This window comes from Rhododendron vialii, chromosome 3a, assembly GCF_030253575.1.
Source record: "Rhododendron vialii isolate Sample 1 chromosome 3a, ASM3025357v1".
In the NCBI taxonomy this organism is placed as follows: domain Eukaryota; kingdom Viridiplantae; phylum Streptophyta; class Magnoliopsida; order Ericales; family Ericaceae; genus Rhododendron; species Rhododendron vialii.
In genome coordinates, this window is record NC_080559.1 from 18,570,594 (window position 1) to 18,642,682 (window position 72,089).

General features: G+C 39.8%; 1 protein-coding gene across 1 annotated transcript; it reads right to left on the reverse strand.

The window, feature by feature from the left end:
- Nucleotides 1–24,276: 24,276 nt before the first annotated feature.
- Nucleotides 24,277–27,001, reverse strand: LOC131319548 (aquaporin TIP1-2). The gene is made up of 3 exons (XM_058349848.1): nt 26,742–27,001; nt 25,619–25,869; nt 24,277–24,892 (listed from the first exon to the last, which is right to left on the reverse strand). Exons 1-3 carry the CDS (start codon nt 26,872–26,874, stop codon nt 24,518–24,520), a joined length of 759 nt encoding a protein of 252 aa, XP_058205831.1. The 5' UTR covers nt 26,875–27,001; the 3' UTR covers nt 24,277–24,517.
- Between the last annotated feature and the right edge of the window lie 45,088 nt (nt 27,002–72,089).

A 72,089-nucleotide genomic window follows, 5' to 3' on the forward strand; every position in this document is an offset into this window, starting at 1 on the left:
CAAAAGAGTGAGAGGGAGAGAGAGTGAGTGTGTGCTTGTGTTTTGGACACTCCCACAAGCTACCTCTTAGCCAACTGCACAATCAAGCCTTAGTACAATGTGACAACCCATTTCTAGGCTTCTTTAAACATAAACCTAGCCAATCATTTTCTTCTTTCTTGCAAGTAACCCATTCTAGGACAAGACAAGACCAAAAACCCTTCATGATAACCTAGAGTTTGAACCTAATTGGATTGACAAGTCATGGCATGCTTATAAAGCTTGATTGGACAACACATGGAGCAAAAAAAAAGAGAAGAAGAGGGGGGGGGGGGGGGGGGGGGGGGGGGCGGCGCGGGCGGCCATGAAAGGGAGGAGGAGAGTCCATCCTATTGCTATAAATAGTACCACATTCTTGCCATTCAACTCACACCTTGAAACCTTTCAACTTCTCTCTTTAGAAATCTTGTGTTCTTACTTTGTTCTTGCCTTGTTCTCCATTGTTCTTGAGTTTTTTAAGAAACTCATCCTAGGCCGCCACTAAACCACCACTCGGCCACCCTTTCGATCCAAAAAGTTTAGTAGTATAATCAAGATCTAGTTTCAAGAGAAACCTTTTCTCTTTCGAAGCTACAGTAAGCTTACCGTAGGAGGTCATTCCGTCTGATAGCCGACTTACTTTTCCGTAGCCGCCCTACTGCCAAGAAGAATGGTAGATTATCCTTACACTCTAACTCTAAATAAGTAGATTATCCTTATCACTCTAACTCTAAGTATAAGTAGACTATCCTTACTCACTATCTCTAAGTATAAATAAAAAATGTGTATATCGTTTGTATTGTTTGAAATGCATGATAACTTAAAAAGTATTTATTAAAGGCTTGAAAAGAAATATGACTTTGTTGAATATATCAACTTTATTTTCCGGAAAAACATATGTTGTTTTGAATTTCCCTAAAAAGAGGGAAGAACGGATTTTTGAAATATAAATTTGATTGAATGTATCCGTATTTGATCTTAAGGATGGTTTTGAGCATGTATATGTGATTACTTGAATTACTTGTTTGATGTGTGATAAAGCATAAGTGGTTTCCACTCAAAAGGCGGACGTCTATGTGATACTATGCTTTAAGTTGTGTGCTAAATGTATGAGCATGATAAAGTAATATAGAGTTGGATGATCTTGCTAGTTTAGTTTCAAGATTACAATGAATGATTTATGATTTCTTATGAGAAAAGTCCTGCCGCGGAGTCTATGCATAAAAATGAGACATAGAAATTGAGAAAGTTAGAAACATGACACCTAGGGTGTGTTAAGGACAAGGTGTGTTTTGAAAAAGAGAAAAAATGTTTTGAAACCACAATGTGGCCGGATTTGGTAGCCCATGGTGTGGTGTGTGTTGCCAATGGAGCCGGACGTGGTAGCTTTATTGGAGGTGATTTAAATGCTTGTGAAAACTGCAATGTGGCCTGACATGGTAGCCCATTGTGAAGATTGCCAATGGGGCCGGACGTGGTAGCCTCATTGGTAATATGGCTTGGTTATCCGCGGAGAGGAGCCAATGCAGATTTTGTGTGCTAATGGGAACCTGGGACGGTGGAACCATTGTAAGGATACTCGAGAGACTGGAACGGCGGAACCGAGGTTGGGTGTGTTAAAAAAACGATTTTGGAAATGTTGATTTGGGAAAAGGAAAGTGAAAATGATGACACGGTCTACAAGATGTCGCGTAGGAGAAACTCAGTTATCACGGATACCAATGATAGTTGAATAGCAAATGTGGATGGGTCATTGTTAATTGCCTTGTTAAATATGCATGTACTATGTGGAAATCGCTAAATTTATAATCTATTGCTTGTAAGTTATGGGTTAGCGGGTATGAGATTGTTCTGCTGAGCTTTCGTAGTTCATGGTGTTACCTTTGGTGACCCTGACATATTATACTGGTGGCGACGCTGGTATAATGTGTCAGACTTTGTAGATGAATAGGGTGAGCTATACACCTTGGAGGCTTTTGAAGCCGAAGAGCTGGCTAGGATGGAGGAGCAGGCAAAGCTGTAGGTGGGAACCTTAGTTACCCTAACATTGTGTAATAAATGTTCTCTTACGGGAGTAATGTTGTAATAATGAGCCAGACTCTATTTAGATTTTCAATGAAATTGTCTATTTAACGTTCCCAAAACTCGGGGCGTTACATAACCCGTTTCCTTCACTTAACTTGCCCCCCATATATTTAAAATAAAATATACTCCACACAACCCACACCTACATTATCCCTCAAATAACACTTTCACCCTAAAATCAAAACAAAACCCTTCTCTTCTCTTCTCCTTTGCCCTCTCCTCGACATTTAGATGCCAAAAACATATTGTAAATACGGATTGATAATGTCGAAATATTCATATGCTTGTAGGATATTTAAAACGAAATTAAACATTCGGTAACAAAAAAAAACTGAAATATGTAAGTACTTTCGGTAACTAGAAAACCAAAATTATTTACCAGTTTTAGTTATTAGAAATTGAAACATTATAATTTTTCGGCAAGCAAATGTTGAAATTTGGCAGATTTTTTTTCTTCCAATTTTGCACTTGCTAAGTAGTTTGCTTTGTTATTTTATGAACACTTACTTGTTTTATTTTCATATACATGTAGGTTATGCGTCCACCACATGGAGTTCGAGGCTGAGGAGGCTAACATCGACATCGGGGTCGGGGCTAGGCCAAAGGGCAGCTACATGACGCTTGCTTCGCCACAACCTAACCGTTGAAAAAGGTCGAATACCCCAACCGTAGGGCTAGGTCGTTGTCAGTATAATATCCGGTAAGACCGAGATCGTACCCACAACGAAATTCGGATATAGCTATGATGAAGTAGTTTCGAGTACCTGCGGAGATGAGGTCCTTCGTCTGCCCACCAAGTCCTCCAGATGGTGAAGTGGTTCTCCGGCGTGCTCGACCAACGACCTGCAAAATGGAAATGGTAAACTATGGGCACCTGCTGGCTGTCGCCATCGCCCCTCCGATGCCAAAGTCAGTCGATTTGCCTTAGCTAAATAGAATTGATTGTGTATTAATTGCATACATTTGTGATATGGAGGTGTGATCTTTATATAGGCATCTTGGGAGGAGTCCCATTGGGACTGGGACCCTTGGGTCTCATCCGTACGAAATGGGGATAGATGGGCATTGGAGTGTCCTCACCCAGGGCTCCTTTGATCCTTATCAGGTTTAAGGGCCCGTTTGATAAACCTCCAGGTTACCAATCCCAATGGATTATTAATACTATGTTTGGTAACCCAAAATGGGTTGGGATTATTAGTCCTTAGGACTAGCAAGGTGGGTATTAGGGGGGGGGGGATTGAGAAGGGTCTTTCCCACTTGATATTAACAATCCAATCCCCTCCTTACCAATGCACAACTACGAAAATAGCCTTCACCAATTCTATCTCCTTACTAATCCTATCCCATGTGAAGGGCAAAAATGAAAATGCATACTAAATTCAATCCTATCTCATGTGAAATAAACATGATATTAATAATCCCATCATCTAATCACATCTAAAATAAACATACTCATCACCAATCCCATCTCATTACCAATCTCAATCCTAATCACATCTCCTTACGAATCCCAACCATCTATCACTGTTATTAAACGGGGCCTTAAGAGTCCTCTTGGTGCATGGGTCTTCAGTAGCTATCCCTTAGGATTTGCAGCCTCATCCCTTGGGATGAGATAAGGCCTTGGCTATTCTAAAAGGGGATAAGAGTCCGGCTGTTCTATGAGTCCCTCAGACTGTACGAACTTCTGTCATAATAGTATAATTGGCTCCTGGTTGCTGGTTGTCACATTTGCGGAGCTCACCTGGTGAGCTAAGCTCAGTATTCTTCATGAGCTGAGCTCCTAAGCTGACTCGTTGGGCTAGTCTATCGAGGCTAGGCTTGGTTGGGCCTAACCCTTAGGTTCTAGATGTTCATTGGGCCTCTAGTCTATGCCTATTGGGTTGTGCTGGGCTCTTTGGTTTGGGCTGACTTTGGGAGGTCATTTTATACTTATCAGCTACTCCCCTATTTCCAAGTAAGAACATATGTGAAGACAAGGAAACACTCTTTGCTTTGGCTTTCTTCTTGGCCTGATTTTGTCATTCTTCCTAACTTGCTCAGCTTAGCTCAGGCACATCCATTATTTGTCAACGTGACACTTTGCGTTTTGAGATCTTGATACTCAAGCCTAGTTTCTGCTGACGTACGACTGTTTTGCTACTTGATCATCTTCGTTAATGGTAGATCTCAAAGGTGGCCATCTTTGGACCGTAGAGTTGGCTAACTATGATTTTTCTTCATTTGTTTTTTGGCGACATGTCTCATACGATTTATTGGAATTTGCCAAGTTGTGCTACTGAGGTATATTTCGTATCTTCTTTCCCTTGGGCCTTTTGTCTGTGCTATTCTGATATTGTTAGAGTAGTTGAATTGTCGAGCTCTGCTGGGTACAACTTGTGCTAGACTCGGGACTCGACGCCATTAGGAAGCTATGCTCGAAGCTAGAAATTGATATTTGAGGGGGACGCATACTTGTTAGTTCCATCCTTTAACAGTTCTCCTGAGTATGTTCTTGAACGCTGGGGTACTTACTTGTTTCAGTCACTCCCCAATGCGAACCAACCTTGCTGATTTCGGAGGTATGAGCTTTGTGTCCAGCTTTTGTTGTCTTTATGACTTCAAAATAAAAATTCGTCTTCTTTGCTTTCTCAACCTATATCCTTTTAAGCCTTGTGTCATCTTTGTGCATGCTTGTCTCACTATTATGTTAATCCCTTAGATTCAACTGGTGCTCGAGTTGTATGGGGTTAATGGGTTGGCTTGTGACCTCATTAAGTCAGGCTAAGTTCTGGTCCATGGATCTACCGAGCTTAAAACTGAGCTTGGATTTTTGTGTCGGGTTGACTTAGCTAGCCCATGGCCTTTAGTCTCGACGTATTTGTTATCTTTGTCTTCTGTCTTCTTGTATGTTAGGCTGCTATGCACTTGTCTTTATCAGTTGGCCCAGAGTATTTTAGACTTACTGAGGTTTTAATTTCACTTGAACTTGTTATTTTAGTGCTCATCGAGCTCTGGCCGAGTGGGCTTGTAGGCTACGTCCCTCGGACTTTTAGCCCCTTGGGACTCTCTAGTGCTTACTTGATAAGCCCTGGGGTGAGCGACTCACAGGCCACTTTTTCAGCTTTATAGTCTGGAGCTCTTTGAGCTCTAACTCTTTAAGGCTCATTTGATAAGCCCTGGAGAAAATGGCTCCCAGGCCACTTTTTAGGTTTTATAGTCTGGAGCTCTCTAAGCTCTGACTCTTCAAGGCTCATTTGATAAGCCCTGGAGCAAGTGGCTCCCAAGCCACTTCTTCAATTTTATAGTCTGGGGCTCTTTAAGCTCTGACTCTTCTACTCAAGGTTTTTGGCTTGACTAAAGCATTGCGATACTTCGCCATTAACGCCTTCTTTTAGGACATCTTTTCATGCCTGACCTGGTTACGGGTAGGGAGAGCTTCCATAACTTTGTGAAATTTTAGTGGACATCGCCCTTTAGGTAGGCTCCGTTGATTGAGGTTATTCGGGCTAACCAGTCTGGGCTGTGAGTATGATTCGTTTTGAATGAGCTCCTCTACTTCTTAATTTGCGGCCTTGTTTGATTCTAAGGCATACACCATTTTCTACTGCTTAGTGGGGTGCACAGTTGGAGTTTCCACCAAGTCTTGTGGGATGTGACCCTTGGGCCAACCCTTAATTTTTCAATATGGGATAATGTTTGGACATTCGTACTTTTCCATTGAAATTCCACTAGGTTGGTCCTTACTTCTACGCTGAGCCAAGGTTGGGTATCCTGCCCAGTAGGTCGAATTTTTTTTGACCTCTGGGCTGAGCTTAGCTTTTCTTAGAGGTATGAGGTTCAAGCTATGTGAGGTTTTTCAAGCTGGCTGACCTCAAGAGGCTAGCTTCTTCCCTCCGTTCATCGATTCAATGGATGGATGGTTGGCCTTTCTGATATGCATGATGACAAATATTTGGCTCTTTGGCTCCTTTGACGTTTCGGATTCTTGCCCTGTTAACGACATGTAGTTTTTCGAAAAGTGTTTCTTCGTTTAGACACGATTAAACACGATTTGGGATCTTCTCTATAAAATTGACACCACCCATCCACCTATTATTCCATCCATTTTTCAAGCTTCTCATGTTTATTCTTCATGTTTACCAACTGAAGCAGGCTGACCACCTATTAGTTTGAGGCTATAATTGACGCCTCAAATAATCGAACTGTAGGGGAGCTTAGCCCAAAGATTCAGGGCTTGAAGGCCACTGTTGCTAAGCTGTTGGCGAGGGTGAATACCCTGGCGGACACAATATCAATCATGGAGAAGACAATACGGATGGTGTTGATAGCTAACTGGGATCAGTTCGTTTTTTTTTAGGGGCAACCGGCTCCTTGAATCCCTTCTCCTCCTTGCGAAGTCGAACCTGCTCGTGAAGACAGGTCTTAGTGAAGACTTCTGGGGGCTCTTGAGTAGCCATAGCTATGTTGCAAGGATCCTTGCATCTTCATCTTATGTTTCTTCCTTTTTGTAAAGTTGCAATGAGACCCACATCCCTTAGGATGTGGTTATTTTAATGAAAAGTTGGCTATTGCTTCAACTATGCTTTAACATTGGGGGAGAAACCATGTGCCTTAGCAGTTATGTTCTCGCAAGATCTGGGTAGATCTTGGTTGCTTGACCGGGCTTAGTTCCTGGCTGCTTAACCTGGCCTAGCTGCTTGAGCTATGACAGAGCAAGCTTGTTGGTCATGTTTAGATTTCTATCATTTATGCTGTGTTTTGAACTTCAATTAAGGTGCGCAGGTTGCACCGTGTCAAGCTGTTTTACCCACTTGGTTGTCCACATTCTGTACAACTTTCATGGCTCGACCTAAAACTTCTCAACTCCATTCTCACCTCTCTACTCCCCCAAGTGTCAAGGTGTTGGGAAAACAGCTTGACACTTGTAGATTGTGTCATTGCTTTATATGGGTCATTGGCCCAATGACTTGCTGCTTCTTGGAACATGCATGATTGACTGACGATCTGATCAGCCTTGCTTAGTCCCGATAAGGTTTTTCTTAAGAAATAGGCCGGATTCAAAGCTAAGTGTGCATGAGGCTGGATGTCACACGCGATTGAAAAACGTCATAGTTAGTGCTGAGAAGCCACTCAGTTTTTGATGCACGCTTATAGCTTATAGCCCAGTTATTGGCATGAACTTTAATAGCATTCAAATAGTCTAAAAAGGAAACTTATCTTGTGGCAAAGCTCGTAATTAGAGGAATACTGGGCAAAGGGTCCTTGTAAGTGAATAAGACACCTAATAGCAATGCTTAGCGCTAAAAAGTGTTCGAGGAAGTTAATACCTTCTAAACTTTCGTAAATAGGCATTTTGAGCAGATTTTTCCTCTCCAGGGAGTTTTCTTGTCATCAAACGTTGCAACTAACCTCTTTGAATGAGGTTTTCTGCCTGGTTTACTTGAGGTCAGGATCACCTTGGAGACCTTCTAAGATGTACTTAACCATAGCTTTAAGTGAGGTGTAGTGCTCGTATTTGTCTGGTGGTTCTCCCCGTGGAGAGGTCTCTTGGTTGGATCTCTGACTTTTAATCTTCAGTGTCTTGGCGTGGTAGGTCCCTTCTACTGTTCCCACTTGTCCTGCTTTATGGTAAGGAAGCGGGTGGCTGGCTTGCTGTAAAGCTGGCCATTGATGAAAAACTTACAAAGCTCTCATTGAGCTTTTTGAAGTTACTTATGCTGCTCTGTTGGAGCTTGTAGAACCTCGTGCGCGTGTTTCCCTTTAGTATAACAGGGAAGGCTCAACACATGACCTCATCTAGTATTGCCTGGAGATGTGTGAGAGACTTATACGTCTCTGAATGATCCAATGGTCTGTGGTGCCATTCAATGTTTCAAACTGAGGCATCTCAAATGCCCTTGGAAGGGGAGCCCTAACTATTTCTACTGTGAGGGGAGAATCGATAGCCTGGTCTAACTTCTCCACCATGGTGGGAGTTTGCCTTCCATCATGTTTAACCAGCCCCTCGATTTAGGTTTTGCCTCTGTAGTAGGGCTTTTTGTTTGAAAGTTTGATCTTTCCAGAGGCGGCTTGGCCTGCCACTTCTCGTGATAGGTTTTACTGTCTCGTTTTCAATCTTCAAGTAGACTTTCGTCTAGACTAGTGAGTTGTTTGTTCAACTCTTCATGCACCCGTAATATTTCCATTAACCCTTGGGTTAAGGTCTCTACTTGATCCTGCAAGATGTTGACTAGTTCTTGCATGGTTTCAACTCGTCTTTATAAGGCGGTGAACGCTGCTAGAGTCACCGTGGGCGAGGTGTCCTTTATGGTGATCTGCTGATTTTCTGAAGCCGCTGAGCAATTATCCATTGTAGAAACTGTTCACCGCGAAGGATTGAGAATAGTTTCTTGATTCCCACAAACAGCGCTAGCTGATGAAGCAGTTTCGAGTACCTATGGAGATGAAGCAGTCCTCCAGCGTGCTCGACCAAGTCGGCTGGCTGTCGCCATCACCCCTTCAATGCCTAAGTCGGTCGATTTGCCTTAGCTAAATAGAATTGGTTGTGTATTAATTGAGTACCTTTGTGATATGGAGGTGTGATCTTTATATAGGCATCTTGGGAGGAGTCCCATTGGGATTGGGACCCTTAGGTCTCATCCGTATGAAACAGAATAGATGGGTGTTGGAGTGTCCTCCTCACCCAGGACTCCTTTGATCCTTATCAGGTTTAAGAGTCCTCTTGGTGCATGGGTCTTTTTTTTTTTTTTTGGGTAGAATGGTGCATGGGTCTTCCGTAGCTATCCCTTAGGATTCGCAGCCTCATCCCTTGGGATGAGATAAAGCCTTGGCTATTCTAGAAGGGATAAGAGTCCGGCTGCCCTATGAGTCCCTAAGACTGTATAAACTTCTGCCACAATAGTATAATTGGCTCCTGGTTGTTGGTTGTCACGTTTGCGGAGCTCACCTGGTGAGCTAAGCTCGGTATTCTTCATGAGCTGAGCTCTTGAGCTGACCCCTTCATTGGGCTAGTCTGTCAAGGCTAGGCTTGGTTGGGCCTAACCCCTAGGTGCTAGATGTTCATTGGGCCTCTGGTCCATGCCCATTGGGCTGTGCTGGACTCTTTGGTTTGTGCTGACTTTGGGAGGTCATTTTATACTTATCAAGCTAGTTCGGATTGTAGGTGTAAGGGTTTGTGGCGTTTAAACGGCCAACTTTTGGTTTTGCTTTGAAAGGTGGAAAATACTCTTATGAAAGAGACTAGAAATGAGTTTTTACTAGATTAAACAAGCGGCAAGGCGTTGGAGTTACTAACACCCATAACTTAAGTCATCCAACTCTTTGAATTGCATGACATAGGCTATCAACCAGAAGATTTAGCTATGAAACCAATAAAAGAGTAGAAGCGTAGTTTGGAAAGCGAGCAAGTTCTTAACTTCTTTTGGCAAACACAAGGCGTGACATTGCTCTGGAACCATGTGTGTGGGCACATGATTACCAAAGATTAACAATGTCAAGTTTTGTTAAATAAAAGGTGAACCCTTCTCATTTTCCAAACCGAACCTCAAGTCTCGAGTTGAGAAAAACAAGATTAACTTGAGTCACGAGGCGTTATTCACCCCGTTGCCAAGCCTAAGCAACTACTCACACATACTCAAAGAACTGAGCATAGGGAGAAATTGAGGCAAAAGATTTAACCAATAAAACAAAAACTAACATGATATTATAAAGGATCTCAACGATACAAACAACTTTAGTACTTGAGAAATTAACAAACTAGCAATACTTACAGCTAAAGTGCAACAAGCCTTTAATTTGTGCGTGAGAAAGAGAGAGAGACATAGAGAGAGAGAGTGCCTTATATACATGGGCTTTCTCTCTCTACACATACCACAAAAATATCCCAAAAACTTGCTACTAAAAGAAACTTACTATAAATGTAAGGTTGAAAAGGCAACAAAAAATTATGAACGAGCAGAACTGGTATTGATACAAATCCGAAAGGGTATCGATACCCCTGCGGCTAGAATTCCAAGGCTCCTGATGGTATTGATACCTTTTTGACTTGGTATCAATACCAGTGCTGATTTTTGCAGTTCATCCCCAGATTCTTCCCTTGGCCTTTAAAACATCCCAAGCACCCTCTAGTGCTTCTTTTCTTAGTTCTTTGGACTTGGGTGGAACAATACCATAAGGCCTTGGGCACTTGGTTATCCTTGGGGATCGTCCTTGGCAGCAAAACACGCCTTATTCGCGCGGTTTACCTAAAACGCTTACAAAAATACCTTACGTGCAATATCGAATAAAAACGATAACTTATATGTACAAACGCTACAAATTGGAGGACTTAAGCACCAAGATTATACTCCTCCAACTTGAACGTTGCTAGCCCCTAGTGACAACACAATAGAAATAAAAGAAAACTACGCAATCCTTCCGGCAATACAACTTAAACACATGCTCATACCGTATCCAACTAGCAAGAGTTCAAAAGCCTATTTTTTCCTCTTTCAAAAGCCAACTAAACACTAAGCATGCTAAGAAAGCATCCAACGAGCATATCCTTGATCAAAAGGTGGATACAAAGTTTAATTACTATGATGCAAAAGTAACCATATCCAGCAAAAGAGGTGCTCGGAATTAGGGGTGGTGAACAAAAATGCCCAGCCTTATATATGTGGAGAGCACCAATAGACAGAATTCATAGCCAAACAACTATCAACTACACTACCGAAAGCAAAAACATGTCACAAACTAAGTATGCCAACGATCAAACATTGAATCAACTTCTTGAGCTATTTGTCTTTGTAAAAATAGATTGAGCAGATTTAGCCGATTTTCACTTGGTATTACCTATCCTTGGGGGGTTGTCTCTTGCAGAATTTATGCTTTTGCGAGGGGGCATGTCCCTAGATGTGTTTTCTATCACGGTTGGTTTGATGACAATCCATTGCCACCAGTTAATGCTACTGCTATTGCATCTATTGTGGTTGTTGTTTTGTCGATACTGCTGCTAGTCTGCAACCTTTTTGCTGCTGATGCTACCTCATTGTTTTCTGGCAAACCTTGCTGCCTACTTTCTAATATGGCAGCAAGTTGCTGCTGTTGTTCTGCTGGTCTGTTCTATGCTGACCAGCAACTGAAATGTTTTGCTATTGCCGACCATCAATCTACTGTTACCTCATTGTTCTGCTAGACCAGCAATCTGGCACTTCAAGACACGATTGTTGCCAGCTACTTATACTACTGCTGCTACACCTGATTTCTGATATGGTAGCAAACTGCTGCTACTGTTATGTTGGTCTTTTTTGTGCAGACTAGCAACTAAAGTGTGTTGCTTCTAATGTCCAGCATTTGAAGGGTTTTGTTGCAATTGAAGTGTTTTGCTGCTAGTTTGACTGTTGTACTACTATATTCTGTTGCTGTTATAAGCTAATCAAGGATGGTTTACTACTGTTAGAGTGGGCTGCATACCTAAAATTACTCCATCTCTCTTATGGAGTTCAGTTGAAGGCGTTCAATAGTCAAGCCTCATATTATTCGGTTATATCCTTTGGCTAGTGTCATTAAGGCGTTGTTTTCCTTCCCTCTTACTAGATGGATTGGAAACAATGCATATCTTTTTAGCCCTTGTAGCCATTTGGCATAAGCAATTTTCTTTACTCTTGTTTTGTTTTCTTTTTCTTTTCCTCCTTGGGTATACCCCTTGTAGGCTGTATATTCGATTAGCCCCTTTTTCAATTTCAAGCCGATTTACCCCCCCAAAAAAACATTGAATCAACATAGAATAAAGGCGTACTAGAGATCAACTAATGACTTAATAGCATATATTGACCTTGGTTTCAAAAGAACGGTTGGCAAAACGGGGTGGCAGCCATATACTTGCTCGGTTAACTACCCTCGACCGCCACCGACACTAAACTATCAAGTCAATGGCCACATGCTGGCCATAACAAAAACTTGCATAATTAACTAGTTACGAGTTCAACTAAACTACAAACAATAAAAAGATAAAGATATGAGGTGGGATGTCAACCACCATACACCCCGACCAAGTTGAGGGATTTTTAACTACTACCACCGACATACCTACTCCTCATTCCCCACCTGGAATATCTCCCGGGCCAAAAGCAATCTCCCCCTCCTCACTCTCAACTTCCTCCTCAACTCTTGGAGGCGCCACATATCTCTCATCAGAAGTGCTTTCAACGTAGTGCATTTGCCAGCTCTACTCATGCTTGAGTTCCCCAATCTCCCTTTTAATCTTCTTCCTCTCTTTCTTCTCCTTCTGCAGGCAGTTCCAGATGGCCACATTTTGGCAAAAGATCTTCTTCCAAATATTCTCAGGTGGAGCTCTAGGACCAGGCATCATCCGAATGGATGACTCGAGGGAATGGAAGCCAATGGGCCTGCCGACGAACCTACCCCAAGAGCTTTGGATTGGGACTTGCTCTTCTCGAGCACAGAAATAGTAATGTCCCCTGGAGAAGGTTCAACTAGTTCGGTATAAAGTTTCCTGCGCACTCCCTGAGTTTTTCGAATTTCAGTAATCATGCAAAGAAATGGCATATGGGCTGAGCTGATAGTATCCCCCCTTGAAATCCACCAACTGCTCAAAAATATACCTCGCCCAATCCACCACATAGTCATCGTCATTCATAAACACATAAATCAACTCCACACTCTTCCTTGAAGGCTTATTCTCTGTCCCACGGGGATAGAGATTGTAATGCAGCACAACGCAAAGTGGCATAGAAGGAAGAAGATGGGCAATTTAGGCAATTTGGGTGAGTTAGGCGAACAGTGATCTTCTCCCATGGCAGATGGCTCAATCTCCTTCGCGGAAGGGCTGGGAGTCAAGGCCCAGGATTCCAATGAGTTAAAACAAAAGCAGCTACCAAATTCACAAAACCCAAAAAGCTCGATTCATTTTGGGCTGGAGGTACCAATCCCAGTTAACTCTCAAATCATCTTAACTCCACCAGCAAACCCTTTGAGTTCATTTCAATCCGAGCTTGGAGCTGTCAATCTCAAATCAATTAAGACTCAAAGTCCTTCACCGAAACTACAACAAGTTTTCTTTGAGGAAGGATTGATAATGGAAGTCGAGGAGCGAACGGCTTACCAGTTCACACGCCAACCAACAGAGGTACATAATCCTAACTCTAAAATTCTATATAATACCAGAGGGAATCCCTACATGGAGGGTGATCCGAATCTTGGGTATAGCTCCAGGTCTCTCCAACCCAGGACTTCCCAATCTCATGTTAATGCAGAACATAATCCGAGCATAACACGCCCATTAGAACTTGATTCTATACGGGCAAACCTTGATAAAGGCTCTACCAAATCACCACCCAGGTAGCCATTCAGTAAAACCCATTCTCAACCTCTTCCTCAACAAACAAACTTCAAACCCAGTGTAGGACAGAGCCAACTGAAAACTAAGCCTAAAAATTGGGGTTCCCTCCTACAGTCACAGAGTCCATCAATGGATATGAAGCTTGACTATTTTCCAGACCTCCAGCAAGGTAAGGAAGCACATGTTGAGATTGACATAGAATTAACTACAGTGGGTAAATGGAATGGATATCTGATTGGTCACTTCCTTGATGGGAAAATGGCTTACCCATTTATAGTATCCACTGCTAGGAATCAATGGAAGGATCTGTTTGTGGTTGTTAAACCGGATGTATCTGGGTTCTACCTATTTGAATTCAAGGATGAGCAAGCAAAATTGCAAGTTCTTGAAGGTGGCCCTTACTTCTTTTCTCAAAAGTACCTTGTGCTTAAAGACTAGCATAGGATGATGAAGCCTGCTCAGGAGCAACCTATAAAAATACCAGCTTGGGTGAAGTTACATGAGTTACCTTTTGAACTTTGGAATCAAGAGTGCTTACGTAGGGTGGCAAGCACAATTGGGAAACCTTTACATGTAGATCAGGCTACTGCTAAAACTGCTAGGCAACCTGGTCTTCTCAACACTAAATCAACAAAAGCAATAATATGCATTGAGATTAGTGTTGAGCAAGATCTTCCTGATAAGGTCACAGTCACTATGGCAGGAGAGTCTGTGGTGGTACCTATAGATACCAAGTCCGACCTCCAATGTGTAGGATTTTCCAAGTCTTTGGACAATCATAAGTTAAATGTGTAAATTTAGCTTCCATTTCTTCAATTCCCTAGCAACTTGCAAAGCAATAGCGGGTTCAGGTGAGGAATGGAAAACAAAAAGCTATCCAAGATCTCTCTAAGCAGAGGAAGCATGAACCCTTTGTATCCAACCCAAGCATTTCAGGACTCCAACCCAGTGTGCCAGTTGACACCTCTGCTCTCATTGAGCAGGAGCAAAGTGACTCTGAAGATGAATTGTTGGAAGTTTTAGAGAAGGTGGTGAGCTCCACTAAGGAGACAGATGCATTACCTAAACAATTGAAGTAAGCATCGTCACTGGAGGATAGCAAAATCCAACAAATCATCTGCACTGATCCAATCATTCATCCTAAAGCTGAGAAGGGGGCAAGCATTGATACACACCACCTGAGGCCAAGCAACCCCTTCCCAAACCACCTGATTTACTAAGTGCACCATCCAAGGAGGAAGCTTCTGAGTTAAATGTCAAACAGCCGCTCTCCAAATTTGCTCAAAAGAAACTAAGGAAGCAAATGAAGGAACAAGCACTTTGTTCCTTTACCAATGGAGAACAGTAATTCATCTGTATCCTTTTTGTTAGGGCAGTATTCTACTACTTCCATTTTCTGCCATTTACCTACTTAGTACTGCTTGATCTTATTTTATGTCTCTGCAACCTCTTAAATTGGGATTTTGGAACACTAGGGGTCTTAATGACCCTATCAAACAAAAAGAGGCAAAATGTTTTGTGAATCACAATAAACTCTATTTTATAGGTTTGCTAGAACATAAAATAATAGAGGTTTAGTTCTATTATTCACCATCTCGGACTTGACTGATTTTTCATCAAGAACCATGTGTGAAGAATCTGTAACCCGTAATACATATGCTTTTGCTGTGTCTGTTACTGTTATTGAGCATGCAGAATAGGATATGAAGGCTCATTCTCTCTTATTTCATCCTTATTATAGCTAGTTGTAGTAGCTTTCAAGTTGTATCGATTATGGCTGTTTGTAATGGATGCTGCTGCTGCAGCTGTCTGCTCTGGCTTAGAATTTTGAGTGTTTCTTTTGTAGTTTATGCCTAACCATCAGAGGCTGTCGTTGGGATCTCCCTTCGCAGAGGGGGACGTCCTCTGCTCTTGTTTAGTCTTTTCTGCTATGGCTGCTATTCTGTGATTATAGTGACGGCTACTGTGTCTGTTGTTCTGCTGATTCTGCTAGCATTCTTGCCATTGCTTAGGCCTTGTATCCTGTGGCTCCAACCTGCTAGTTGCTGTGAGATTGTTGCCGTATGCTATAGCTGTCTATTTTATTGATGCTTCTTGGCCTATGCGGCTTGTTTTTCTGCTATACAAGTCCATCAATTGCTGATCTGTGTCGTGACTGCTGTTGTTGTTGTCTGCTACTAGATCGACAACACTTAGCTGCTGCTCTGATACTATGATGCTATGCATTTAAGTCATAAACTGTAATGGCTGCTGTTTCAAGCCAAGATGGGCTATTATAGGACTGCAAAATGCTATTTCCTACAGCTACTACGATTGTTTTTGCTGTGCAGTTTAGCAACTGAACTGTATTTTGGCTACTATTGGATTGCTACAAGGTTGCTGTCCAAGATGGTACAAGAATGCTGTCCAAGACGGTGGTTTACCAAGATCAGTTTAAGCTCTGGTTTCTCAACATAATGGAAAGATCATGGAGTTCTGTTTGTGGTTCCCAAGGACCAGTTGCAATTTTATTACTATTGTCATCATGGCTCTTTTCTATTAGTCAAATTGCTCTAAATGAAATTTTGCCATCTATTTTGTATCCCTCTATTAGATGGATGGGAAACAGATGTTCCAATTTACATTTGGCCAAGTCCTATGTAGTCGTTTGGCGTAGGCTATCTTTGTTTACTTTTTATTTTCTTTGTTTTCCTCCTGGGGTATGCCCCTTGTAGGCTGTATATTCGCTTAGCCTCTTTTTTATTTCAAGCTGATTTACCCAAAATAAAAAAAATAAAAGAGGACTTGGCCTTTAGAATAATAAAATATATTTGTCCTCAATGGAATTTTGTGAGCAGCTACCCTTAAGCTCCCATCGGCAGAATCTTGGTATGTTCGGATAATATTATTGTTCAGGTTTTGGATCAATTTGACCAATACATTCACCTTGAGGTGCACATAAATGTGGAAGGGCCCCTTTTTATGCAACTTTTGTGCATGGGGCCAGTAGTTATTTGGGTAGACAAGCCCTCTGGTCTAGTCTGTATCATCTTAACCCCTTCTCCCCATGGATTGTGCTTGGCGATTTTAATGCCATTAGATACCCTAATGAGAAGTTTGGAGGCAATACTACCTGGCCCCCCCATATGCATGAGTTCAACCATTGCCTCTATACCTTGGAACTTAATGATCTTAGGTATACAGGGTATTTTTTCACTTGGGTCTGTAGGGAGGTATTCCCGAACAGGCCCAAGGAGGGCCCGAACACGTGGTAAGAGGGATCATGGTATAACAATAATAGGAACGGTCACCGTGCTAGACGGTGTTCGGCAATATGGACCAGTAACATGAGAAGTCATTTGTCCAGGAAGGTTGTACGGGGTCTAGGTCCGGTTAACATGAGAAGTTATTGGACCAGGAGACTAATAAAGGAACAGTGACATGAGAGGTCCCTAGTCCAAGTAGCTTGTTCAGCAAAGAGAAGGCCGAACAGGAGGAGAGCTCCTAAGAGGGCAGTGGTCCAAATAATTGATAAAGGATCAGTTGCATGTGAAGTGACTGGTCTAGGCAATCTGTTCGGCGATAAGATAGCCGAACAAGGGAAGAAATCCAATCAAATGTTGGAGTAAAGGGAACACTCTGGAAGGGTCCAGAAACAATGGTATTCTGTTAAAGAATAAGATCTCGAGAATGTAGGATCTGGAAAAAATACCCAATGGGAATGGGATGTACGGCTTGGAAAAGAGTCCTACAAGGACTAAGGTAATGAACTGATAAGGGAACGAGAATCCAAGGTATCTTGGGTTTCCTATACAAGGTAGGAAATCTAGGGCAACACGGATATTTGGGCAGCAAGCATCCATGAATCTATAAATATAAGATAAACCTAAAGGTAAAAGGTACGCAAAACGTTGCATTCATATCGTTTTCCAACTGATAATTAGGGTTCTATTGCTAGTACGTGATACTAACTTAGGCATCAGAGGGCCTTTGCCACGAGAGGCAAAGGTGCGCTCACCCCTTGTCTGTTTTACAGATTAGGGTTCCGGCGACGAACTAGGGTTTCGGTGTAAGAGGCAAGAGCAACCGTTGCAATTTGGTGTAGTTCTAAGCACCAATTGTTTTCATCCCCCTACAGGGTCAATAAGCAGGACCCCTCTCATTTTGTCACTACCAAGCTAGACAGAGTATTAGTTAATGAGCAGTGGATGACAACTTATAGTTGTTCCTCTGCCCACTTCCTCACTCCTGGTGTATCTGACCACTCCTTTGCCATTGTGAGCATCAATCCAAGTCCTCAAAAATCTCAAAAACCCTTTAAGTTTTTTGATTTCTTAGATGACCACCCACAGTTCTTGAATGTGGTTCAGAAAGTATGGAGGAGTGTGGTCAATGGAAATCCCATGTTTTGTGTTTGTAAGAAACTCAAGTTGTTGCAACCTGAGTTTAAGCAACTCAATAATAGAGACTTTAGTGATATATCTAAGAGGGTACTTGATACTAGGCAACTTCTGGAGTCCTTATAGAAAGAGCTGGGTACACATCCTACAGATCCCTCTATTATAAGTCAAAAGAGGGTGGTTCATAAGGATCTCCTCACTTTGTTAAGAGCTGAGGAAAGTCTAGCTAAGCAAAAGTCTAGAATTCAGTGGCTCAAATTGGGTGATCAGTACACTTCTTATTTCTTTAAATCTATGAATAATATACGTAATAGAAGTAAGATTTCCAGTTTGGTCATGGACGATGGGTCTCTCACCCATGACAGTAAGGATATTAAATCCAGCTTCGTCAATTTCAACATTGATCTACTAGGTATTGCTCACCCTACATCTTACGATGGGCTCTCAAGGATTCAATAGGTTGTCAGACTAAAACTAGCTGATAGTCAAATGATGGCCATGATTGCTGAAGTTACAGACAACGAAATAAGAGACACCTTCTGGCCTCTTAATCCTTCCAAAGCTCCTGGTCCGGAAGGCTATAATAATGGTTTTTTTATGAAGCTTAGCCTATCATTGGTCATGAAGTCACTGCAACTGTGAAATCATTCTTTAGGTCTGGTCAACTACTCAGAAAACAAATTCTACTATTGTGGCTCTTGTTCCTAAGGTCCCTAACCCCTCTAAGGTAGGTGACTATAGACCTATCTCTTGTTGTAATATAGTCTACTAGTGTATCTCTACAATACTTGCTAGAAGAATACAGTTAGCCCTCCCTAATCTAATTGATCATGTGCAATCAGGCTTTGTTAAAGGGAGAAGGATTGCTGACAATATTTTTCTGACCCAGGAACTCATGAGAGGATACCACAAATCATCCACCCCCCTAAGTGTGCCATGAAAGGGATATCATGAAAACCTATGACAATGTGAGATGGGAATTCCTTTGGGATGTGCTAGCTACCATGAACTTCCATCCTAATATAATTAAATGGCTCCAGGCTTGTGTCACCACTGCTAATTACTCGCTTAGTATTAATGGTGAGGTCACTGGGTACATCCTTGGGAAAAGAGGGCTAAAACAGGGGGATTCTTTGTTCTCCAACCTGTTTGTCATTGTGATGGAGGTACTCACTTGTCTCTAGAGGGAAAATCCCTCCTACCTAATTTTCACTTCCACTCGAGATGTGGTAGTACCAAAATTATCAATCTCTGCTTTGCTGATGATCTAATGATTTTTTGCAAAGGGGATCTAAACTCAGTCAAACACATTCATGATACTCTCACAGAGTTCCAGGAGTTGTTAGGTCTATCCCCTAGTCCTGGGAAGAGTAGCATCTATTTTTCTGGAGTTAATAACAGCTCTAGGCTAGCGATACTGAATGTCTTAGAGTTCAAAGAAGGCACACTACCTGTTAGGTATCTTGGTGTACCTCTTATATCCACTAAGCTCAAAGCCTCTGATTGCCAACGTTTAGTGGATAACATTATTGCTAAAACCAAGTGTTGGACTAACAGAGATTTAACTTATGCTGGCAGGATGTAGTTGATAAAGAATGTCCTTTTTTCAATGTAAACCTATTGGTCCTCTTTATTTATCATTCCAAAAAAGGTGATTAAAGAGGTGGAGGCTATTCTTAGGGCATTTCTTTGGTCAGGCCTTGACCTGAAGAGAACAAGTGCTAAGGTTTCTAGGGAACACCTGTGCTCTCCTAAACAGGAAGGGGGCCTTGTATTCAAATCCATGCAAACTTGGAATAAGGCAGCCATCGCAAAGCATATTTGGTTCCTTATTTCAAGTGGGGAACAGTCCAGGTGGTGTCAATGGGTCAAAGCATATTTAATAAAAGGAAGGAAGTTTCAGAATCTGAAAATTCCTAGGGATTGCACTTGGGTATGGAGGAAATGGTGATGGAGGTAATTGATAAAGAGATCAAGGACACTTTCTGGTCTCTTAATCCTCAAAAAGCACCTGGTCCAGATGGTTACAATGCTGCATTCTTCCATAAAGCTTGGCCTATGATAGGCCATGAGGTGACCTCAGCTGTTAAACTCTTCTTTAGATCTGGTCAGCTTTTGAAGAAAGCTAATGCTACCTTATTTGCTTTGGTACCTAAAGTCCCCAACTCTTCTAAGGTAGGGGACTTCAGACCTATCTCATGCTCAATGTGGTCTATAAATATATTGCTAAAATACTAGCTAACAAAATCAAACCTGTCCTGCCATCCCTTATTGATCCTGCCCAATCTGGATTTGCCCAGGGTAGGAGGATAGTTAATAACATATTACTTACTCAGGAATTTTTGCGGGGTTACCATAAATACTCCTCGTCCCCTAGATGTGCCATGAAGGTGGATATCATGAAGGCTTATGACAATGTCAGATGGCACTTCCTCTAAGACGTCCTTGCCTCCATGAATTTCCATCCTAAGATGATCCAATGGTTGAAAGCTTGTGTTTCCACAGCTAATTACTCCTTATGCTTTAATGGGGAGGCAATAGGGTACATTCCTAGGCAGAAAGGTTTAAGACAAGGTGATCCTTTGTCTTCTTACTTGTTTGTGATAGTCATGGAGGTATTAACTTGTATCCTCAGTGAAAAGTCTCTCGTCCCTGATTTTAAGTTCCATTGGAAATGTGGCTCCACCAAACTTGCCAATCTTTACTTTGCAGATGATCTTATGAATTGTTGCAAAGGCGAGGTGAGCTCCATTAATCACATTAAGAATTCTTTGACTGAGTTTGAGAATTTGTCTGGATTCTCTCCAAGTCCTACCAAGAGTAAACTCTTCTTCTCTGGTGTTAATCCCTCCACAAAAGCTTCCATTATGAACATTTTAGGTTTCCAAGAGGGATCTTTACCAGTAAGGTACTTGGGGGTACCTCTTCTATCCACCAAACTCAAGCACACTGACTGTAAAGTCATGGTTGATAGGATTTTAGCTAAGACCAAATCATGGACACATAGGTACCTGCTTATGCTAGCAGAATTCAATTAATAAAATCAATTCTATTTTCAATGCAAACTTATTGGTCACCCCTCTTTATTATCCCTAAGAAGGTAATCAAGGAGGTTGAATCCATTCTTAGAGCCTTTTTTTGGTTAGGTCTTGACCTTAAAAAGACAGTTGCAAAAGTCTCATGGGACCATCTTTGTTCTCCTATTAAGGAAGGTGGTTTGGGCTTTAAATCTATGGAGGTTTGGAACAAGGCAGCTGTAGCCAAGCACATTTGGTTCCTTATCTCTGGTGGGGAGCAATCTATCTGGTGCCAATGGTTTCTTTTTTTTTTTTGTGTGGGTAAATTAGCTTAAAATTAAAAAGGTTAACCGAATGTACAGCCTACAAGGAGCATACCCCAGGAGGAAAAGAAAAGGAAAAAAAAGAAGATTGAAAAATGTGCGATAACCCATGCACAACTTGCATGGAGAGTAAGGTAGAGTAAGTAAAATTACAAAAGTGCCATGAGTGTTGAGATCATACCTCTGTTGCACTATCCATCTAAGCGGAAGGACAACGGGGTATGATAAGTAGTGATACGAGTAGTAATAACATGTAAGCGAACTACTACCTGGCACATCCTACTAGGCTAGGAGATAAAATAAATAGTCACAATCAGAAATGACCAAATGATAACCAATACTAAGGACTAGCAGCAACATAGCAATTCAGCATCAAGGGAAGCTGAACAGCTACTATAGAGAAACAAGTCACCAAGAAGAGGATCGAACCAGAGATGTGGGCATCCGACGGGGGCCTCACCCTGCACACCACGCCCATTCCATCCGGCCTAATACTCCCTCATCGAAGTCCTAAGGCTCGCCAGAAAACAACCCGCTCTCAACCAACTACCAATCACCACAGACTCCAGAGATGGGATAAGTAAACCAAGATACTAATACTCCAACCAAACCCAGAGAACAAGCATAATACCCACTTCTAAAAGAACAACTACTATAGAGGGACTAGGCACCAAAAAGAGGCTCGAACTGGAGATGTCGGCATCTGACAAGGTTACCCTCCCAAGTACCCTGCACACCACGCCCATTCCATCCAGACTACTACACCCTCAACCTAATCCCCTAGGCTCGCTATAATCTAAAAGCGAGATAGTTCAAGAACCATTAACAGCGCATAACCACCGAATAGTGGTCACTCGAACCACAGGTGAAACCAAGCTGCCCCTTTCAATTAGTGCATAACCACCAATCTAATCAATGACAGCCCGTGAAGCTACCCCTTTCAATCAGTGCATAACCACCAAGGGGTTAAGTCTTACTTATTTAAGGGTAGGAGTTTTTGGAGTGTTAAAACTCCAAGTGACCCCTCTTGGGTTTGGAAGAAAATCCTTAATCTTATATCACTTCTTCAGCCTCACATTAAGTATAAAATTGGGGATGGCCAACTAACCTCTTTGTGATTTGACAATTGGCATCCTCTTGGCCCTCTCTTACCAAAGTTTGTCTGGTAGAATGCTTGGAGCTAAAGCATTACGCGGATTTGCTCAAGGACAACTGGAGAAGAAGCAGAGCTACTAGAACTGTTCGAGGAGACTTCAATGACCATTCGCCCCTACCTAGCAAAAAGGATGTGCAAAATCCGTTAGCTACATGCTTTGGGGAGGAAGAAGAACTATCGCTTAGGACATAATGGTTGTCGCTCCTCGGAACTTCAAGATCTCGGGCAATATTGAGGTGCTCTTCCTCGGGAAGGGCACCTTGATCCATGAAATTTTCTAATGACCTCGGGAAGGAGATACACTTCGGGAAGGAGATATGCTTCGGGAAGGACATACGCATCGGGAAGAACATGAATAGTTTCAGGAATCCAGCACCGCCATGAATCAAGCGACGACGAACGGCATGTCCGCCACAATGCACAATAAAGACATCGAAAACTTGAAAAAAATGAACGAAGACTAAAGAATATAACAAGGAGATCATCATACCTGAGTTTCGTAAGAAGATTCACGTCCAGATTGCTCAAAGTCTTGATCGAAAATAGAGAACGATGGCGGCAGCAGTTCATCGTAGAGAGAGAGAAAGAGAAGTTGCATGTTCTCTCTCCAGCCACCCCTTTTATAGAAGAAGATTCGAAGGGTTGCACGGGAAACAAAGCATCGTGCACCAAGTCTCTGACACGTGTCATCATCAGACGGTCGATGATGAGGGTTCTGCTGGGGAGTCAGAGCGACGAATCATTGGGCCACTGGGGGTCGGACACGTGTCCTTGAAAGGACATTTTGTACCAAACAACTGACATTTCACCTGCCGAGGCTCTCATCAGCTTGAACCATTTTGGCGATGAACGACGCATGGCGTCCAGGGTTGGCATCAATGATCTGACAATTATTGAAGCCGTTTTCTGCTTCGGTTACCTAAGGATAAGGGTTTCTGATGTAACGGTTCACAAGTAGAGTCAACTCCCACGAGCTCTAAAATGTCACTCCCGCGAGTTGAAGGGCTATTGTGGTGGCTTCGGTTAAGGGGTTCGGACACCTCACCGAGCCATGGTGAACCGAGATCTCACAGGTGCATCAGCCCATGACTCAGCGAAGGCTTGGGAATGATCCGGCATTCTACTCGGTTAAACGGTTACGAAGAGGATTTCAGAAGAGGCTTCGGTGACATCTTAAGGCACGAAGTGTGTTCGGCTCGGAGTCCCCGAAGCCGCATAAAGGAAAGTAGTTATTCCAGGAGGATCCCACGAGGTTACACCACATGGGTAATCATTGGGATCTGACCTGGCCATGTGCTCCGTAACCGCCTTATCCCTTACGTCGTATATGATGTCATCCGAGGCGGTTGCCGGAGCGTTCCCTCCACGCGCTAACTTGGAGGCCAAGTAAACCAATGTCTATAAATACAAAGGGATATTGACCTAGAGAGGTATGTCATTCTGCCCTAACTCTAGACCTATAAACTTCTCCTGAGATCTAATTTGATCGTCGGAGGGTCACTGGGCAATCATTGCCCTAGTGACTTGTTGCATGTGTGGCGGCGGAAGCATGAAGCTAGGGAAGAAGGGACAGAACTCGAACCACGGTTAGAATCCCATCAAATCGAATCCCTACACCTTGGCCCACCTCCAATCTACCAAGAAATGCAGATTGGTCCGACTAGCTACGGATAGTGGAACAAAGGGAATGTTAATTTGGGATAGACTATTCCAATCGATTTGTTAGCCACAGACAATTCAGGTCCGAACCGGCGAGTCCCAAACTTGGATCCGAGTTCAAACCCGAATACGAATTCAGATTCTAATCTCAACTCGATTCCCATGAACAGGGAACTCCAAATAATCGATCTTTATACAGTATAAAGTTACATGTTTTTATATAGTAAAGTTACATCTTTTTCGTGAAAAATTCAAAGATTTCAGGAGGCACCAGTTAGAACTCAGTATTAGGTGGATTACAAGTTTCAACATTGAATTTGTGATTGCAAACAAGGAATATCATTTGATTGGACCTTCGAAAACAACAAGAAACCCTGGCACAAAATGATAGCCACAAACACGAGAGAAATTAAAACACAAATGACTAAAACATCAACCAATTTCAAGAAGTTCATCCAAATGACCCCGTAGCCCTCCCCTGAACAATTTGTTTCCCCCCAAGCATTATTCAACACGCTCCAGACAGACAGACAGAGAGACAAAACAAACAGAAATTCCTAATAATCAGTTGTGGGTAGTTGCTCATGAGCATTGTCACCAATTAGGATGTTATCGTAGATAAGCGCAGCAATGGCAGCACCAATAAGCGGGCCCGCCCAATACACCCAGTGGTTGGTCCAGGTCCAGCTAACCACGGCAGGCCCAAAAGAGACTGCTGGGTTCATGGATGCACCATCGAAGGCCCCACCGGCTAAGATGTTGGCACCCACAATGAAACCAATTGCAATGGGCGCAACAATGCCCACGTTACCCTTCTTGGGATCGACTGCTGTTGCGTACACTGTGTAGACGAGGCCGAATGTCATCACGATCTCGAACACAAGTGCATTTGAGGCGGAGACGCCAGAGGAGAGGGAAAATGCAGAAGTTTCCTACAGCAGATCATGGATAAGGTCCAGTTAGTATCATTTCTGGAGCATGGATCGAATTTAATGTGACATATGTACTAGTTATTATTGAATTGGACGCATAAAAGATTAATCTTGACCTCCATAATTGTGGGCCCCATGAGTTTAGTATGGCTTTGGATCGATCCTCTCCAGTCTTGTATTTGGATTGAATCGAACAGTTCAAAATCTCTATCATTAATTAATCTAGACGATCAATGGTTTGGATTTGTAAAGTTTTTTAACAAAAAGATTGATCTCTTACCAGTGAAAAACTATTAACAATTTTCTACCATTGAATGTCAAAATGGATGACTGAGATGTGGACTGTCAGGTCCAGTCCAAATACAGGACTCTGAGACAATCCGAACCATTTAATAACCTTCGTCAAACTCAAATTCTCCTATAGCATTAGAAAAATGAGATTGCTGAAAAAAGAAATCACCGCAACTAGTATTTATTGACAGGTGATATTAACGTTCAATTGTAAATCATCATGTCCCAGTGAATGAGAATATTGGTGGAACGGATTGGATCACACGTGGTTAATTTGAATGGTGAGGTTCACCTTTTTTTCTTTTTTCTTTTTTTCTTTTGATAATTTATCATGCCGTTATCACGTGTCAATGATTACATGTTACTCCGTATTGAAATATTGGGAAAAGCTGTGACATAAGACTCAAATGACGGTAATTATTCATTTCGTCTTACCAATCCTCCGGTGGCGCACTTGAGAAGCAAGCAAGCAACAACTGAACCCAGCAACTGAGCAATCCAATACAAGATGCCCCTCAATAGGGTGATGTTGCCACCAAGAAAGGCCCCGAATGTCACCGCGGGATTAACGTGACCTCCTGAAATATTTGCACCAACCGAAATCGCCACAAACAGAGCAAACGCATGAGCTAACGCCGCAGCCACAAGGCCGGCTGGAGTCGTCGACCCATCGTCGGTTAGCTTGTCTGTCAAATTCATGCACCAATTTATTAGTGCTTAATTAATTTCGCACGAGTCAGTTAACGTTTAATCCATAAACTAATTGTTCATGGAAACATAGAAGACAACGGCAACATAATTGATTAGTACTTATTAGGATGATGCAATGTAGTTGTTACTTGTTAGGCCCATTCCACATTTCAAAATAAGTAGTTAAGAAATAAGGACATATTTTCAAGTTTAAAAATAATGGATTTACGAAAATATTTTTTCAATTTCTTTTGCAGGGTTAGATATATCTTATCGAGAACTATAAAACTAGATCCATATTGCATTTTTTTTATTTTAGTAAGTCTGTTATTTTTAAGCTTAAAAATTACAAATAAAAACTTATTTTTTAAGGGGGTAAACCGAAATGGCACATTTACTCTTCTGACTTGACCTTCTTCTTTTTTTCATCACATCATACAACATGATTTATTCAATCACTGCAGATGAAAAATTTTGCGGATGAATAGATGTTTTTATTATTATTAAGATCTAAGTTATTTATTAGAAATTGAACCAACCATCGAGCTCTTATTTCAGCAAAAAAAACATGTCCATTTATTGAAGTGCATGCAATACACATTGCCCTCCATCAGCTTAGGAAGGGGTGTGGAAGAGCGCTTTGGGTATGTTTTTCTCATCACTTATTGTGTAGAATTCGTGTACTTTGTGGTACATTATGCACGTTCTTTCTAGTTAAATAAAAAATTTAGACAATGTTGGCATGTTTCGTTTGTGTGTTTCATTCTTTTCTTTACACCAAAGTTAATGACAGACACCTGATTGATAAAAAAAGGACTACTCCTCATCCTAAACTAGAATATATATGATGTCTTTAGAAAGAACTTACTGAAGGCCATGCCGGAACCTTCCCCTGCAAAAACAAAAATGAGCATTGAGATGAACTCAGCCAATGCTGCCTTGAGAGCGTCGGGGTGGCTTGCCTCTCCCGGATTCCCAACAGCAATTTTGTATATTGGCATTTTCCCCCCCTTGTTTTGTTACCTTCTTCAACTTAAAAATAAGAAAATATTGCACAAAGCCCTTTTGTTGCTTGGATCTCGCTCTTGCTAACTCTGTTTGTGTGTGTAGCTCACTTGATAAAATTAGTGGGGAGCTCCCCTACCCCTATATATACATACCTAAAATAACGGTCCAAGAACTGGTCCAACCGGTTGCCCGTTACAAACTTCGAGTCATCTTTTACTCTATTATGGAAAGCCACCTGTCGGTGTCATTTAACAGCTAAGGAGCCGCCCAATAGTTCGTCATGGTCATCCCAATCTTGTGGTGGTGATTTAGTCTTGGCCCCACTTAGTCGGAGATCGTGCGGTTGGGTGACCGACCAAATGACGTGATGGGCCCACAATAATATGGTCGATCTACTACTACTACATTTTGAAATGCAAACCTCATGGCCGTAGCGAATAGCGAGATGGCCGGCCAATCACGGGATTTATATTACCGACCATCACATTACAAATTACTACGTTGTGAAATTGTGTGTATCGTCTACTCCTATTTGTGAAAACCAAATAGAGGAGTATTACAAAACACAAATGTAACGCACAATTGTGGACATCATGATATCCGAAATCAATCAATGCATATGGATTATGCATGTGATCATGTATAACGATCCAAAACCTTTGTGTCCCATATTTTACACTGAAATTGCGTTGTTAATATTTTTTTCTCGATAAATGAATATAAAGGCCAATTTTGCGCACCTCGAGTAATTTCGAAGCTAAATTAATGACCAGACAAATTCCCTCTAGTGGTCTCAAAGTTTAGACTATTTGACCACTATGAAATTCATATATGCGCTCTCTTGAAAAATAAACACTTAGACCTTGTTCATTTGGAGGTCTCAAAACCCTTGAGATTTCCTTAACCATACTCTTCTCTCTCTCTCTCTCTCTTGAACGAAGTGGTTCACTACCAGACAAAGTAAAGTCCATCTTTTGCGTGCTGGATTTTGGATCAATCTCCATGTATGTATTCTTCGATACAGTTTTACATTTAAATTTTCTTCCATTATGTCGAAGTTTAGAAGAGTTTTTTTTTTTTTTTTTGTTGAAAATTCAAGTTCCGCAAGCCATCTATTTTCACGTTCTCGAAGGAGAAGGCTTGACATCAGATGTGACAACTTCGACCCACTCCGGATCTGGATTTCAAGGAGTTGAATTTTGTTCACCCTCCATGTAAGATAGTGAATATTGCCTGGTAAGCATGACATCACTTTGTTGTGAGATCCACACCATTTCAATCAATAAGATGGAGGATAATGTTTACCCTCTTTTAAGGGAGGTGAAAAAAATTGCACTCGGGTTTCAAGTCAACGGCGGCGCATCCGGGTTATAAAAAAAAAAAGTCGACGACATTCTGGAACAGAGTCATCGTAGTCATTGATCTTGGATCAGAACCCGAAACGATGTCATCAATTTTTCATTGATGTCAGACATGGTGGTGGTGCTGCTGCTTTGAAGATTAAAATAGATCTATGGTTGCTTGATGGCTATTGCATGTGGGTAAAACAGATTGATTACTTTTTAATCATGAGTTTTGTTTTGTTTAAAAATACATCATGATTTCTGCGTGTATTCAAAATCTATTATGATTGTTGCTTAATCACCGATATAGTACCCCAAGCGTAGGGCTAGATTCATTGAAAACATAATAAACTGGAAGACCGGATATCATACCCAAGGGAATATCAATAATGACTTGCGTGGATTTGTAGATGTGAGAATTGTAGCGTTGAGACGGCCAAGTTTTAGAACTTTAAACGATGGAAAGTAAACGGCTATAAAACGAAGTTTTAAACTATTTAAACGAGCGGCAAGGTCTCTGGGATCAATCGACCCGCGACTCGGCTAGCTAATGATTCTCTTTTATAACTCAAGTGAGAATCACAATACTGCTCTCACTCAGAAGGTTTAACTTGAAAATCAATAGTAATTCACAAAAGGGAGCCTGTATGTCACGCCCTCGATTTTTAACATAAATAAATAATCCTTTGTGGAAATACGATCTTCGCATTACAAAGGTTGTAACGCCCCGATTTTCGGACACGTTAATTAAATCATTTCTAATTGATTTAATAACCCATAAAACTGATTTAAGAAATAAATTTTATTAAACAGAGTTTAGTAGCAAAAATCTCAAATACCAAATTCAAAATAACTTAACTGTCTTACAATCCAATAAAAAAAAAAACAGAGTTTGACAAATGTGATAACACTTTTGGAAATTCAAATAACAATACTTTAAATTTAAAGAGCTTCTAAGGGTAGGGTATCCATGGCTCGACAAACTCCCCTTCCTCAGCTGGGAGGCCCTCACCCTGATACTAGTCATCTTGAAGAGGATTCTGCTCTTCGGTTTCTTGATTACCTGGCATAAAACGCCAGCCCAACGGCACCATAATGAGTTTTGAAACTCAGTAGATAATCCCAACCCTAGTAACCCCTTACTCTACAGTTAGCAGTTCGACAATATAAAAATTGACAATATGCAGAAGGTACAGAATACTAGCACATCATCCTTTTTTTTACTATCCATCAACTTACATGATATCTAAGAATTCTCTCCACGAGATCATTTTCCTCCCACATCCACTAACTACAACCGTCTCATGGGTCCACCCTTCCTCTTGCTTATCCTGTACCGGGATCCTAGGTGAGTTCACCTAAATTATGTATCTAGCATGTTCTCACTTAAGACCATAATAGGAGGATCGAGTCATCCCATGACGCATCATACATTAGGGTCGGACACTTCCTACCACTAATTATAACCGTCTCATGGGACCTATTCCCTCTTGAACAAAAGAAGCAAATTTTCCCATGACGCATTATACAATAGCGTCACAACATCTCTCAATACTGGGCCCCATTGGTTACCCATTTCAATACAGGGCCCCATTGGTTACCCTTGCCATCACCATGGCTCAAATCATCATCCACAAACTCACACTTTCAACACTTTATTATTTTCCATTACTTAACATCGTCTACGTGAGTCACTACTCGTAACCATCCCGTGAAACCTAGTTGTCCAATCTAACAATCAGGCAATTCCACAACAACATGATTATTTGAAAGACTGGAAAGAAAATAACACTATGACAAAATCAAGGTTTATGCTCAAAGTTTAACATGTCCGGAGGCAGTAGAATTAATGTTTCGAACTTCCCACTGTTCATCCAAATTATATTCAATCCAAGGATTTAGAATTAACACGAGTTTAAACCTCAGGGGTTGAAAGTAATAAAGTATATATTGTATCAAAATAATTTGATCTATTAACTAACTAAAGGACTAAACCGTAGTTTATTCCGAAACTTTTTAAAAAGTCCTCTGTTCAACGCAGGAGGTGACATCGGCATGATGTCGCCTCATCTCCAACCTCAGGCCAAATGAAAAATTATAGAGTGTGGTAAACTCACACGCTCAAAACTTTGATCGACGCATGTGATCTAACCTGACATCGTACGAAGGCTTGTTAAATCATTATTCGACCCGTCCCGAGGAGGCGAACAAGATGGACAGATCAGATTTTCCATTCCAGCAAATAAATAAATAAATAAATAAACGCAGATTTTTGTTCAGAGCTCGGTTTGCACTCTCTTTCTTCGTTTGTGTTCATTTTATACGCTATGGAGTGCTAAAATCGGTCTTAACCTACTGGGAAACAACCAATATACTGGGCCCGAACATTAATTAGTTTTTCACAGCGACGTAATGTTCCAATTCCAAGCTTTTTCGAAAGTTTACAGTTCGGCTTGGGTTTCTTGTTATCGCAACAAAACATCAAACGTACATCACCAGCACATTGATAGTATTATATAGTAACATATAAATATACGCAAGAAGATGGAGTGTAATTGCATTATGCAAAATTTGAAAACCAACATAAAAGCTACAGCAGACTTTCAACAGAAAACAGAGGATTTCCAATTTAGGTGAGGTTGATGCATGGGGTTATCTACATCCGTTCCAAGCCATCAAAACATTAATCAGGAACTAAATATACTTAGGGGGAAGTAGGAGAGCGATTATCCTACCTTGGTTTCGGTCGAAAAAGCGGTTAACTGGTTTGGACGGTTTCGGACAGCTACAAAAGAATCGGAGAAGACGACGGAGCAACAGGACGCCGGGGGTGACTTCGGATAATTGAGAATTGGTTCGGAGGTGCTCGGGGTCGTGCTAGAGTTGGTGTAGCGCGGATTTGGGTTCGGGTGAGTGTAGAACCGAAACCCACTTCGTATTTTTCCTCCAGACCTCACCTGCCGGAGCTCAGATTCTCTCTCTCTTTTTCCTTTCCTTGCTTTTGAATTTCTGTGGTAGTGTGAAGGGTGTTAATGTTCAATTTTCTGGATTGGGAGGGGGAGGTGTTTATAATGGAGAGAAGAGTGGGGTGATGGGGAGGAGTAGTGGGCGAGAGAAAAAAAAATGGAGTAGAGGGGGTGGTGGCTCGGTAGAGAGAGAGAGAAATAAGGAAGTGAGGGAACATGGTTCCTTAAATTTTGGGATGGGTACGTAGTGTTAGGTTTGGGTAGGAAAAAGAATTATTTATATGTATGTGTATGTATATATGTTGAACAAAAAAAGTAGTTACTGATTTTTATGAAATTTAAATAAATAATGAAACTAATTATAAAATAAATAATCGGGTAAACTTGTTAGTTTATTTAATTAACAATGTGTGTGTGTGTGTATATATATTTTTTAAAAATTTTAAGGCCAAAATTAGGGTCGTTACATAGGTAATACCCAAAAGAGAGTTCCCAATTGTTTATCTTAGAAACCAACTCCCAAGTTTAGAGAAATTACATCATTGGCACTCCAACCCCAAATTATTATTATTATTTTTTTGGTAAATCAGCTTGAAATTGAAAAAAAGGTTAACTGAATATACAACCTACAAGGGGCATGCCCAGGAGAGAAATAAAAGAAAAAAAAATGAAAGAAAATAACAAAATATTGCCTACGCCAAATGGTTACATAGAGCTAGATGAAGCACGATGTTTGCAATCCTTCTTACAAGAGGGAAGGAAAACATACGACAACATAACATAGAGATGTTGGGTATAAACTCCACTCCACAGATGGATGGCAATCAATTACAACATAGCAACAAAATGTGGTAACAAAACATAGTAATAGATGCAAAAACTAGCATTCCAAACAGAATAGCACCCAAATGACCATAGCACCGAAGTAGCCAAAGGCAGCAATAATAGTAAGTTGCATTCTAATAGAAGGCCTCGGTCCAATAGTAAGCTGCAGCAGTATCATAGGAAAATAGCAGCAATAGTATAGTAGAATACCAAGGTACTAACTAGCTCCAATCCACAGAATGAGTAACGCCCATGAATAAATGCAGCATACCAAAACAGCGAGATACACCATCACTTCATGAACAAGTGCAGCAATTTATATGCAGAATAATCGAAGAAGATGCAGAGATACACCATCGCTTCATTTACTGAGTTGAAAGCCCATCTTTGTAACAACCCTAAATTTTTTATAATAAAATTTAATATTTTAATTGAAATTCTTTCATTTAGATGTTAATTTAGTATTCTTTTAATAAATGACTCGATTTTTTTAATATATTATTTAAAAGAAAATACTAAAATCCTATTGAGTAAATATGTAAAGCTATATGGATATATATGTACATGCAAACCCTAACCTATATTTTTTTTACAAATCCTAGCAAGTGGGAGAGATTGATATCCAAGTATAATCATGGTAGATAAAGAGAGAGTCATAATTTTTATCTTAAGGAATCCTAGAAAAATCTAGCTAGGATATCCAAAATCTAGTTAGGATCCTACAAAATCTTATCCAAGATCTAGTTAGGATCCTAGAAAATCTAGATATGATATACAATTTAAGATTTTGATTCCCTCAAACCTAAGGAATTAATTGTAGGAGATTGAGAGAGAGATTTGATATAGATTTTTCCAAGATTGGATTGGATCTTATTAGATATGATTAGGATAAGATTAGATTGGATTTCCTTAGATATGATTAGGAGAAGATTAGATTGGATTTTATTAAGATTTTGCTAGATATTCTAGATATGATCTAGATTCTTCATTCACTAGTATAAATAGGCATGTCTTTCACCTTCCTTCCACATTCACAAGGGCACACACACCACCAATCATCCACTTCTCACATGCTTCATTAGTATGAGTTTGGAGAGCAAAAGAGAGAGAGGTTTCGGCTAGAAAAAAGAAGAAGAAGAAGAGGGAATTAGTTCAATGCCACCACCACCTTGCCGCCTTTCCTACACCACTCAAAACACCATTTGATCCTGATTTTCGAAATCTATAGAAATATTTGTGTTTCCGAAAAAAGAAAACTACCTTCTTTTTATTCTTCGGTCAAACCGAACCAACGTTGTTCCGCCCGCATTTTCACCCGACATACTCCGTAGCCGCTCTACCGCCAAGAAGAACAGTAGAATCCTCTTATCTTCTCCCCTAAATATAGTAGTGCTACTTGTTCGTTTGATTTTAAAAAGTATTGTTCTATAAAAAAAATAGAGAGTTTTCTAATTACTAGCATATTAGTTTGTTGGAAGAATTGAAGATGTTAATCTAAGTTATCATAGCTAAATATTCAGATGATTGGAATTGAAAATGTTGGAGTTAGAGTATGATTGTTATAATCTTTGTTAATTATAAAGAAATCAATTTTTAAGCTAATTGTATAAAAATGAAAAGTTACCTGGAAACTTAGAATGGTATTATGTGGCTAGAACAGTTTGTTCACTGTCATTTATTGATTTTTACTAAGAAAAGCATGACTTAAAAACTAGGTAATGGAAATTTGAAACCAACTGGTGTACGTTATTAACTTTAGTTGTAAAATATCAAGTGTGTTTACCAACAAGGTGTTACTCCTTTATTATGTGTCGTTATAGTATTTGATGTTAATGAAATTAGAATTGCATGAAAATAGAAATCTATTTTACCGCATAACTTTAGCAAGCTTTGAAAGAATAATGTGAACGCGCGAAATGGTGCATGTGTATGAAACACGAGAAATGGAATGCGAAAAGAAATGTTTCACAATTAGTAAGCTAGATTTATTGTCATAACCCGTATTTTCCAAAAAAATAGATCTATTTAATAAATTGTTATGTTTTTAATAAATTGTTATATGTTATTTTTGTTAGTTTATGGGACATAGGGGTAGGAGTTAGCTATTAGGCTTAATTGCTCACGGTGTTACTTTTGTGACCCTAGCATCTTATGCCAGAGTTTAGAGACGAACAGGGGGAATTTTATAATTTGGAAGAGTTCGGTGTTGAGCAGAATAATGCAGAAGAAGACGGACGTCCAGAGGAGTAGAAGTTACCCTAGTACCCCTCCTTTATCTATTTAAATAAGTGTAACACAAATTTGGGGATAATTTGAATTGTAATGACTTTATGTTTCGTTCTATTTAATAAATGTGAAAAATTTATTAAATTAACGTTCCCAAAAATTGGGGCGTTACAACTTGGTATCAGAGCCCTAGGTTCAAAACCTCAACCATGGGTAGAATGGGTAGACCACACGCTAAGTTCGGTGCTAGAAAAGAAGAAATTAGTAAGTGAAATTTCGTTTATTTATTTATTTTTTGAAAAAATGGCTTAATTATGCATCCTTAAGTTTATTCATAAATACTTTACTTTATAGATGGACCCCTTAAATGACGAAATGTTAGAAGAAATTCTAAGGTTCAAGAGCATCCATCACAACCTGGTAAACGACCTTGTGAATGATCCATACTTCGAGTATGCGTTTCCTCTTTTGTACGCTTTCTGACAAAACTATGGATTCTGGCCACCAATGAACGTTGTGGACAACGAGGAAGAGCTTGACGTGCCCGAAGGAGAGGGATTGGCAGTTGAGGAGGAACCAGAAGAACTTGAGGAGGAGGATCCGTACGAGCTTAGGGAGGACGAGGATGATGAAGAAATGATTGTCTATCCGGAGCTGTTCAAGGAATAAGCGAAGTTGGAGTATCGTTTGAGTCCTAATATTAATTAGATGTACTAAATAAATGAGTAGTGAGGATTAGCTGTCTTAAGTTGAGAATTCTATGCTCTCGATGAGAATCAAGTGATCTTGCCATGATAGTGTTCTCTAATCATTATTTATATCAATAAGTCTTATATATAATTTTCCGTATATAGATAAGACCTCCATATTAAATCCCTGGAAATTTTTAACTTGTAGATGGTGACTACGCGAAATAGCTTAGGGAATGATAATACTAGTAACGGACAAAATGGAGGATCAACATCCAATGGTCCGCCAGTTACTAACCAAGCAAACAGAACAGTAGATCTGGCCCAACTGCTGCAAGCCTTCATCGCAGCCGCTAACAATGCGAATCGATCACTAGCCACACAGGGACCCATGACACGTACGCAGGCGATGAATGAATTTTGCAAACGCCGACCACTGGCATTCCATGGAGGACCTGACCCGACCCTGGCAGAAGCCTGGCTGAAAGAAACCAAGGTGATATTCCGAACTTTGGATATCACTCAAGATGGAGACCATGTGGCCTTGGCCACCTATCAGCTGAAAGGAGAGGCTCGTAATTTGTGGGAGCTAATGGAGACAACTCACAATGTCACGACTATGACATTTGCTGAGTTCGAGAACATATTTTTGGACAAGTATTTTCCCACACAGATGAAACAAGCAAAGGCACAGGAATTTATGAACCTCCAGCAAGAATCCATGACGGTGACCCAGTATGCCGCCAAGTTTGAAGAGCTATCTCGCTATGCTCATAATATCATTCTGACAGAAGATGACAAGGCAAAGAGGTTCGAATGGGGGCTCAATTCAACTCGTATAGCTGTGGTTGGGCATGCTTTTCCCACTTATTCTGAAGTAGTGAAATGTGCATTGAGGCTGGAAATGGAAGACATGGAACTCTAGGGCAAGATTGAAAAAGACGGTGACCACTGTTGGAGGACCAATTAGAACTGGCCAGAGTAGCAATAACAACAACAACCGAGGACCATACCCAGCTTCAACAACCAGCAGTGGAGGAACACTAGGCCAGTGCAGAATCAGTCCCAGAGGCTGCCGCAGGGGACTGCTAGGGACATTTCGACTGTGAAGTGCTACAATTGCCAAGCTCTGGGACACTATAGCAGTTAATGTCCCCAGCCTAGAAGGGAAAGACCAATGGGAGGTGGGAATCAACAGCAATTCCAACCCGTTGGCTTTGGCAATCAGAATCAAGGTGGACTACAGTCGCAACAAAATATCAAGACACCACAAGCAGCCAAGCCACCACAGAATAATTGGAATGGCAAGAACCCATTAGAGCACAGCAGAACACTAGAGGACGTATCTTTGCTCTGCAAGCTGAAAAGGAGGAACAGGATCCCTCTCTGATCCAAGATACGCTACTGCTATTGTTCAAGCTTTATTCGATTCCGGAGCTTCGCATTCGTTCATATCTACTGCTTGTGTAACTGCACTAGGATTAGAATCAGAACCCTTAGGATCAAACATGAGTGTAGCATCACCTTTGGGAGGGAAGATATTTGTAAACCTAATCTGTAAAGGGTGCGAGATAGAAGTGGCCAACCTACGCTTAACCTGCGACTCGCGAGTAATCGATATGGCTGACTTTGATGTAATTTTGGGAATGGACTGGCTATCAATACACCGGGCTGTCATAGACTGTCATCAAAGATGGTGACGGCTTACACTCCTGATGGAACCCATTTCAAATTTAAGGGGGATAGACCAACTCCAAATTCTTCGAACCGACAGTTAAGGTGGCAGGACCAACTATTTGGATGGCTAGCAAGTCTCAAGTTGGAAGAAACTGATCGTAAGGAGTTAGGATTGCCACATGTTGTCTGTGACTATGCTGATGTCTTTCCTGACGAACTCCCTGGATTACCACCTCGCCGAGAGTTGGACTTCACAATAGAACTGCAACCTGGAACCGCACCAATTTCTATGGCCCCATATCGCATGGCACCAGCTGAATTGAAGGAGCTCAAAACTCAGTTGGAAGACTTGCTTGACAGGGGGTATATCCGACCAAGCACATCACCATGGGGAGCACCAGCTTTGTTTGTGAAGAAGAAAGAGGGAACACTCCGTCTTTGCATCGACTATAGGCAGCTGAACCGTGTCACGATCAAAAATCGTTACCCGTTGCCTAGAATCGATGACCTGTTCGATCAATTGAGAGGAGCAACTTGCTTCTCGAAAGTTGACCTTCGATCGAGATACCACCAGCTAAGGATTAGAGACGAAGACATTCCTAAGACTGCATTCAAAACCAGATATGGACATTATGAGTTTGTGGTGATGCCGTTCGGACTCACTAATGCTCCAGCTGTATTCATGTGTCTCATGAACAAAATCTTTCAACCCTATTTAGACAGATTTATGGTTGTGTTCATTGATGACATATTGATATACTTAGCCACAAAGAAGGAGCATGAAGAACACCTCAGAATCATACTGTAAGTGCTAAGAGATAACCAACTATACGCTAAGGCTAGCAAATGCGAGTTCTGGCTTGAGGAGGTTAAATTCCTGGGACACGTGGTGTCTAAGGAAGGAATCGCTATGGATATAGCAAAGTGGAAGCTATATTGAATTGGAAGCGACCCACGTTAGTGTTTGAAATTAGAAGCTTCTTAGGATTGGCTGGTTATTATCGACGATTTATCCAGGACTTTTCAATTCTCGCCAAGCCGATGACAAGGTTAACACAAAAAGGGGTCAAGTTTGAATGGAGTGAAGCTTGTGAGAAAGCATTCCAAGAGCTGAAGAAGAGACTGACCAGTGCACCCATACTTATCATTCCAAAGCGGAATATAGGTTACACAGTTTATTGTGATGCCTCTAAGGATGGTTTGGGTTGTGTACTGATGCAAGATAGGAAGGTTGTTGCCTATGGATCTCGTCAACTTAGACCGCATGAGAGGAATTATCCTACGCATGATCTGGAGTTGGTAGCCGTAGTCTTCGCTCTTAAGTCTTAGCATTATTATCTGTACGGTGAGCAATTTGAAGTTTTCACCGACCACAAGAGTCTTAAGTACTTGTTCACTCAGAAAGAGCAAAACATGAGACAGAGAAGGTGGATGGAATATCTCGAGGATTACAAATTAACCATGTCTTACCACCCAGGCAAGGCTACATGGTAGCTGATGCTTTGAGTCGAAAGAATCGAAGCAAAAAGCTAAGGTAGCTATGAAAGAATGGGAGATGGTGGAGATGCTCAACGAATTCAACCTGCAACCATCATCAAACAATGGACAAGCACACTTACATGCTATTGTTGTTGTACCTGCACTACACCGAGAAATCTTACTGGCACAAGGGTTTGAACAAGACTGTGAGTTTATACGATTCCAGATAGCCACGGGAAAAGCCCTTACTGGGTGGACGATTCACACCGACAATAGCCTTAGATTCAAAGGTTTGATCTTTGTACCCAACATTGGCACCCTTCGAGAAGCTGTACTACGAGAATTTCATCACTCAAACTTTGTTGTTCATCCGGATGGTATGAAGATGTACCATGATCTGTGAAGAACATACTAGTGGGAGGGAATGAAGAAGGATGTGGCTAACTTTGTGCCAACTTGCTTGGTTTGTCAACAAGTCAAGGCTGAGCATTAGAAGCCAGGGGGAGACCTCCAACCCTTACCGATTCCAACCTGGAAATGGGAGCACATTTCTATGGATTTTGTGACTGGGTTGCCCAGGTCACCAAAGTCAAACACCACCATTTGGGTAATCGTCGATCGTCTCACCAAGTCTGCACACTTTCTACGGTAAAAATGACTGAGAACATGGAGACGCTAAGTTGGCTCTATATTCAAGAGATTGTGCGATTACATGGAGTACCTATGTCCATAGTATCTGATCGAGACTCGCAGTTTATGTCAAACTTTTAGAAGGGATTGCAGAAAGCGATGGGGACAGACATTCGACTCAGTACCACCTTTCATCCTCAAACGGACGGACAAACAGAAAGGACAATTCAAACTTTGGAAGACATGCTGAGAGCTTGTGCACTTGACTTCTCCAGGAATTGGGAACGACATTTACCTCTGATTGAATTCGCTTAGAATAATAGCTATCAGTTAAGTATTGAGATGGCACCTTATGAAGCCTTATATGGACAACCCTGTCGCTCGCCTGTTTGCTGGACTAATATTGGAGAAGCTGGATTGATTGGACCAAATTTGGTTAGAAGCACAACCGAAAAGATCAAAGTGATACGACAGAAGCTGATTACTGCTCAGAGCTGACAGAAAAGCTATGCGAACAAGAAGAACAGACCCCTATCTTTTCAAGTTGGAGATCATGTGTTTCTCAAAATCAAACCGAGTCAGGGGGTGATTCGATTTGGGAAAAAGGGGAAATTGTCACCACGATATATTGGACCATTCGATATTTTGGAGAAGATAGGGAAGGTAGCTTATCGATTAGCATTACCACCTCAGTTGGATCGAGTTCACAACGTATTTCATGTCTCCATGCTACATAAGTATATAGCTCATCCCACTCACGTTATCAACTAGGAAGATGTCACTCTAAATGACGACACAACTTTCGAGGAACAACCAAATAGAAATTCAAGATCATAGCGTGAAGAACATTCTTGGAAAAAAGATCAAATTGGTGCGAGTAATATGGAGGCATCAAGGAATTGAGGAATCTACTTGGGAACGAGAGGATGCGGTTCGAAAGAATTACCTCACCTATTGCCGTCGTAGTATATATCTAAATGACGAGGACGAAATTTGTTAAGGGGGATAGGTTATAACAACCCTAAATTTTTTATAATAAAGTTTAATATTTTGATTGAAATTCTTTCATTTAGATGTTAATTTAGTATTCTTTTAATAAATGACTCAATTTTTTTAATATATTATTTAAAAGAAAATACTAAAATCCTATTGAGTAAATATGTAAAGCTATATGGATATATAAGTACATGTGTAACGGCCCGAATTTTGGGTACGTTAAATAAACGATTTCATTGAAAAGCTAAAATAGAGTCTGGCTCATTATTACATCATAACTCCCATGGGAGTACTTTTCTTACACAAGGGAAGGGAAACTAAGGTTCCTAACTATAGCTCCTCATGCTCTTCCATCCTAGCCAGCTCTTCAGTTCCAAAAGCCTCCAAGGTGTGCAGCTCACCCTGTTCATCTACCAAGTCTGACACATTAAACCAGCGTCGCCATCGATATAATATGTCAAGGTCACCAAAGGTAACACCGTGAGCTACAAAAGCTCAATAGAATAACACATACCCACTAACCCTTAACTTACAAACAATAGATCACAAATTTAATGATTTCCTCATAGTTCATGCATATTTGACAAAACAGTTAACAATGACACATCCACATTCACTATCCAAACTAACGTAGGTGTCTTTGATTTCCTGAGTTTCTCCTACGTGACATTTCGTAGACCGTGTCACTATTTTCACCTTACATTTACCAAATCAACATTTCCAAAATCGTTTTAACACACCCAACCTCGGTTCTGCCGCACCGGTCTCCCGAGTATCCTCACAATGGTTCTGTTGCGCCGGGTTCCCATTGGCACACAAAAACATTGAATTTGGCTTTGGCTCCTCTCCACGGATAACCAATTCACAATTCAAAACCCTTGGTTCCGCCGCTCCGGGTTCCCGAGTATACCACAATGGTTCCGCCGCTCCGGGTTCCCGAGTATACCACAATGGTTCCGCCGCTCTGGGTTCCCATTGGGTTTTCGAAACACACACACACACGACACAATGGGCTACCATGTCCGGCCACATTGCGGTTTTCAAACCGTTTCTTGCCTTTAACACACCCTAGGTGTCATGTTTCTATTTTCTCGATTTTTGTGTCACGTTGCATGCATAGACTCCGCGGTAGGACTTTTCATGTACGTACATATAAATCATTCATTGTAATTTTGAAACTAAACTAGCAAGATCATCCAACTCTATAATACTAATCATGCTCAATCACAACTTAAAGCATAACGCCACATGTACGGACGCCTTTGGAGTGAAAATCACTTATGCTTTATCACTCAACAAATAATACAAACAATTCACGTATACATGCTCATACTTCCATTAGCAAAAATAAGTTTGTTGACTATCGTGCATTCCAAACATTATAAGTGATAGATAACCTTATCTACTTAGAGAAAAATGGTTAAGGATATTCTATTTTATGCCTTGAACTAGGGAGTAAGGGCATTCTACTTTCCAACATACGGTTCTATGCTATACGTGGGGTTAGTGGACAAGGGACTCTACATATACTTAGATATAATGACGACGGAAAAATCTACTTATACTTCCAACATACGGTTCTATGTTATACGTTGAGTTTAGTGGACAAAGGATTCTACCTTTCTTCTTGGCGGTAGTGACGACTACGGAAAGTAAGTTGGCTATCGGACGGAGTAACTTCCTATGGTAAGCTTCTGGTACCTTCGAAAGAGAAGGGTTTCTCTCGAAACTAGTTCTTGACTATCTACTAAACTTTTTGGATTGAAAGGGTGGTCGAGTGGTGGTTTAGTGGCGGCTTTGGATGAGTTTCTTGAAGAACTTAAGAAGAAACTCAAGAACAAAGAACAAACTCAAGGTTTCTAGAGAGAGAAGTTGAATGGGTGAAGGTGTGAGTTGAATGGCAAAGATGAGGTGCTATTTATAGCCAAACTAACTTCTATTACCCAATGAATAAAATTTTCCCTAGCAATTATTGTCCAATGGTTAAAAGGGCAATTATGATAGGTATGGTCTTTTCTTGTCATAGGAGAGGTTGCTTGCAAGAAAGAACAAAATAAAGTCTAGAAATGGGTTGTCATGTTGTACTTAGGTTGAGTGTGAGGGTGGCTAAAAGGTTTACTTGTGTAAGTGTATCAAAACACAATCACACACAATAGGTTTACTTCTTTTGGAAGCAATATGATGGGATTTGGTTTTGACTTGTCTTGTCAAGTATACATTGGTAAGCCTAGTCTCCATTATCCATGGGGTAAAATTCTCCCTAACATTTTATTAACCATTGGTTAAAGGAAAATGATGGTAAGAAAGGTTGATGTGACTAGGTTTACTTCTTTTAGAAGCAAACTAATGGCTTCTTTTGGTCCTAGATTCCTTTATGACTTGTCTTGTCAACTATACATATACATAATGGCAAGCCTAGTTGCTATTATCCAAGGGATAATATTTTTTCTAGCAATTATTGTCCAATGGTCAAAGGTATAATAATGGTAAGTAAGGGTGACAAGATTAGGCTTACTTCTTTTGGAAGTAAAGTAATGGCATGGTCAAAGATTCTTATATGACTTGTCACATCAATGCTTCATTGGCAAACTAAATTTCTATTATCCAAGGGTTACAAATTTCCCTAGCAATTATTAACCAAAGGATAAAAGGGAAAAGAAGCTAGGTATGGTCTTGAAAAGACTAGTCATGAAGTAAAATGATTACTTCTAATGGTCTAATGGTTTAATTAGGTTGGGAGGGGTTCACAAGGCTCAAAGATGGTCAAAAAGGTCCATCTAGGGTTAGGGAATCGAAACTAGGTGCATTGGTAGTTAGGTTTTTCTAACTAATCGGTTGAAAGTTAATTCTACTTGCCAAGTAGGATTTCTAGCCAAGAAATACAATTTAAAGATTTTATTTTTCTCGCTAGGAAAATATACAAGTGCTTCCACAAGCATACTTGTCTTTAGAAAATGACTAGATTGTTCATTGTGAAGGAATTCAATTTTATAATCTCAAATCTAATTATGACGGATTATTAGAAATTAAAAAGGAATTTTAAAAGCAAACCCAAGTAATTAAAATAAAATTCAAATATTTAACGAAATTTTTATTTACCGAAAATCAGGGTCGTTCCAACATGCAAACCCTAACCTAGATTTTTTTTACAAATCTTAGCTAGTGGGAGAGATTGATATCCAAGTATAATCATGGTAGATAAAGAGAGAGTCATAATTTTTATCTTAAGGAATCCTAGAAAAATCTAGCTAGGGTATCCAAAATCTAGTTAGGATCCTACAAAATCTTATCCAAGATCTAGTTAGGATCCTAGAAAATCTAGATATGATATACAATTTAAGATTTTGATTCCCTCAAATCTAAGGAATTAATTGTAGGTGATTGAGAGAGAGATTTGATATAGATTTTTCCTAGATTTTCCCTAGATTTTATAAGATTGGATTCGATCTTATTAGATATGATTAGGATAAGATTAGATTGGATTTCCTTAGATATGATTGGGAGAAGATTAGATTGGATTTTATTAAGATTTTGCTAGATATTCTAGATATGATCTAGATTCTTCATTCACTAGTATAAATAGGCATGCCTTTCACCTTCATTCCACATTCACAAGCACGCACACACACCACCAATCATCCACTTCTCACATGCTTCATTAGTATGAGTTTGGAGAGCAAAAGAGAGAGAGGTTTCGGCTAGAAAAAAAAAAAAAAGGAAGAAGAAGAGGGAATTAGTTCAACGCCACCACCACCTTGCCACCTTTCCTACACCACTCAAAATACCATTTGATCCTGATTTTCGAAATCTATAGAAATATTTGTGTTTCCGGAAAAAGAAAACTACCTTCTTTTTATTCTTCGGTCAAGCCGAACCGACGTTGCTCCGTCGGCATTTTCACCCGACATACTCCGTAGCCGCTCTAACACCAAGAAGAATGGTAGAAACCTCTTATCTTCTCCCCTAAATATAGTAGTGCCACTTGTTTGTTTGATTTTAAAAAGTATTGTACTATAAAAAAAATAGAGAGTTTTCTAATTACCAGCATATTAGTTTGTTGGAAGAATTGAAGATGTCAATCTAAGTTATCATAGCTAAATATTCAGATGATTGGAATTGAAAATGTTGGATTTAGAGTATGATCGTTATAATCTTTGTTAATTATGAAGAAATCAATTTTTAAGCTAATTATATGAAAATGAAAAGTTACGTGAAAACTTAGAACGGTATTATGTGACTAGAATAGTTGGTTCACTGTCATTTATTGATTTTTACTAAGAAAAACATGACTTAGAAACTAGGTGATGGAAATTTGAAACCAGTGGTGTACACTATTAACTTTAGTAGTAAAATATCAAGTGTGTTTACCAACAAGGTGTTACTCCTTTATTATGTGTCGTTACAGTATTTGATGTTAATGAAATTAGATTCGCATGAAAATAGAAATCTATTTTACCTTATAACTTTAGCAAGCTTTGACAGAATAATGTGAACACGCGAAATGGTGCATGTATACGAAACACGAGAAACGAGAAATGGAATAAGAAAAGAAATGAGAAAATGAAATGTAAAAGGGTTGATGATTGTGTGAGCATGAGAACCCGGTAGGTCCATTGAAGATGGTCAGCGGAATCATAGCTCAAGTGTGCGTGTGTGAGCATGAGAGCCCGGTAGGTCCTGAGAGAATGGTCGGCGGAATCATGGCTCAGGTGTGTGTGTGTGGCCTAAGAGCCCGGTAGGTCCTGAAAGGTTGGTCAGCGGAACTAGTGCCGTGTATGCGTTATGAAATGGGAAATGATTAAAGACTTAGAACTCGGCAGGTCCTGAAAGAGACGTTTAGCGGAATCAGTGCTTTTGGGTGGCAAAATCTGAACTTAGACTGGAAGCCCGGTTGATCCTGAAAGATGGTCAGCAGAACTAGTGCTCGAGAAAATAAAATGGAAAGTGGAATAGATACTTGGAAAATGATGACGGTTTATGATAGGCTGCGATAACTCTGAAAGACACTGACACATTTGATTATTTTTTTGTGATGCTCAATTTTGTTTTTAATAAATTGTTATATGTTATTTTTGTTAGTTTATGCGACATAGGGAAAAGAGTTAGCTATTGGGCTTAATTGCTCACAGTGTTATTTTTGTGACCCTGGCATCTTATGCCAGAGTTTAGAGACGAACAGGGGGAATTTTATAATTTGGAAGAGTTCGGTGTTGAGCAGAATAATGCAAAAGAAGATGGATGTCCAGAGGAGTAGAAGTTACCCTAGTACCCCTCCCTTATCTATTTAAATAAGTGTAACACAAATTTGGGGATAATTTGACTTGTAATGACTTTATGTTTCTTTCTATTAAATAAATGTGGAAAATTTATTAAATTAACGTTCCCAAAATCGTGGCGTTACAACTTGGTATCAGAGCCCTAGGTTCAAAACCTCAACCATGGGTAGACCACATGTTAAGTTCGGTGCTAGAAAAGAAGAAATTAGTAAGTAAAATTTTGTTTATTTATTTATTTTTAAAAAAATGGCTTAATTATGCATCCTTAAGTTTATTCGTAAATACTTTACTTTATAGATAGACCCCTTAAATGACGAAATGTTAGAAGATATTCTGAGGTTCAAGAGCATCCATCACAACCTAGTAAACGACCTTGTGAATGATCCATACGTCGAGTATGCGTTTCCTCTTTTGTATGCTTTCCGACAAAACTATGGATTCTGGCCACCAATGAACGTTGTGGACAATGAGGAAGAGCTTGACGCGCCCGAAGGAGAGGGATTGGTAGTTGAGGAGGAACCAGAAGAACTTGAGGAGGAGGATCCGTACGAGCTTGGGGAGGACGAGGATGATGAAGAAATGATTGTCTATCCGGAGCTGTTCAAGGAATAAGCGATGTTGGAGTATCGTTTGAGTCCAAATATTAATTAGATGTACTTGTTGTTCGCTACTACTGTGAATGATGTTTCCCATGGGTTCTGATGTTGTGCCATTGGTGTTTGGTTACTATCATCAATGCTTGTTTCTGCTGTCCAGTGGATTAACTACTTGTTATGGTTGCTACCTATCATTACTGAATGTAGCTGCTATTCTGCTATTTTTTCTTTCTTGGTTGCTGTCTTCAAACCAAGATGGTATCCTACGGCTGCAAACTGCTGTCAACTACGGCTGCTACTGCTGTGTGTCCAATCCAGCAAGCTACGGTGCAGCTCCGGGATTCTATGGGGGTTGTATACCCAAGATCATTACACCTCTCTCATGTGGAGTTGAAGTTCAAGCTGCATGTACAAAGGAATTTGGAAGTTCAGTTTAGATTTACATTTTGTTGTATTTCAGTATTATGTTAATTTCCTACGTTGTCATGTTGGCTCTTTTCATATTAGTCAGGTTACATTATGTGTAATCCTTTAGCCATCTGTTTTGTATCCCTCTATTAGATGGATAGAAAACAGATGTTCCTCATCTAGTCCTATGTAGCCGTTTGGCGTAGGCTTTCACTAATTTTTTTATGTTTTATTTTCTTTCTTTTTCCTCCTGGGGTATGCCCCTTGTAGGCTGTATATTCGATTAGCCTCTTTTTATTTTCAAGCTGATTTACCAAAAAAAAAAGTAGTGAGGATCAGTTGTCTTAAGTTGAGAATTCTATGCTCTCGATAAGAATCAAGTGATCTTGCCATCATAGTGATCTCTAATCATTATTTATATCAATAAGTCTTATATATAATTTTCCGTATATAGATAAGACCTCCATATTAAATCCCTGGAAATTTTAACTTGCAGATGGTGACTACCCGAAATAGCTTAGGGAATGATAATACTAGTAACGGACAAAATGGAGGATCAACATCCAATGGTCCGCCAGTTACTAACCAAGCAAACGAAACGGTAGATCTAGCCCAACTGCCGCAAGCCTTCATCGCAGCCGCTAACAATGCGAATCGATCACCAGCCACACAGGGACCCATGACACGTACGCAGGCGATGAATGAATTTTGCAAACGCCGACCACCGACATTCCATGGAGGACCTGACCTGACCCTGGCAAAAGCCTGGCTGAAAGAAACCAAGGTGATATTCTGAACTTTGGATATCACTCAAGATGGAGACCATGTGGCCCTGGCCACCTATCAGCTGAAAGGAGAGGCTCGTAATTGGTGGGAGCTGATGGAGACAACTCACAATGTCACGACTATGACATTTGCTGAGTTCAAGAACATATTTTTGGACAAATACTTTCCCACACCGATGAAACAAGCGAAGGCACAGGAATTTATGAACCTCCAGCAGGAATCCATGACGGTGACCCAGTATGCCGCCAAGTTTGAAGAGCTACCTCGCTATGCTCATAATATCATTATGACAGAAGATGACAAGGCAAGGAGGTTCGAATGGGGGCTCAATTCAACTCGTACAGCTGTGGTTGGGCATGCTTTTCCCACTTATTCTGAAGTAGTGAAATGTGCATTGAAGCTGGAAAGGGAAGACATGGAACTCTAAGGCAAGATTGAAAAAGACGGTGACCACTGTTGGAGGACCAATTAGAACTGGCCAGAGTAGCAATAACAACAACAACAACCAAGGACCATACCCAGCTTCAACAACCAGCAGTGGAGGAACACTCGGCCAGTGCAGAATCTGTCCCAGAGGCTGCCGCAGGGGATTGCTAGGGACATTTTGACTGTGAAGTGCTACAATTGCCAAGCTTTGGGACACTATAGCAGTCAATGTCCCCAACCTAGAAGGGAAAGAACAATGGGAGGTGGGAATCAACAGCAATTCCAACCCGTTGGCTTTGGCAATCAGAATCAAGGTGGACTACAGTCGCAACAAAATATCAAGACACCACGAGCAGCCAAGCCACCACAGAATAATTGGAATGGCAAGAAACCCATTAGAGCACAGCAGAACACTGAAGGACGTATCTTTGCTCTGCAAGCTGAAAAGGAGGAACAGGATCCCTCTCTAATCCAAGGTACGCTACTGCTATTCAGTACTTGTGTTCAAGCTTTATTCGATTCCAGAGCTTCGCATTCGTTCATATCTACATACTCCATAGCCGCTCTACCGCCAAGAAGAACGGTAGAAACCTCTTATCTTCTCCCCTAAATATAGTAGTGCTACTTGTTCATTTGATTTTAAAAAGTATTGTTCTATAAAAAAGAAGAAGAGAGTTTTCTAATTACCAGCATATTAGTTTATTGGAAGAATTGAAGATGTTAATCTAAGTTATCATAGCTAAATATTTAGATGATTGGAATTGAAAATGTTGGAGTTAGAGTATGATCGTTATAATCTTTGTTAATTATAAAGAAATCAATTTTTAAGCTAATTGTATAAAAATGAAAAGTTACCTGGAAACTTAAAATGGTATTATGTGGCTAGAACAGTTTGTTCACTGTCATTTATTGATTTTTACTAAGAAAAGCATGACTTAAAAACTAAGTAATGGAAATTTGAAACCAAGTGGTGTACGTTATTAACTTTAGTTCTAAAATATCAACTGTGTTTACCAACAAGGTGTTACTCCTTTATTATGTGTCGTTATAGTATTTGATGTTAATGAAATTAGAATCGCATGAAAATAGAAATCTATTTTACCGCATAACTTTAGCAAGTTTTGAAAGAATAATGTGAATGCGCGAAATGGTGCATGTATACGAAACACGAGAAACAAGAAATAGAATACGAAAAGAAATGAGAAATGAAATGTAAAAGGGTTGATAATTGTGTGAGTATGAGAACCCGATAGGTCCATTGAAGATGGTCAATGGAATCATAGCTCAAGTGTGCGTGTGTGAGCATGAGAGCCCGGTAGGTCCTGAGAGAATGGGCAACGGAATCATGGCTCGGGTGTGTGTGTGTGGCCTAGGAGCCCGGTAGGTCCTGAAAGGATGGTCAGCGGAACTAGTGTCGTGTATGCGTTATGAAATGGGAAATGATTAAAGACTGAGAACCCGGCAGGTCCTGCAAGAGACGGTCAGCGGAATCAGTGCTTTTGGGTGGCAAAATCTGAACTTAGCCTGGGAGCCCGGTAGTTCCTGAAAGATGGTCAACGGAACCAGTGCTCGAGAAAATAAAATGGAAAGTGGAATCGATACTTGGAAAATGATGATACGGTTTATGATACGCTGTGATAACTCTGAAAGACACTGACGCCTTTGATTATTTTTTTGTGATGCTCAATTTTGTTTTTAATAAATTGTTATATGTTATTTTTGTTAGTTTATGGGACATAGGGGTAAGAGTTAGCTATTGGGGGCTTAATTGCTCACGGTGTTACTTTTGTGACCCTAGCATCTTATGCCAGAGTTTAGAGACGAATAGGGAGAATTTTATAATTTGGAAGAGTTCAGTGTTGAGCAGAATAATGCAGAAGAAGACGGACGTCCAGAGGAGTTGAAGTTACCCTAGTACCCCTCCCTTATCTATTTAAATAAGTGTAACACAAATTTGGGGATAATTTGGCTTGTAATGACTTTATGTTTCTTTCTATTTAATAAATGTGGAAAATTTATTAAATTAACGTTCCAAAAAATTAGGGCGTTACAATCTTTACTTCCATTCTGGACATGCCCACCAAAACAGATGGACAAAGTATTCATTGCTCTGAGAACTCCCAGGAAGCATGAGATGATACTAACGAACTAGCAAACTGTAAAATAAACTCCACATAGTAGCATGCATGCAGCAAAGCCCCATAGCCACAACATGATTGTAACAACAGAAATAACATGGTTCCTGTTGAAAATACAAGGTAACCACACCCAATAATAGGGGACAAAATAGAGAGATACACCAGCTCTACTTGAACAATTGCAGCTATGTAAATGCAACCAAAACCAATCAAAATGTTACAGTCAAGAGCCAATAAAAAGATACCATTCAGCCAAGATTCAAGTCACAACAAAGGTGATCAAACTATAGCAACAGAATAGGATTTCCCAAGCTGCATATGAGGTCTCACTGACTTATAACTCCCTCGAAAACTAACCTCCCACTCATCTTTTTTCTCACAAGCATTGGGAATAAAGGGCTCCACCAACTCCCTCTGCTAGTTCTCACATGATTCCCCCGCTAGTTATTACATCCACTCTCAAACGAGAATGTTGAGGCACGAGCACACAACTCACTAGGATATCACACACTGTGGTAGGTACACACTTCAAGATTGTAACGTAGATTAGTCACCAAAGATTAAGGTATATACCTGCTAGGATAGAAGTAATAGCAGCATCTAGCAAACTAAACACTCTGCTATCTGCACAATCTCGTATGATTTGTTGCTTGCAAAAAAGTGATATACTAGCCAATGGAATGAGCACTGCTTGCTGCCCGTTACAACCTTGGTATTTAGAAGTACTAGTAGCACCCTCAAGTTCAAGCTTGATGGAGCAGCCAATCACAACTTGCCAAACAAAACATGCAAGATAGGATTTGGAAAACAAATGCAACTTAAGCTAAAGAATAACCAGCCAGATTCCACTCATTTACAATCCATGTTGCTTGTGATTGTGGCATACTATGAAGTGATAAAAGTCTGGCCCTAACCATAGAGCAAATTTTGTGAACAACTATCTCCCAAGTACGGGAGTGATTTTGGAACTTAATAACATTTCTCTCAATCCAGATGTGATAAACAGCTATTGTGAAAACCAGTTTAGTGATCACTGCCTTAAGTGATTTACCTACATCGGACAAAAAAGTGACCCAGTCTACGCGTATCTAGAAGATCAAGAGACATGGAGCTTGGTCTGGATGGCACCCCACACCTGCTGAGAGTATGGGCAATTAAAGAAAAGATGATCATGGCTCTCCCTCCCCTGACACAGACTACATTGAGGAGAAATATTAAGACCAAACAACATAAGTCTATCAGTAGTGGAAAGCCTATTCTGAATAGCAATCCCAGTGATAAAGCTACATTTCAGAATGTGGCCTGAGAACCAAACTAACTTATGCCACAAGATCTTAGGAAAGGGAGTTCTCAATTTGTCCCATAAAGAGGCAATTGAGAACTGACTATTGGATGTGAGAGTCCATCTAATTTGATCAACCCCATTCAATCTGGACTGAATAGGAGGAGGCAACATACTTCTTACCTCATTAAGTTCCAAAGTTTGAGTAACGGGGAATGCCCAATTTGAGTTATGAATGATGTGGGACACATTAGCATCCTTTGGGATACCAGAATCATATATAAGCAATTCTAGTACCAAATTTGTTCATCAAAGGGCCAAGAGGATGCCAATTGTCATACCACAAGGAGGTGGATTGACCATTGCCTAATATGCTTAGGATGTATGGCTGCACCACAGGTCTGAGAGTTAAGAGTTTCCTTCCTCCAAACCCAAGTGCAATCACCAGGAATTTTCAAATTCCAAAAATTCCTGCCTTTTATTAAATATGATTTGAACCACTGACACCACATTGATTGTTCCCCTCCCCCCCCCCCACCCAAAATTAAAAACCAGATGTGCTTGGTAATGGCTGCCTTATTCCAGACTTGCATGGATTTGAAACCAAGACCACCATCTTGCTTAGGAGAGCACAGGTGTTACCAAGAGACTTTGGCAGAGAAAACCAGGAGATACTTTGTGTGTGGCTATGTCTGTTCTTATTAGATGAGTGGTTATACACTGGTTGAGCGGAGCAGTTTATAGTCCCCTACAGTCTTGTATGGCCTCGAAATGTGCCAGTTGATTCGATGGTAAGACACTATTGCTGGTAGTAGATTAGAGGCTCCTTTTCTGTCTCACTTTTATAGAGCGGCGAGCCTTTGGTAATCGGAAGAGGTTGTGTACTTCGTGTGGATTGGGCTTTCGTGCGGGGTTGAGAGGGTTCACGTGTATTGGATGCCTGTATCTCCTTATTGCCTCCTTGGGTTCAAGGTCCTTTGTAGTAGCCATTTCTTTGGAAGTGAGTGCCACGTTGAGGTCTTTTCTGGGTTAGTTGGAGTAATTGAATTTTGATCTGCTTATCCCATCTTTGGAGTTTGGTGGTATTTGGTTATTGGCAGGGGCAGATGTTTTGGTGAGCCTTGGAATTCGGATGAGGGAGTGTTAGACCGGTACGAAGTGGGGCCCCTTGTCGGATGCCATCATCTCTGGTTGAGACTCTTCTTGGTGCCTTGTTCCTCTGTAGTAGCTGATCAGCTCTCCTATGCCAATTTGCTATGTTACTACTAGTTCTCTGTGATGGTTTATCACATGGTCGTTTCTGATCGTGACTATTTATTTCATTTCCTAGCCTGGCAGGATGTGCCAGGGTAATAATTAGTTTCATGTAATAACTACTACCCGCATCACTTCATAGGTTTCATTTATGTTGTACTATCTTTCCTCTTGATTGATAGTGCAACGGGGGTAAGATATCAATCTTATGGAATTTTGTTATTCCACTTACAATACCTTACTCTCCATGCGGGTTGTGGGTTACTGCAATTTTTTCAGTCTTCTTCTTTTCCTTTTTCTTTTCCTCCTGGGGTATGCCCCTTGTAGGCTGTACATTTGGTTAACCTTTTTTAATTTCAAGCTAATTTATCGAGAGAGAGAGACTTTGGCACTTGCTTTCCTTAGATCAGGACCAGTCCAAAGAAATGCCCTGAGGATTGATTCAGCTTCTCTAATAACCTTTTTAGGAATAATAAACAATGAGGACCAATAGGTTTGGATAGATAAGAGAAAATTTCTAATCAACTGGACCCTACCAGCATAGGTGAGGTCTCTATTAGTCCAAGACTTGGTTTTAGCAATAATGTTATCCACTAATCGTTGGTAGTCAGTAGCTTTGAGTTTAGTGAAGAGAAGTGGAACACCAAGGTATCTAATTGGCAGTGTACCCTCTTTAAACCCTAAGACAGCCAAGATGGCCAATCTAGTGCAAGTGTTAACTCCAAAAAAGTAAATGCTACTCTTCCCAGGACTAGGTGAAAGACCTGACATTGATTGAAATTCAGTGAGTGCATCCTGAATATGTTTGATTGAAGTCAGCTCTCCCTTACAAAATATCATAAGATCATCTGCAAAACAGAGATTGACAAGCTTAGTAGCTCCACATATCCAATGAAAATAGAAATCAGGAAGAAGGGATTTTTTCTTAAGAAGACAAGTGAGAATCTCCATCACAATAACAAATAGGTACGAAGACAAAGGGTCTCCTTGTCGAAGCGCTTTTTTACCTAAAATGTATCCAGTGACTTCATCATTGATGCTAAGGGAGTGATTAGCAGTAGTGACACAAGCTTGAAGCCAATTGATCATTATGGGATGGAAATTCATGGAAGACAGGACATCCCATAGGAAATCCCATCTAACATTATCATACGCTTTCATGATGTCTACCTTCATAGCACATCTGGGAGAGGATGATGATTTATGGTATCCTCTCATGAGCTCCTGGGTAAGGAAAATATTATTAGCTATCCTCCTCCCTTTAACGAAACCTAATTGTACAGGATCAATTAAAGTAGGAAGGACAACTTGCAATCTTCTAGTAAGAATTCTAGAGATGCACTTATAGATAGTGTTACAACAAGAGATAAGTCTGTAGTCCACCACTCAGCCCCAAATTACTTAAGTACAGTATGAATAAGTTAGTGATTACAAATACTTCCATCAAAAAAGGTTAAGAAAGATAAGTTGTAAATACATCTTTGTCACAAGAAGTCATTACAAAGATGACTAAGTAACTCTCGGAGTTAGCTTCCAAAACATGATTCTTCAATCCAAGCATACAGTGCATGTGAGCTATTGTCTAGCGTTCGAACCTGAAAATGATGAGAGGTTGAGCTACACTAGCTCAGTAGGAAAAATCTTCTACCAATTCTATATGCAAATATGATGACAAAAGCAATGGAATGAAGGCAATGAGAATGTAGTCCAATTTATAGAGAAACAACCAACTCACGACTCTTTTAACGATGGCACGGATAGCACATTTTACGAAGTTAAGCAATGCCCAAGATGTCAAGTAGATAAATTGTTTGATACGCATTGAGTATATCAACATTCATTACGTTTCAATCTATGGTGTGACAAGATCTCAATTAATCATATAGTTCATGAGGACACAAGTAACTCCGACATCCACGACATGACGCTCTATGTAACGACCCTGAATTTTGGTCAATAAAAATTTCGTTAAAAATTTGAATTTTATTTAATTTATTTATTTTCTTTTGGGTGGCTATATGTTTTCTTGTAAATTTCGTTGTAGTTAGATTTTGGTCTCGACTAGAAACCCTACGTGACCAATTTAGTTAGTTTCCAACCGACTACTTGGAGGAACCAAGCAACCGACTTACCTAGTTGCTAGATGAACCTTTTGGACCTTTTGAACCTTTATCTTTATCCATTGGTCCATAATGGTTAGGGTAATTTTTGTCCATTGGATAATAAACTTTTTATTATTAAAGTACATGTAGTCTTTTCAAAATTTTATTTTAATAAAAGGTACTTGAACTCTTTTGTCCAATGGTTATTAACCGCAAAGGAAACTATTATCCATTGGGTAATAACCGTTAGGGAAGTTAGTGACCATTGGATAATAGAGACTTTTGACCAAATAAAGTACCGATGTGACAAGGGAACTTTCCAATAAAGTTGATTTGACTTGTACTTTATTATTATTTAATTGGGGAGAATCCTAGCATTTTTATTTAATTGGGGTACTTGGTACCACACCTATATTTAATATAGGGCTTTTGTCACATGCTTAAAAGGACTCCTTGATTATTTTACTATAAAAGTTCCCTAGTTATTATTGTCCATTGGATAATAAAAGTTAGGATATTTATTATCCATTGGGTAATAGAGTTATTCTTTCACCAAGTACATGGGCTTATTAAACTAGTCATTTTTCCTTATTGCCCATGTGATGAAGTACCCATATTTTGTTATTAAAGTACTTATTAGCCTTAGTAGCCTTTAAGGCCTAACATTCTTAAAAGTACCCTAGTTTATTTATTTAAAGTGACATGTGCCTTATTGGATTTTCTTTAATAGGATTTTGATTTGGAAAATCTTGTACTTGTTACTTTTTCTTGTTTATGTGTATATATATATATATATACATGTGTGTGTGTACTTGAGAGAGAGAGAGAGAGAGAGAGAGAGAGGAGAGAGAGGCCGAGAGAGAGAGAGAGATAGGAGAGAGAGAGAGATCTTGATGTGTACCTTGATTCCCTTGATCTTTCAATTGATCTTTCCAATCCTTGGTGAATCTTTTCCCTAACCAAAACTAACTCCCCATTGTACATCTTTCAATTGATTAGTACCCAAATCTTGTACCATTGTCTCCTACCCTTCCAACAAATCTCCCAAAGATCAAATCCAAGGACTAAACCTAGCCTTGCAAGCTACCATATTAGGCCTAAGTCTTTTTATGCCTAATGACAACCTATGATGGACTATTATGACATAATCCTAGCCTTTATTAGCCTTAGACCTTGACTACAAGCTAAACCTAGGTTATGACTACCTAAAAAGCCTAAGATCTTAGTTGATTACATAGCCTTACACCTAAGATTTAGATTGGACAAGCTATGACTTGGTTGAAAGGTTGATTTGATGACTTAAATGGAGCAAAATCCATGGAGGATTTAGAGAGAGAGAGGGCCGGCCATAGAGAGAGGGGGAGAGCCAAGAGTTTTGCCTATAAATAGCACCCCATGCTTCTCATTGAACTCACACCTTCACCTAGCAACTTCTCTCTCTAGAAAAATTATGTTCTTTCTTTGTTCTTTCTTTTGTTCTTCATGTTCTTGAGTAGTTCTTGAGTTCTTCAAGAAACTCAACCTAGGCCGCCACTAGACCGCCACTCGACCACCCTTCGATCCATAAAGTAGTAGTAGTTTAGTCAAGTAGAAGTTTCGAGAGAAACCTTTCTCTTTCGAAGCTACCGGGAGCATACCGTAGGAAGTTACTCCGCCCGACCACCGACGTACTTTCCGTAGCCGACTAACCTTCCGTAGCCGACTACCGCCAAGAAGTAAGGTAGAACCCCTTGTTCCCTAACTCAACGTATATGTAAGGAAATCCTTACTTACTCCCTATTTATTTACTTACTCAAGTATAAAGTAGGTTATCTTTATTTACTTTCCGTCTCAAGTATAACGTTGTTATTTTGAACTGCTAATTATATGTAGTTCATCCTTACGTACTTATCGTTTGATTAGAAGTATTCGTATTTTGATCTTTAAGATAGTTATGAGTATGCGTATATGAGTTGCTTGTATTACTTGTGGTATGTGATAAAGCATAAGTGATTTCACTCCAAAGACGTCCGTACATGTGGCGTTGTGCTTTGAATAAAGCATAAGTGATACACTCCAAAGGCGTCCGTATACGTGGCGTTATGCTATAAGTAGTGATTGAGCGTGTTAAAGTAATATAGAATTGTATGATCTCGATAGTATGTTTCATGTCCTACCGCGGAGTCTTTGTATGTAAACGAGACACGAGAACCGAGAAAGTAGAAACATGACACCTAGGGTGTGGTTAAAGAAAGGAGATATTTTTCGAGGAAGAAAATATTTTGAAACTACATAATGACCGGTTTTGGGTGGCATTATGTGAGTTGTGTGCGTGTGTAAAAGAAACATTTGAAAAGGTTTTCGAAATGTTTTGAAAACCGCAATGTGGCCGGACATGGTAGCCCATTTTGTGGTGTTGAAAAAAACCCAATGAGAACCCAGAGCGGCGGAATCATTGTGGGAATACTCGGGAACCCGGAGCGGCGGAACCGAGGGTTTTAAAATGTGTGTGTTCCCATGGGAATCCGGAGCGGCGGAACCATGGTGAGGTATAGCTTGGTTATCCGCGGTACGGAGCCAATGCAAACATTTTTGTGTGCCAATGGGAACCCGGCGCGGCGGAACCATTGTGAGGATACTCGGGAACCCGGCGCGGCGGAACCGAGGTTGGGTGTGTGTAGCTTGGTTATCCGCGGTACGGAGCCAATGCAAATGTTTTGTGTTAAACAAATGGTTTTTGAAAGGTTGTTTTGTAAATGAAATTGTTGACACAGTCTACGATGAGTCGCGTAGGAAAAACCCGAAAATCTTGGACACCAACGATAGATGATTAATGAATGTGGATGTGTCATTGATACTTATCATGTGGAAATCGATGTGTTATTTCCTTTTGTTTGTAAGTATGGGTTAGCGGGTATGGGATTACTCTGCTGAGCTTTGTAGCTCACGGTGTTGCCTTTTTGGTGACCCTAACATATTATATCGGTGGTGCGCTAGTATAATGTGTCAGATTTTGTAGATAATCAGGATAAGCAGATCACCGTGGAGGCTTGGGAGCTGAGGAGCTGGCAAGAACTGAGGAGCTGAGGAGCTGTAGTTAGGAACCCTAGAATCCCCTCCGTTTATGTAAACATTGAACTCTTGAGAGAGTTTTGTTGTAATAACGAGCCAGACTCCATTTGATTTTATGAATAAAATGTCCTTTTAACGTACCCAAAATTCAGGGCGTTACTGTTTTATTCAATAAATTGTCTTCTTAATGTACCCAAAATTCGGGGCGTTACACTCTATTGCAAGTCTCCTTCAACTATATTTCCACCCATTGCGCTATAGTATAAACACCCCTAAAGTTACTATATTTCTACCCCTTGCGTTACAGTGAACCCTAACAACTTGGGTCATCGTATTACTACCCCTTGTGCTACGAGACCCACTTGAGTCTCCGTATTACCACTCTTTGCATTACAGGACTCCCTACTCCGACTCCCAACTCACACACTTACGCTATTAACCAATATGCAAACTATGACTCTCCCTTATTCACATTCTTATACGTGTCATCATATGATATGTTACTAACATTGTAAACATGCCACAATCATTCCCACGTACGTACAATCAGTCACATAAGATGCATCTCGACATAGCTTTAATCAAGTAACTTCCTAATCTTTCTTTAATAATGGGAGACCAACGAGATGAGGATAACTTAGATTAACCAATGGAATTCAAATAAATATGCTTGAAATAGGTTAGGAGGTGTCCAAAAGGGATTAGAAGTGATTGGGGTTCAATACAATCAAGATTACATGAAACAGCTCCAAAGTTGTCCAGAGAGGGAGGGGATCGATCTCTCCTTGCATGGTGATCGATCCCCAAGAGGGCAAAAATCTAGATTGAAAAGGGATCGATCCCTCCTTGCATGGGGATTGATCCCATGCAGTTCAGGCGCGATTTCTATAGATTTTTAATAGATTTCGAGATCCAAAGGGGTGATGATCCAAGCTCAATTACAACACCAAATCAACATATTAACACATATAGAAGGAGAAGAAGTCCCTACCTCACAACAAAGGCCAAGATCCACGTGATACAAACAGGTCCTAGCTCCACGAACTTCAAAATCAACAAAAATCTTTCCTCCAAGCTTCACCCAACGAAACCCGAGTTCAATAACAAGATTACAAGGTTGAATGGAGGTGGATCTTATGGGTTTGTGAGGGATTGGGTGAGGTTTCAAGTGAGAGGGGTAGAGAGAGAGAGGGAGAGGCGTGAGAAAGAGATAGATTTAGGATGAGATTTTTATCTCCTACACACACACACAACTAGATATACCAATACAAGGGCTTTCACACTAATGTAAGCCAATTGGCTACAAAAGAGGGCTTTCACACCGCTAAGACAGATGCCAAGTAGGAGGACCAAGTTGATGGCTAATCCTTTGGCAATACACCATGAAAGTGGATGACAATACACCTCAGAAGGTATCCAAAACCTTGTACACATCAAAAGATAGCACCACAAGATGCACCAAATTGCTTCACATGGTTTATGAAGCATCCAAGAATGAAACAACAATAGTAGTAGCCGAACAACGGTTGAAACAGCAGTAGCAGAGAGTTAAAAGGCCAATCTCATTCCCAAACAGCAGCAGTAGCCAAACACGTTGCAGTCAAACTAAAGCCATAACCTGTAGCAGCAGAGAATTAACAGGCCAAAGCTAGGAGCAACAGTATAACTGAAGCCATAAACTCACTGCAGTTTAACCGAATCTGCAGCAGTAAAATAGCAGCTACAAAATGCATGACACCTACTAAAACTTTCAATGACGATAAAACCTAGGGACCGCCCCCCAGCAAGGGAATAAACATTCCAAGGGACATCCCCCCAAGGATAGGCACAAGAATCACAAGGCTAGTGAACCACACGTGGTCACACAAAAGTTGTCCAAATTAGACCAAGGGACATCCCCACACTACTAGGCATAAAAAAGATATTGAGCTTCTAATAACCGTAGACAAACCATAAGGTTAGGAAGCATGAGATCCAGCAACATCCCACAGGTAAAATACCAGAGATTAACAACCAACACAAAACATAAGTAAATGGCAGCTCCCTCTTTGAAAGACCAAACACAAAAAAATGTACATCATCTACACCGTGCACTTAACCGTAAACCTAGAAAGGAAAACAGATAAAAACGGCACCAAAACCAACATTAAACTTCCAAAAGACAATTGAGAACAATAAGGCCGATGAAAACACCATCACCTTATACTCACTTTAAACCCCAATTCAATTAATCACAACACTTTTCGATTTTCCCCAATTTCGGCATTAATGAAACATTTCGATATTTAAAAATTATACGGGTCTCTACACCATATATGGATCAAAACTCATTTAGACCTTTAATCAAACGCTTGCAGTGCCAGGGTTCCAAGCATCGCTTGTGGCAAGATGAGTTTGCCTACGCACGATCAATGAAGTTATCAACTACAAGTTTGAACGAAAATAAGAGATTCAATCCATCTACGAACCGATTTTAAGCTCGAAAGGCAAGAGAAACCACTAAACCAACAAAGTCTCGGGGTAGGAATCACCCATTGACCAAGCTTAATTAACTACTCACTCATGCTTGAAGGATTAAGAACAAATTAAGCTAATTATGAAAAACATATTTAACCAACGAAAATTGAAATAAACTTGAGATTAGTAAACACCACAACAAATTTGACTTTTGACGACAAGAATTGGCGACACACCCAAAAATACATCGTTGTTGGGTATGTATTGGCGACACACTTTGATGTCATCAATAATTTTCACATTTGGTGACAAGGATTGACGACACAATAAAAATGTGTCGCCGTTGGATATGTATTGGCGACATCAAAAGTCTTCACATTCGGCGACGCAAGGTGCGTCGCTGTTGGGTATGTATTGGCGACACACTTTGATGTCGTCAACAGTCTTCACATTCGGCGATGCAAATCGCGTCGCCAAAGGGCAAATTTTTTGGCGAGATATTTGGCTCTAACAATCTTCACAATTGGCGATGCAAAGTGCGTTGCAGTTGGGTATGAAGTTTTTCATCGGTACGAAAATTCATTATTAGAATGATGTATTATGTTCGATCAAATATGTAATGATTTCATTTTTGGTAGGAATGATTTGATCCCTCATGTGTAAAAGATAGACGGTTCCGATTTTAAAAAATAGCTCAAGGGGCTCTCGAGTTGTGCACTATAGGATTTTAATGCCTCTAGAACTACCGAATATGTTACGATCATGTAGTTGACGAGATTAGATTATCACCGATTTTGGCAAGAATGATATAATTGATAAGACGTTAAATCCTAACAGTTTAGATTGACCATTCGAAAAAATGAGCCAGCAACTACGTACCATTAGAATCTATACATTCAATTTAATTGTTTCTAAACTAATGTCTTATGCTATAGTCTAATGTACAGTAGCCAGATGACCACAGCACAATCATGATGATCGATACTATTTATTTTGTTGTGGTTAGTGTTTTAATCATTCTCGTAAATTTTTAGGTCTATCGGGTTTTGAAAGCCCCTTCATCAGGACGCAAATTCATTATTAGAATGATATTTTACGTCCGATCAAGTATGTAATGATAAGAGATTTACTTCATTCTTGGCAGAAATGGTTTAACCCTTCTTATTTATAAGATTGACGTTTTCGATTTTAAAAAAAAAAAAGTTCAAGCAGCCCTCAAGTTGTACACTGTAGGACTTCAATGCCTCAGGAACCACCGAATGTGTTACGATCATATAGTTGCTGACATCTGATTATCACCAATTTTGGCGAGAATGATATAATTGATAAGACGTTAAATGCTAAAGGTTTAGATCGATCATTTAAAAAAACAGTTAACCACTACCTTTAAAAGGTATACATTGAATTTATTTATTTCCGAACCAAGGTCTTGTGCTCATCATTCTTGTAAATTTTTTAGGTCTATCGAATTTTGAAAGCCCCTTCATCAGGACATAGATTCTTTATTAGAATGGTATTTTACGTTTGATCAAGTATGTAATGATAAGAAATTAAAAAAAAATTCTAGTGAACCCGTGAAATTAATACATAGATATAGTATCCACTCCCTCCATCCCAATTTAAATGTCCCCTACGAATTTGTGTATTTTCACTTTAATTTGGTGTAAGAAAACAAAAAAATAATATATAAAAATATTTTTTGGGGGTTTGAAAATGAACAAAAATCCGTAGTAGACATTTAAATCGGGACAAAGGGAGTAGAAATTAACAATCGCAAAAAGAAATTATTAAAATACAATAACATAAAACGACATCGTTTCGAGAAGACCTAGTCTTTTTTGGGTCCAAAATACTTAAATTGCTTCACCCAATTTGAATTTTGATAAGCATGAAAGTTATTAACCCTTTGTGTTATTATTCAAACCCAATTTGAATTACCTTAATCACAATTATGAGTAAAAAGTTACACCTGAAATACTAAATAAATTAACTCTGATTGGGGGTAATTCAAATTAGGTTTGAACAATAAGACAAAAAGTGCCACAATTTTCATGTGTATCAAAATTACTAATTTTAATGTTTAAAGGTTCAAAATCACGTTCGATTCAACTTTAATTTCTATTTTAACGTTAAATATAATATATATATATATATGTATATATATATATATGTATATATATATATATATATATATGTATGTTAGATATTCCAAATAAATAATGAAAAGTTGTGGGTTTGCGCACAAAAGCTTGTGTAGTCGGATGACCTGGGTTCAAAACCCAAGAGGCGCAAGAAAATTATATTTTTTCATCAAGTGACCTTTCGGTGACGCAACAATTGGTGTCGCCAATAGGCTACCTTTTGGCGACGCAAAACACTTCGGCAAAGGTGTAATACGTTTCCCACATCAACCATACTTTCGCCGACGCAAAGCACATCGCCAAATCTACTGCCTTTTGGCGACGGAGGTTTCGCGTCGGCAAGGACTTGCATCGCCAAAACCCTTTGCCGATACAAATAAGCCTTTGCCGACATACTATTGTGCATCGCCAGAACCGAATTTTGTTGTAGTGAAAGATCAAAAGCATAGTTACAACTTTAATGAACGAGAAAATATCAAACTACAATTATTTAGGGATGAATCTGCAGAATTTAACTAAGAAAACTTGAAGAACACAATAGAGTAAGCAACAAGAAACAAATCTAAGCGCAAAATGTAGTATAGATCTCATCTATAGAGAGAGAAAACGCCTTTTACCCATGTGGCTCCCTCTCTCCAAAATATCTCAAAAACTAACTAAAACCTACTCGTAACTACCTCGGTATCGATACAAACCGAGCAACTTTTAAACCTTCCGCATGGCCACCGTAGCGTCTCGGTGTCTATACAACCATTTTTGGTTGTATCGATACCGGATAGCTTTGAGCCCACTGGAATCTACTTGCATACTGGTATCGATACAACCAAACAGGTGTATCGATACCGCCTTTGTTATTGCTGAGTCTTCAGCTTTGGTCTCTGTCTTGGCATCCAACGGCCCCGGCCACCCAACGGCTCTTTGTTTCGTTGTTTTCGGGCTTCGAAGGCTTCGTTCTACGCAGCCTTGGGTCTTGGACACCTCCACGCTTATTCCAAGCATCAAAAAGACGCTTTATTCAACGGTTTTTATGCAAAACTAAGAAAACTTCCTTACGTGCAATATCGCCTAAAAATTGCATTTTATTCTAAATAAAGCAACAAACTAGTGGAATTTAAGCACCAAGAACTACATTATTTGGTGCTTATCAATTGCTGGTTTTGTTTTTGCTTTTTGATTCAGTTTTCATGATAATTAATTTTATCTTAATTTCTGGGTACATTCAAAATCTATCAAAATTGTTGGGTTTTTTCAAGTTTCATTGAAGATTGGTTTTGATTTAATTTTCATGATACATAATTCTTTTCTTTTTTTTTTTGGAAAAATCTGCTTGAAATTGAAAAAGAGGATAGCCGAATATACAGCCTACAAGGGGCATACCCCAGAAGGGAAAAGAAAAAGAAAACAAAACAAGAGTTAATAAAATTATCTACGCCAAATGGCTTCATGGGCTAAATGATATGCGATGTTTCCAATTCCATTTAGTAAGAGGAAAGGAAAACAACGCCTTAATGACAACACAAATAGGCTAACAGAATAACATGAATGAAACGACCAAATCGGTCTCTCTATTGCGCAGTCCTGTCTTGAAATAACTAAATATTTGAACCTGTGCTTGGACCCTTCGGTTAGGGACGCCATTTGTATCCTAAGCTTCTTAAGCATTACAAAAGAGACATGGAACTAACTGGTAGTAACTAGTAGCTGTCGAGAGGAACCACCAGCAACTTTGACAAGGATTCAATTCATTTACAATCAGCTATTAACTAGCATACACATTGAAACTCAAAAGAAATAACAACTGCCAAGAGGAACTACCAGGAACACATAGCTGTCAAGATGGATCACCAGCTACTTTGTATCTTGTGGCATTTTGTATCTCGTGGAGAACCATTGAGTCTTCATGGTACTGAGCTCTTACATGTACACTGTTGAAACTCCAAAGAAGTGGTAGAAAGATAGGGACAAGCCCCCCCCAGTAAATTATACATAATCCTATCATGATTTCTGGGTGTATTCAAAATCTATCATGATTGTTGGGTTTTTAGAGTTCCATTGAATATGGTAGGTTGAAGATAGGTTTTCATGAATTATTTTTGAAACTACGTCATGAAGTGGATGTATTTGTTGAATCTTGTTTTTCATGGGATAATTGGTGAAATATGTCATGAAGCATATAATATGTCTGAAATGTCTCATGAAGTAGATGAGGTTTTCATGGATTATTTTCTTAAATATGTCATGAAAGTAGATAATATATTTGTTGAATCTTATTTTTCATGAAATGATTGTTGAAATAGATCATGAATAAACATTGGAATAGGTAAAAAAAAAAAAAGATCATAGTAGTAGTAGGTATAGGGGGAAAATCATGAATTGCAAAAAAATATCATGAAAATTAGATTATGAAATATTTAGATTTTAGATGTGAGAAAATTGGATGGAGAAGATATTATTTTAAACTTTGTATTTAGATTTTACGGGAGATAAAATTGGAGAGAGAATATTAGGAGAAAAAAGATTTGAAAGATAGGAGAGAGAAAGAGTTAGATAAATTAAGAAAGATATGGAGAGAGAGAGATTTGAAAGATTAAGAGAGAGAAAGGGTAATCTGGAATTTATTTGAATTTAAGGATGGAAAGAAAGATACCCACTAGAATGGGGACTTAAGTATCTATATAGGACATGACCCCTATTTAAGTTCCTTTGTTTTGGTCATCAGTGGTCTAAACTATATTACTATAAGGAATGACAGAATGATCAAGGGGGAAAAGGATATACGAGACTGAGATGATGCTACTCTTTTGTCTAAAGTAATAAAGTTAGCTCAGATAAGCTTGATTGCCTTCTCCTCACAGAAAGAGAAATATAGGCTTGCTGTGTTTGCATATGTGTCGCTATGCCAAATTTGATTTGATTGAATTCTTTGTATTGGGTTCAATTTCCAGATACCAATTACCACACGTGATTATATGATCACCACTGAGGTAGTAGTCGAGTTGGTTGGTAAAAGTGTGAGGTGAAATTTCCTCCTCCACGTGATCTTGAGTTCAAACCCGCGTGCGCGCAATAGTTCTCCTCGTGAACGAGATATGGTGTGTGAGGGTAAAATTATTCAACTCACACCTTAATGAAGTTGTGTGATGGGCACTGTCCCTTCCAGGACATACAATAGATACCTCATAAGAGCACCTACCAACCAAATATTCCAAACAGATTTGGAACCCATAGGATCACGCCCAAGATATATGGTTACGACAGTGGTTGTCACTTATATATATATATATTGTCTAGCTGTTTAAGTTTGGTGAGAAAAAGAACATGTGATTATATTGATATGTGCATGACTGTGACCGAATCCCACTCCACTTTATAAATGAGCAACAAGATGGATGGATGTTGTATTAGGAAAATATTCGAAGTTGGTTAAAAAAGGGGAATGATTTTGCCAATCTATTTTTTGTTAATGCCACTCTCTTTTGTGTTTTTATTAGATGATTTATTTTGTGAGAGAATGAGAGTGGCATTAGCAAAAAGAGGAGTGTCAAAATCAATTCCCTTAAAAAATAGACAGTCAAAAACTTGTCGAAACGAGCTGGCCCTTGAAAGTGAAATGAAATTTTTTTTTTTTGGTAAATAAAGCGAAATGAATTCCTCAGCAGTAACCTCCAAATTACTTTTTACTAAAGAATGAGGTACTTAATATTAAAATTCAGTGTTATATTCCTACACGATGTCTTTCACGGGTCAATTCATGACAGCTTGGCAGATTAGTAGTTCTTAATAGTTCTTTGGTGCGTTCATACTTGTTGGAGTGCATCTGATCATCTGGATATTTGGTATCTTTTGTCCTTAACGTTGCATTTTTTCTTGTTTGAGACTTCCAATTAGATGTTAGACAGTTTAAAAGTGTCGTTGTTGCGTCAGACCATGTCTAGATTAGAATGAAAGATATCGATTGTCTTGTGATTTACTCATTTTGTATTTGTTAGACGATTAGTTTGGTTGGTTTCGTTCAAGTGCTTTGTAATAATCTCCGTTTTGTAAGTGCTGCTGGCGTTTATCAATATAATCTTCTCACTTTTGAAAAAACAAAACAAAACAAAGTGAGAGCCTTTATTATACAGTAGTACAATATTAATTAAGGGGTACTCCCTCCGTCCCATAAAGTTTGGCACTTTCACTATTCCAGCCCTATAAAAAAATTAACTATATCTTTTAATCCGTAATGTTTTTATAAGCAATATGGATCTTGTTTGATAGATTTTAATTTGTTCTATTAAAAAAATTTCAAAAAATCACCCAAAACATTATGGATGGAAAAATATATACAATTTAAAAATGACACGCATTCCTGAAAATGTCAAACTTTATGGGACAAAGGGAGTATATTGCATGCAGACGTACGATGGAGGGACAAAATCATTTCTCAAACCACTTGTATTGGACCGACCAAACTCATTAATTTGGAATATTATATTAAAACTCGTCGATCTCTCAAAATCTGCAATAAATTAACATATATGATGTGAAATGATTTTGCCACTCCCTTTTTTGTTAACGTCACTCCCCTGCAAATGTATTTTTGCAAGTGTATTTTTGCACCAAAAATACACTTGCAAGGGAGTGGCGTTAACAAAAAAGAGAGTGGCAAAATCAGCAGCCTATATGATTGGGAAGTTTGTCCAATAATTTATTATTCTTGGACTCTGCTTGGATGGTGAGGTGAGGTCCAAAGTTTTTTTTTTTTTGGTAAATTAGATTGAAATTAAAAAAGGTTAACCGAATGTGCAGCTTACAAGGAGCATACCCCAGGAGAAAAAAAAGAAAAGTGAAAAAAGTGTGATAAACCATGCACAACCCACATGGAGAGTAGAGTAAATAAAGTGAATAACAAAGTGCAATGTGATTTGTTATCATACCCCGTTGTACCATCCATCAGGAAGAAGGTACAACGGGGTATGACAAAGTGATACAAGAAGTAATGATGACATGACATGAAAGCTAACTACTGCCTGGCACATCCTGCCAGGCTGGGCTTTAAGATAAAGTAGTCACAGTCGAATAACGACCAGATGATGAACCATCACTGAGGAATTGCAGTAACATAGTAGCTCGGAATCGAGAGGAGGCTGAACAGCTACTACAGAAAAACTAGGTAATGAGAAGAGGCTCGACCCGAGGATGATAGAATCCGACAAGGGGCCCAACCCTGCACACCTCGCCCAATCCATCTAATCTATTACTCCCTCAACCATATTCCAAGGCTCGCCAGAAATCAACTTACCCTCGGCCAAATATTGATCACCATAGTCGCCAGAGATGGGATATAGAGACCAAGATTCTAATACTCCAATCTAACCTAGTGTGTCGAATGTAATACCCACTTCTAAGAGAACAGCTACTATAGAGGAACAAGGCTCCGAGAAGTGGTCGAACTGGAGATGACAGCATCCGACAACGTTACCCCCCTAAGTACCCTATACACCACGCCCATTCCATTCAACTATTACACTCTCAACCTAATCCCCAAGGATCGCTATAATCTAAAAGTGAGACAGAACAAGAGCCTCATTTATGTCTGCATTAACAATGCAAGACCACCGAATCATTTGGCACAAAATGAGGACACGATATACTACAGGAGACCAAGGTTGCCCTTTTCAATTAGTGATCAACTGCCGATCTAATCAATGATAGCCACAAAAGCTACCCTTTCAATCAATCAACAACCACCAATCTAATCAATGACAGCACCGGAAGCTACCATTTTCAATCAGAGCCCCGATCTAGTTAATGGCAGCCGCGAAGCTACCCCTTTCAATCAGCGCAATACCCCAATCTAATCAATGATAGCCATGGTCACAACCATAGCACGACCACGGGGCTAAAGAAGGAAAAAACTAGGTCCAAAGTTGAACAGCTAGTTTATATATGGAATGATGTTAATTGCATAGACTGATTAATTGCCTACGTACGATCTTTTTAATCAATTATATACGGGGCGGTTCTGGGGACCCCTAAAAAAAATCTCCCAAATCTTAATCTCATAGTTCCCGATCAAATTTTGATGATCCGAACTGCTCAATGTGTTTAGAACGTGATTTTAAAGGTGCCCACGAGAAATTGGCAAAAAAAATAACCAGGAAAGGCTTGATTTGAGCAGTTTTTTTATTGAACCATTCAATAAAAAATTATTTGGATGAAGCCCTTCCCGATCAATTTTTTTCCTGATTTGTCGTAGGTACCCTAAAAATCACTTTCTGATTACATTGAGTGGCTCGGATCATCAAAATTCGATCGGAAACTTTGGGGGGTCTTTTTAGAGGTTTTTTCAGGGGTCCCCGGAACCATCCACACCTCCCCTTTCCCGATTGAATTTCGATGATTCAAGCCGCTCAATATGTTCAAAACGTGATTTTAAGGGTACCCGTGAGAAATCGACAAAAATAAAACACCGGGAAGAGTTTGATTTGAGCAGTTTTTTATTGAACCGTTCAATAAAAAACTGTTCGGATAAGCCCTTCCCGATCATTTTTTTTTTACCGATTTCTCGCTAGTACCCTTAAAATCACATTCTGGTCACATTAAGCGGCTCGAATTATTGAAATTCGATCGAAAAAGGGGAGATGCGGACCGAAATCAAGTCAGGATCTAGTAAAGGATCCCTTACGGGCCAAACCGTGCGGACCTCCCCTTACCCGATTGAATTGTGACAATTCGAGCCGCTTAATGTGTTCAGTACGATGATATGATATGGCACGGGAGCACGAAAATGCATCAAGTAAGCAAGATGATATGATATAGTTCTAACAAATGGGTCCCTGTCTTAACTTTGGAAGGTTCTATGCACACATGTCGTCGTTGATGCCACCGTCTTAATTTCCTACAGACCTTCCTTAGCTCTAAATCTCACTCAGAGTATGACTGTACCGAGGGTTTCAGCAACCACAGGTAAGTCGTGTCAGGCTGGTTAAATTCCGAATGCTTCGGAATCAAAGCCAATCTCCTTATCTTGACCATCCGAGACAAAGCAATAAGGTTGCCGGAACCTAGATACAAGCACATCCTAAGGCTAGATCCAGAACAGAGGGGCGTTCGGGCACGGTGAACACCGGAGATATCTCAAACTCCATAGATTTTAAGTCTCCTAAACTCACAAGAAAACGGTTTTAAAAAGTTGCCTCGATCTTCAGAGTTTCATTTTAATGGTGTATCCTTTGTTAATAACGACTCTTAGGAGATGTCAAAACAAACTAAGTCTTCATTTTATTTTATTTTCAAAAGTTTAATTTCTGTTTTTGAAATGACGTAAAATGACGCGGTATTATGACCAGGTGGCGTAAGCGATGTGGCACTATTAGCCTAAATGGTGCAAGTATCACAACATTATTACTTTAGTCATTCCTTCATTTTTTTTCTTCCTTTTTTTTGTTTTGTTTTGTTTTGTTTTGTTTTTCTTTGAACCTTTGATCGAAAAATGCATTGAAGACTTAGTAAGAATTTATTTCCCCCAAATGCATTATTTTAAGGACTATTTAGTATTAAGCAACGTGCGTCCCATGGGGCACGACTCTTCATCGAGTGTTAGCAACCTTTTTAAAAATCGTGGGAGGGAGAGAGAAGTCCTGGAACTACTCTAACGGTCAAATTATTCATGTGCAATGTAGCATGATGATGATATATGACATATGAACAAGATATATGCAGCATGTAAGCAGGGTATAACACATAGCCCTAACAGATGGATCCCTGTCCTGGTTTGGAGGATTCTACGGCTATATACTTATGCAAAAGGCTGGTTTTGATTTAGCAAGGCTCCCCAAACTAGAGTCAAGATGTACCTCCCGTTGTCAAGTGTACAGCAAGGCAAAGGCTGAACTGTACGATGACTCATCACGGTTGGAGGTTGCTAGGCATCCTGGGAGTGCTTATCACCGACAAGCCGGGCAAAATTGCCAAAACTTGCTAGCGAGGTTTGTACTGTGCAGAATGTAAAAGAAAACAAAGTTAAAAATTTTCAAATGATTTTAAATCCCCCAAGAAAAATGCCTATCAAGCTTGGCTTTTTTAATTATTCAACAATTTTTTGTTTTTTTTTTTAGAGAAAAAAAAATGTACAAGTAAAGTATTGAATAAAAGTCCCCAGCAGAGTCGCCACTGTGGGCTCCCCAAACGGAACGCTCAAGACTCGTCACCCGAATTTTAGAAATGGTTGATCCGAGAAACTGAGAGCAAGTTTTAGAGAAAAAGGCTTTTGATCTAGAGAAAACGCCAAAACTTTGGGTTCGGGAGTCACGTTACAAATGGAAAGGTTTTGTTGAAAAGTACCCCACTCGCCCGGTGAAAACCGGTCTCTACTAAGCATTTTAAATGGGAGATTTAATAACGTTTGAAAAACTTAATTTTTGAAAAACAAGTATAGGAAAGGGACATGGGATTTAATATGACGCATAAATGTGCTTGGTGTGCTTGTTGTACAGTATGAAATGAATGATCAAATATATACAAAAATGAAATAATAGTACAACTCAAAAAGTGCTACGGTAAAACAACATGCCACGCAGCGATGTAATTATACCACAAGATAGATCAAATATGCCGTGCGGTATCCTTGCTACACAATCCAGATCAGTTTTAACTTCCAATTGCAAAACGAACTTTAGGCCTTAAGATGGACATGCAAATACTCAAGGTTTATGGAAAAATAGTTCAGAAAGCCTCTTAGTCCTTTTTATAATGCAAGAGTCAAGTTAGAAATTATTTTGTGGTATTTAAAAGGTTAGACAAAGCCCCAAGATGACTTCTATCGTGGAAAGCTGTTTTGGAATGCACCTACACAGCTGCTAGACATTAACATCGTTAATGCATCAGAGGATAAATGATGAATGGACAATATACTGCCGGTGAACCAGATACATCACATGATGTAACTAAAGCATCGTACGGTGTACCTGTCTACACATTCTAGAATCTATTCGCATTTATATGACAACACAAACATACGTCTGCAAAATAATATTTTTTATGTTTTCCGAATCTCTGAAAAATGATTTTAGGTTTTGTTCATCTTATCATGTAAAGCAATGTTAAAAGCTTTTTGAGATGTTGAAAGATTTAATGAAATCAAAAAGATAACTTTTAACATGAAACCCGACTCTGGAATGTACCTGCACAATCTTTAAATAACATTAGCCAAAGTAGAAAAGGAAAAAGAAAAAGAAAAGAAAATAATAATGAATAGTACTAAAAATAACGCACGGTGTAGCGTATCCAGTGCAGAAACTGTTTTTGGTTACTTTATGAATGTAAAACTTGTTTGAGAGTCAAACCAAGTATAAAAAGATTGGAAAGGGCCTTAGTGAGCTCCCCTCAAGGTCAAAACGTGGTTTATCCCAAGGAATTTGTTTATACCTTTTGTTCAAGGCTTAGATGTGCTTGAAAATGAAGGAAGGGAGGCTGTTCGGATTGAAAACCCTTAAAATCAGTTGGGTTTATGAGTTTATGGGAGATTTGATGAGCTTTTGTAGAGAAAATAAGAATGAAAATTAGTTTGAGATTGATTTTGTAATAGCCCAGCTTGTTCGTTGATGTAGAGAGAGAAAGAGATGTATATGGTCTTGTGAAATGACTGAAAATGGGTGTATATATAGTGGTTTTTATGAGTAGGGGTCATTTATAAGGGGAAGTAGAAGTCATGTATATGCTTGGAGTACACCCAAAGGCAAAAAAACACGCTCTAACCGCTCTGCTGACACTCATGGAAATCAGTCAGACGCTCCTTCTGACGGTGTTTCAAAAGGCCGCGCGGTATATTGATATCTTGTGCAGTGGAGTGATTTTTGGAATGTCGCACGGCATTTTGAAATGCTACGCGGTATTGTGTGACAGCATAGCATACCAAACTTCGCGGGGGCGTCTCAGACACTCCCAAACTCGGATTTGAGTGTGTTTTGAAGCGTTAGAAAGCTTGTCGAGTCCTCTTTCTAACCCAATTGGTTTCACTCAAAGATGCTTTATACATTTAAATGTGTGCCCATTTTACCCTCAATGTGTCATGGAAAAAGTTCCTTTTGACAAAGCAAACGCATCTTTCTCTTTTTCAAATGAACCGGGAGCCACCCTATATGTTTGAAAAGGGGTTTTCTTAAGGTTAGTGAAGGAATAGCGATCCAAGACTTGAAGGTATGTTTTTCCTTATTTCATCATCGGGGAACTTAAAGATTATTCGGAGGCTTGGAATGGACTTTCTACAGTAGTCCCTTTTTTACGGAACTCAGATATCACTGTTAGATATGAGTGACGTCAAAGAATAGACAACTCAATCCATCGTTCCATAATCTTTAAGCGAACACCAAATGCATGCAAATATGCAATGAAGGTGGTCCCGCTCTAGGAGCTGCCTACAAACCCCATTGTAGGGATCAGACCAACGTAGTTCGATTGGGACAATGCACGTATGA

Excerpts from the sequence above, each read along its gene's own strand:
- LOC131319548 (XM_058349848.1), bottom strand. The coding sequence starts at position 26,874 with ATGCCAATATACAAAATTGCTGTTGGGAATCCGGGAGAGGCAAGCCAC. Across the intron at positions 25,870-26,741 it reads AGGTTCCGGCATGGCCTTCA|ACAAGCTAACCGACGATGGG; the intron begins GTAAGTTCTTTC and ends TGAATTTGACAG. Across the intron at positions 24,893-25,618 it reads AGTGCGCCACCGGAGGATTG|GAAACTTCTGCATTTTCCCT; the intron begins GTAAGACGAAAT and ends GATCTGCTGTAG.